Source organism: Talpa europaea (genome assembly GCF_964194135.1).
Source record: "Talpa europaea genome assembly, chromosome: 2".
NCBI lineage: Eukaryota > Metazoa > Chordata > Mammalia > Eulipotyphla > Talpidae > Talpa > Talpa europaea.
The window spans coordinates 79,006,748-79,078,836 of NC_140068.1; positions in this window are offsets into that span (position 1 = coordinate 79,006,748).

The window sequence follows — 72,089 nt, forward strand, 5'->3', positions numbered from 1 at the left end:
TCATATCCACAGTTTCTATTTCTGACTGCTGTTTCTGAACAGTGAGATTATTTCATCAATATTTCACAGACACCTAAAATTCAATCCAGTCAAATTAAACTAATCCTACTCCTCCTTTCATTTTCTTTGAAAGCCATGCATCAATTTGTTGCCTAAGTTAAGGAAATTTTCCACATTGAGAGTGCTTGCTCTGGATCTGGCACACTTTACTTCTTGATCCTCCTAAACAAAAAGGCTATTATAATTATGAAAACTACTTTTGAGCAAAATTTATATCAATTTAAGAGGAGATTCACTGACACACATTGTTGAACTATGTTCCAAAAATAAAGGTAAGACTTCAAATGAACAAAACATTTTAAATTATTTATTTTCTCATAGAAATTTCTAAAGAGAAACATTTAAGTAATCCACTTAATGAGTGAAAGGATAGAACTTTTATCTTCATCATACATGATATTTTGTTTCTACTTTATGTAACTTTTTGTTCATCTAATAAAGTGGGTTAATTACTTTCATATCTATGCAAGTAAACACAGAAGGGGGAAAACTAGAATGCTCTGGCTAGGTCTTAGGCTCTTGTTAACTGCAAGCTGGAGGAGAAAGGTATATACTGGGAACCTCTCAGGTATATACTGGGAACCTCTCAGGTATATACTATGAAACAATGGGAAACACTAGAGATGGAAACTAATTTCTCAACAGCAGTACTTAGCTTAATGTTGCTGTACTTAGTTTTAGAAGTACAGACTGAAAAGAAAAACCTTTCTTCAAACAAGGAACACATTATTCAGATCTCTTGAATCTCTGCACTTCTGTCACTTATTCTAAAACTCACTGCCTTTCTCAATTCTTAAGTTCCAACAAACCTCTATAATTCTAAGTATAGACAACCTAGAAAGCATGAAATGCGGTTGGCTATTGTCTGCAGTAATGATCAGTTCATATGACAGATCAGTTGACACTCTTCTTGACCATGTAAAAGGTTAGTGAGACAAAATGATGACTACATCAGAACAATGACTGTCATCCTGAATATTCTCCTTTGATTCTTGCTCTATATTCTTCCATTTCTATCCTAATCTATTCTTTTTTTTTTTTTTTTGGTGGGACTCTCACCAGCAGCCGGGAAACGAACCGGCGCTGCAGAGGCTGCAGGCAGACTCGCAGCCCAGTGCTCAACTGCTGCACCAACAGGGGAGGCCCTATCCTAATCTATTCTAAACTGTGACCAACTATGAACCATTCACCAGTTAGTGAATACAACATGTATGTCATTGAAATACAGTTTGTAATCCAAACACAAATAAAATTTTCTAAATTCTCTCTATTTTATTGTCATTGATAGATGATCAGTTTCTCATCATTTTCAAGTTCTCATGAGTTTTCACTTGGAGTATTTCAAAAGCCTTACAATAGTTCTCTCTAAATCTTATTTTTATATTTCCTTGTCAAATTGATCTTCCTAAAATGTAGATCAATCACTGCTCTTCTTAAAAAACTGAAAGTGGTTCCACAATACATAGATTAAAAATCCAAACTCCATTCCATACCCCAGAAAATCATCAAGATATTGCAAACTGCACTCCACAAAATCACCATTTATCATTTCCTTTCTTCTTCCCACTCTCTACCAAACTATTATAGTTTGCCAAATATGTGACATCATGTTCTTACATCTTTGCTGTTTCCTCTATTTTGGAAAGCTTTGCCTTTACCTCTTCCCTGCTCATCATTTCATAAGAGAGGGAAATATTCTAAGTGATGCAAGGGAGACCCTCAGAATTATTTATTTATTTTCTCATTTGTGCCACAATGGAACATTGTGCATATTACTAAATACTACAAGCCTTTGAATGTTATACACTTCTGCAACCCAGAATTTGTTAAGGAAATCTAGGCACACAGCAAAGCAGACCCAGCAAATTGCCAGAACTCGGTAAGTCATCCCACCATCACTTTGCTCTTAACATGCTCAGATCAGAACACCCCACCTTCTACCTAATGTCCTCCAATCTTTTGTGCTGCCAGTGTTGCTGTCATTCTTCTCGTCATTTAGGATTGAAATCTGGGAATCTGCTCTGACTCAACCTTTTCCTTAATTTGAGCGTCCATTCAGAAAATAGTCTAAGCAACAGAACACAGATCCTCTGAGGTTTATGTCTCAAAGACGAGCCTTCTGAATAGTTCCCACATGTCTTTGTTTTACTTTCCCTTGTTTCAGTCACCACAAGCAACAAAACACTGCTGAACAAAGAGAGGGATGCCTGCTTCCTTTTAACCCTCTGGACTAAATACCAACATACATCTTTCTCCTGATTTCACTGGAATTTTCAAAAGATTTAACTGCCAAGTTTTAAAAAGAAAATAGGCCTAATAATAAGAAAACATAAATACTCCATGACTTTACAACATATATTTCTGATTCCTACCAACAAATTTGCTTCCTATATCTGTAGGTTTTGCCATGCTTTACATATAGCATGAAATATCTCTATCAACCCGAAGGATTTTTATCACTCCATAGGCAACTGAGTTTCTTGCTTCCAAGCTCTAAGCTGCTTTTAGCTATAGGATACCATCTTATCACCACTGTCTAAGAGCTGCTGTTAGTTATTCTGACTGAAAAGACTTCTCTAGTTTATTTTGGTCTTTTTCTGCACATTCTATTCTAATCTTGGTATCCCTATCATAGAGGCAACACAAATGGTAAATATGCTTAATATGAAATCCCCTAACTCTTCAAACATGATTTCTGTTTCCAATTCAAGAATATTTACTAGTCACATGGTCTCACATCATTTTTAGGGAGCTAGGTTTTCTATAGTCTTCGTATGTGTTCAAGAGTAAGAGAAAAATCAAATGTAAGAGCATGCTAGTCATAGCTCTAGTTGAATTTCATTGGTTTAATAAGGGTTGAAATAAAACTTCATAAACTATTTTATAATTGTGTTTTATAAGGAAATGCAGTTTGAGTTCAAAACAACTCACTTATTAAAGTCTTCTAACTTAATCTTTTGAGGCAAGGACATTGAACATTTTTTTTAAATGAAAGTCAAAGTGTTTTAAAGAAAAGGACCTTTCTTATGCCGCCATTATATTTTTAGAAAAGTTTTAATTGGACATAGATGATCATTTATTAATTCATAAGCTAGATTGATCAACATAGTCTAAAAAAATTAATGGCCTGTCCATATATGTACAGAAAAGAACTTCCTGCTTTTAAATACAATATTTCTCTATAAAGTTTCCTATTCACAAATGGTTGTATAAGATACAGTAGTAATGCACAATCCATTGAATTGTCAACACCTTGAGTTAGAATTCAATGGCATTCAGTATATTTTTAAAATAAAGTTGACTGACATTGTTATTCTGCTATTTTGAAATGTGTATTCCATGTGCACAGACAATAACTGATTCCCCTCAGTGAGCATGGTCTCAAATTCACACTTAAGGTTAGATACCACTCATCAATGCATCAGTACAGACCAAAACGTAGCAAAGTTATGTAGCATAAGACAAAAAAAATCAGTAATTCTGATCCTATCTTTACTTACATTTTGATATTTTGGTCATAACAGATTTTTTCAGTAATTTTGAGTATTTTAAATATTGCATTAAGGGCCTCCCTAGTGGCACAGGGATTAAACACACAGCGCTGTCAAGCTATCGCCAGACACTGCTACATGAATTCAATCCCCGGCTAGGAAGATAATCCACATGGTGCGGCAGACCTCTCCTGTCTCACCTGCTGCTCCCCTCAGCAGTATATTTCAGTAGATCTGCCTGTTCTGCTCCCCTCTCTTCCTCTGGTGACTCCTCTCACCCCCCACACCTCTGGCCCACACCCCAGGTTTTGTATACATAAATGGATATTTAAAAAATTATTACATTAATAAATTCAAACCCAATATGAGAATGGCCCTTATCAAATGGCCTAACATCTATGAGAATGGCCCTTATCAAAAAGACCAGAAACAGCAAGTGCTGAACAGGATGTGGAGAAAAAGAAACTCTCATAACTGTTGGTGGGAACATTGACTGTCCCAGCCCCTTTGGAAATAATACAGAGATTCTCAAAATATTAAAAATGGATCTACACTATAATCCAACAATTCCCACTCCTCGGTATCTACCCAAAGAATGAAAAAAACACTTATTGAAGATATATATGCACTCTTATGTACACTGCAGCACTATGTACAATAGCAAAATTATGGAAACAACCTAAGTGCCCAAGGACAGATGAGTGGATTAAAAAGATGTGGTACATATACATACAATGGAATAGTACCCCGCTATTAAAAAAAATAAATGAACTGTCATTTATAACAACATAGATGGAACTGGAAGGGATAATGTTAAGTAAAAGAAATCAGGAGTAAGACAAATACCAGATGGTTTTACTTATATGTGCATATAAAGAAGCAAAATAAAGGGTCAGATAAAACCAAACCAATAATAAACCCTAGAAAGCTAACTGCATAATTGAGGATACATGAAGAGGAAAAACATGGTGGGGAGGGGGCACCATGAACTTTGTAGAAGACTATGGGTGCCTTGGTGTTGGGTAAGCTGTGGACACATGCATTTGAGGTATGATGCTATGCCTCTGAATCACATACAATGTTGAAATGCAATGTTAATAAATATTGCACTAAAATATTTTTTTTTGATTACTAAGTTTTGGCAACCCTTAAGTTTTGCACCAGAAGCAACTGGCTCACTCACTTCACTTTAGTCCTAGTCATATGGCTATGTCTAAACTCTAGAGGGTGGGAAGTACTATTCTGTGTTATTTACTAAAAAGAGAGATATTTGTGGGGGAAAAAAGGAGACTATGATAATGTCTAATATACTCAGAAAATGTAATAGGTTCTAGTGTGGAATATAGATAATTAAGGAAAAAATGATACAGCCAAACTCATAGGATCATTTTCTTCTTTATCAAATAAGTAAATAATTCCTCATCAAGAGAAAATTTAATTCTGCAGATAGATGGTTTATAGTCCCATCCTTAATCTCTTCCTGGAAATCTGCTGGATATTTTTACCCTGAAAGTTCTCAATTTGAAAATCAAAGAGGGAAAATGTTTTTATCTCAATGAGTTAAGATGCAATAATCGAATTGCTATTACCTAAAAACTTCATTTTAATGCTCAGTAATTCTTTAAATTGACTTCTTTAGATAATCTAAAATGTTTAATCTAAACTCAGTTTGGTTTTCTGTTTCTGTTTCTATAATGTTTTCTTTGTTATTCCTAGCTCACCTTTATTTTTCTTCTCTGACAAATAAAAGACAACCCCCAAGGAACAGCAGGAAAAAAAGATCCTAGAATTGTAAAAGTATCTGGGTTTTAAGAAATATATTTTAGTAATACTTATTCAGAATCTTTTAGAATTGTGTATTAAATGCTTTAGAAATTTTTTATTCCATAATGTCCTTGTGTTTTATTTTTTCTGAGGAAATATTTATGATGTGTGGAGTAATATTTTTTTAAATCAATGTTACTAAAATTTGTGTTTGGTTAAAAATTTAAACTGTGAACTAATATAGAACTTATACACTGCATCAATTTTGTCAACATACCAGGCTATTCTACATGAAACTTAATGATCTAGTAGAAGTTAAAATGACAGAAAAAAATACCTCTCAGATAAATCCAGCTTTATTTCCTGGAGAAGGCACTAAATCTTAGGACACATTTTTTCCTGTATAATCTTTTTGTTCTGTTAAATGCATTGAACAGGCCTTTGTGTGGTTGATCACTCTACCACAACCTTTACATCAGCAATAGCAGTTCTCACTGAAGGGCTAGAAAATCTTAATTGCATCATAACATTAATTTATTCTCTCAATTTCTGACTTCAAAATAGAGACATGAACATCAACCATAACTTGTGTGGTGACCTCTTTTACTTGCTTAGAGCCTTTGAGAGATGGTATCAAGGGAATATTTTTTGGAACACTTTGAAATTCTGTACCTTGACAAGCAAGAGACTGCAATTTAGTCGCTTGAGAAACACTCCCCCAAGCAGTTTTATTACAATAAAATGTTTGTAACAATAAAATATTACAATCTAAATGTGTGTTTTAGCTTGGAATGAACATCATTTGAGCCTGTCAAGAATAGGATTACTGTGACAGTTCAGAAACTTTGTGAGCCACGTCATTTATATTTCACATTTACTACATAATTTGTATGTAAAATAAAATTTATTATAAAAGTAAAATTTGAGATAATTTGAAACTATGTGGTTTTAGGACACAAAGGTAAAATTTTTTATCTGTAGTATATTGTTCTGAACAATTACACCGACAGCTTAACGGATGAATTTTTTTTTTATTCTAGGATTCATTTTCTAAATGGAATACGATGGCCTTTCATCCTGGCAAGAGGTCTAAAAGGATATTTCTTGACCCAAAAGTCACTGATTGGATAAAAGTTTTATTTGAATTCTCACCTAATTTAATTTATGGACAAATAACACTCAATAGACTTTTTTCTATTTTATTATTATTATTATTTAATGAAGTATCATTATTTTATATTCTTGTTATTTTTTTCACAATATAGGATTTTTCTCTTTCAGGTGTGGTCACCATAGTTCTCCTGCAACCACAAACACCCATAGTCCTCCACCATAGTCCCTTGTGCTCCCCTCCCGTTCCCATTCTTTCATCTCCTGCCTCCATCCCCATCCTCCTGGATGGCTCAGATCTATGGTCAGTTTTCAAGGGTCAGTTTTCAAGTTTCCTTTGATCCTTTGATTGATTTCTTGGCATTCCACATATAAGTGAAACCATACAATATTTATCTTTCTCCTTCTGGGTTATTTCATTTAGGACAATTCCTTCCTGTTCTATCTATGTTGCCACAAAGGCATGACTTTTGATCACTGTGTAAGTATTCCATTGTGTGCATGCACCACATCTTCTTGTCTACTCATCTGTTCCAAGGGAATTTTGTTGTTTCCATATCTTGGCTATTATAAATAGTGCTGCTATAAACATAGGAGTGCAGGTTTCCTTCTGAATTGGTGTTTTTGTGTTCTTTGGGTAGAAACTTAAGAGTTGTCTGGCAGATCCATGATGAGTCTTTTGGGGAATGTCCACACTTCTTTTCATAGGGGCTGGACCAGTCTACATTCCCACCAACAGTGTACAAGGGTTCATTTTTTCTCCACACCCTCACCAGCACTTGTTGTTTGTTATTTTTCATATGGGCCTTTCTCACAAGTGTAAAGTGTTATCTCATTGTGTTTTTTATCTGCATTTTCATGATGATAAGTGATGATGAACATTTTTTCATATGTCTGTTGGCCATCTGCATGTTTTTTTTGCAGAAGTGCCTGTTTAGCTCTTCTGCCCATTTTTCCATTTATTTTTAATTAACTCATTTGGCATGTGGTCAAGGTAGGAAGGTTTAGTATTTATTTTTAAAGGAAAAATTTTTGAATGTGATTTTTAAAAAGAAAAACTAAGTTGCTATTAAAGGAAATGCCACAATAACTGTGAGTGACCAAAAATGATTTTATTCTTTAGAGAAAGGCTAAAAATATAAGTAGCTATTTACAGAAAATTTTCCCTTTTTTTGACTACATACTGACTCAAATTTTACTATTGGTATCTAACTAAGAAGCTTAAAATTGGCTTTTATTTTCCTATAAAGTATTCCTGGAAAATTATGTTTAATTTCTTTAAATTAAAAAATAGCACATAATTAAGTTCTTTTGAAAAAATTAGTTGCTTGCCTTGGCATAAAGAAAATGTTAATGGATTTATCTTATTTTAGCTCATTTTTAACACTACTTTAAAACACAATTTCTGTTACTAAATGTGTTTTATGCTTTCTTTAGTATTAATCTAACACTTAGGTAAAAGTGGAAGAAATAAGTGAAAAATGATGTGAAAGTGTTTCTACAGCATGTAGTTATTTGAATAAAATTTACTTCCACTAATACTCTCTTCTAGAGAGATTTCCTAGATCTTAATTTTGAATGTGGTCAGCTCCAAGCACTGATGATATGGTATAATTTACTGTACTTTACAGTACATGTACTATCCTCTTTCATCTTCATAATAACCTATTGGTAGGTTATTATTTCCATTCTATAAATGAGGAAACAAAGGCACAAGTTAATCTTTCCTAAGGGTTAGTAATGACTCACTTTCTCCCGCAGGAAAATAGGAATAGGAGTGCAGAGTTGGAGGCTAGGACCTTGATATTTTGGCTCTAAAATAGAAATGGCATTTGGAAATGTGATAGGATATCATATTACTCAGTCAACTTACCTCACTATTTCCCAAATTTGAATGTAGAAATGAAATTTTTTAGGTACAAAAGTTTTCTGGGAGAATGTTTACTTTAATGAAAATAAAAATGAATTTATTATGGATTATTCATATGCTAGATTTCTGCTAGCACTGTTTTGTGATGTCAGTTCTTTGGTCTGTATTCCTAGTTAAAACTGCAAAATCACCATCTAATTTTTGTAATGAACACTGTAAAAATAAAAGAATGTGTATAATATTAATATACAACATACAATATATAATATAAATAATTGATTACCACTAAATGAGAGTTAAATGATATTAAGGTAGGATGTACAAATAAACATTCCATCATAATTCAAATTGAGAGTAAAAGATCAGCATTGAGGCTTCCTCAAGCACATGAAGTAAAAGGCAGGCAAAAGATAGAAGAGTTTGCACTATAGTAGATAGGACCATATTTTTGTTGTGCACTGTTAATATATAGAAAACAACATCAGCTGATTCAATTTGCATATGAACATCAAATTTCCTTTTGTTTCCCTTCTGAAACATTGTTTGCATGTAGAAATGTAAACAAATAGTGGTGGAAATATGGAAAGCCATATGCAAAAAAATGAAATTAGATTCATACTTAACTCCATAAAAAATCAAAATGGACCGAAGATCTGGATATAAGAACCAAAATCATAAAATACTTAAAACATAGGGTATACACTACAGGACATCTACTGCAAAGATATATTTAGTGATACAACTCCAATAACAAAGGAAACAAAGGAAAAAATAAACAGGTGAGACTATATCAAACTAAAAGACTTTCATACCTCAAAAGAAACCATTGCAAAAGCAAAAAGGCAACCTATAGAATCAGAAAGGATATTTGCACAGGACATATCTGATGGGGGCTTATTTCAAAATACACAAAATCCTTACAAAACAACAACAAAAAAAGACAACACCCCCAAAATGGAAATAAGACCTAAATAGACATTTTTCTGAAGAAGGCATTCAGATACCTGCAGACATATGAAACACTGTTCAACATCATTTATTATGTTTTATATATATGTTTATATATATAAGAACTGCAAAACAAAACCACAGTAAGATATCACTTCACCCCTCTGAAAATGGCTCACATCAAAAAGAATGGAAACAATAAATGTTGGTGAGGATGTTAAGAGACAGGAATAAGGAACACTCATTCACTATTGGTGGGAATGCAAGTTGGTGCAGCCTCTTTGGAAAATGACATGGAGATGTCTTAATAAAATAAAAATAGAAATCCCTTATGATCCAGCAATATTTCTGCTAGCTATTTACCCAAAGAATATGAAAGCTCTAACATGAAAAGCCTAATGTACTCCTGTGTTCCAAGCAGCACTGTCTACAGCTGCAAAGTCAGAACCAACCTAAATGTTCATGGAAAATGAATGGATAATGTAATCATGCAATATATATTCAATGAGATACTACACAACTATTTAAAAATGAAATTGTGTCTTCTGGGACAAAATGAATGGACTGCAAGATGGTTATGCTAATTGAAGTAAGTCAGAAAATGAAAAACAGATATGGGATGGTTTAACTTTATCTGTGGAATATAACCAAAATATGTACTGGCAAAATATAGCAAAACCAAATCTTGGACTTAGTGAAAAAATTTACTGGTTGCTAGAGGGAATGTGGTGCAAAGGAAAGGAGAAGGCTATGGCGGAGACTGATAAAAATTAAATAATAAATAATTGGATATTTTTGTCAAACTTATGAAATACATATTATTTTCTCAAATTCTCAGTCATGGAGAGGTTATATAAATGCTGGAGATCAAATGGCTAATGATGGTGTGAATTTAATCCTATTAACATTATGTGTGGCGAATGCTAAGTGCTATATAAATAATAGTTATGATTATTATCATGAATTCCAAAATCATATATTACCTTGAGAGGCCTATTTCCTTTTTATTCCTTTAATACTGAGTTTTCATGTTGCTCTTGATCAGAATTCCTTTCTCTAATCCCCTTGAAACTAAATCATAGGAGTTCTGTGCCAGAAAACAATCATATAATTATTCCTCTGCTCTTATTCTGAGCCATTGTATTAACACTTTGATATTTTCTGAATGAACAAATGGCTCCTCTATCAAACAGTGATTTAACAGCATCCTGTCAGTCTCAAAAGTTTTACTTACTGTTTGAGAATCTCAGGTTTTCATCTAAATAGTTTTCTCCAAGTTATTTTGGATGCTATGAACTGAATTGTGTGTCTACTCAAACTCCTCATGTAAAACCCTAACCCACAATCTGACTGTATTTGGAAATCCATAAAAAGAGGGAATTAAAGTTAAATGAGGCCATAAGTGTGCAACTCTAATCCAATAAAAATACACCCTAAGGAAGTGTAAGAGACAGAAAAGATCTCTCTCTCCCCCTTCCCACCGCCTTCTCTCTTGTCACCCACCATGTGAGGACTTAGCTTGAGAAAGAGGCCAGGAAGATGGTTCATGCCCAGAATCCAAACAATCAGCATCTTATAAGCCTTGTTGCTAACATTGTAAGAAGATAAATTTCAGTTGTTATATCAGACCAAGCAGAACTAAGAACAAAGATATGGATATGGACCAAACACCTCATTGGAAGGAACTTAAATTTTTTTACTTAGTTTTGCTGATGAGGTCAAAATCATTATATATATATATATATATATATATATATATATATATATAATGATAGGTGGAAAATTCAGGTTATAAACATTACCTTTGACTTTACCGAATTATTTTCTTACAAACGCAAAAGCCTTAAGGAAAGTTAGGATCATTTAACTTAAAAGCTCTCCTGACTTTCATCTCTCCCTCCAACATTTCTTTATTTCTGACCATTCTATAAAGTGCTGCTAGATTAAATGTTCCTAAAATATCATTCTCATTAATCATTACATTACCTCTAGTGAATCCTTAGGCATTTCATGGACCATATCCAGATTCCTCAATTCTGGCACTCAAAGCCTGCCCTCAAATGGCCCTTCATAAATAGCTAGTCTTATTTCTGATGTTTTCCTATACAGCCGTTTATTCGCTAAGACTGATAGTCTCATTTTAAAAATCATATGTATTTTCATAATATTGCTTTATTTATTTATTTATTTAAAGTGATTCTGATTTTTTAAAAAAGATTTATTTATTTATACAAGCACTGGGTACAGTCAGAAGCACGGGAGGGTGAGAGAATTCACCAGACCCAGAGTGGGGAGCAGAGCAGGCAGAAGGACTGAAGTACACTGCTGAGGGGAGCAGCGGGCGGCAGGAGAGGTCTGCGTGCCATGTGGGACCCTCCTCCAGTGGCCGGGGAGCAGCCAGGGATTGAACTGGCACTGCAGAGGCTGCGGGTAGCTTCGCAACCAGCGCTCAACCACTGCGCCACTGGGGAGGCCCCATAATATTGCTTTTAAAGATCAAATGAGATACTGTTTGTGGAACATTTATTATAGTGTCCTGGGTCTAACAAGCACTCAGTTTATAGTCACCTTAATTATTCATAGTGAACACATATTGTTGTTTACTAATAATAACAAAAGACATATCTTGACAATTTAATATGTATTAAAATTTACTTTCAGTTTTAATTATATTAAAAGGTTAGTAATAATTATTTTTGTCTTTCCATTTTTTACACTAAGAAACTGAGTGAAAGAAAGGTTATAAAACTTGCCCAAGGTCACAGGGAAGACCTTTTTTACACCTAGAAAAGCAAAAATTTGCTCTTACTCTTAACATTGCAAACATTTAAACCCAAACACTATGGTCCCTTTACTATGCCCTTTTTCTACACTGACTTACTCTATGTGCTCCCTCACACTTTCCCGGAATATTCTTGAATATTCTACCTTTTCTTTTGGAAAACAAATTTTTACATTTTTATCAATGTTAGCAAAACTCTTTTCTTTATTCTTATCTCAACACACTGTTTCCCCCTTTGCCTTATCTGGATCCTCCCAAATGCAGCATTTACCTAAACATAATATTCTAAAATATGTCATCAAAATTCTTCAATGTGAATTTAAGTCTTAGCTGTATGAGCCATTTTATATTTTCAAAGTTCCTAAAGCTTTAACCATAAAAATTTAAATTAGGGTATATTGAAATAATGAATTTGTTTATCAAAAGATAAAGAATTAAGGATGCCACAGAGAGGAAAATATATTTTTAATATATATAATTGACAATAACAAAAAAACCTGTTTGGAGTATATAAAAACTATATAAAACATAGGAAAAAGACAACCAATTAATACCAAGTTGAGCAAGAGGCCACACAGGTACTTCTTAAAAGAGGTTACCATGTTGGGCCTCCGTGGTGGCACAGGCAGTTAGTTGAGCGCAGCACTGTAGAGCTGCCTGCAGTCTCTGCAGCACGAGTTTGATCCCCTGCCAGGGAGCTACCCATATGGTGCAGCAGCCCTCTCCTGACTTGCCTGCTGCTCTCTTCAGCAGTGTATTTCAGTCAGTCTGCCTGTTCTGTGCCCCACTCTGTCTCTGATGAATTCTCTCACCCTTCTATGCATCTGGCCTGTACCCTGGTTCTTGTATAAATAAAATTAAAAAAATAAAAAAAGAGGTTACCACATTAGTCAACATAAACAAAGAAAAGCTGATCAACTTCATTATACCTGATCAACTTCATTACACCTGTCAGAATAGTCAAAAATGTTAAAAGCTGATAAAGTCAAATATTGCTGAGGATATGGAACAACTAGAATTCTCAAATTCTTCTAACAGCAAATTCATTTCTAGATGTATTTACATGACATACATATTTTACATGTGTGTGTTGGCACCATTCAATCAAAATGACGAATGGAAACAGCAACAGCAAAACACAGCAACATTCCTACCAGCATTATTTACACAACATCAAAGTAAATGCAACCCAAGTGTCTTTTAAAAGTAGAATGGGTAATTTGTACATATATTCAAGAGATACATATTCATATAGGAATGAAAATGAGTGACAGGTACAAGCAATAAACAGGACACAAATATAATATGGCATGAAAGAAGCCAGACTCAAAAATCTAAATGATCCCATTTAGTCAATCTAAATTTAAAACAGATTCATTCAATCTATTGTGTCGAGTGAAGATACTGCTTCCTTTGGGTAAGGAGAATGGATATTGTGGAGATGATGCACAAAGGTGGCCTCTGAAATACTGGCAGCATTTCATTTATTGACCTGGGTGGTGTTTATGTAGGTGTTTGTTTTGTGAGTCCTGCATTTATGTCAGTATGTGGGTGAGGTGAGCTCAAAATGACTGTTAAAGTGCTTAATTGGTTAATATAGATTAAGGATGCTTCTGAGCACCATGAAGAACAGTGCAGCAAAATTGTCCTATGTATTTATGCATAATGAATTATTAGAAAAGGTAATAAATAAAAATAGCCAGAAATACTATTCACACTAAAATAGAAAATAAATTTAAAAAGAAAAAAAGACTGCAAGAGAAAAAAAAATGGTGGGTAGAAGAGAGAAGACAGAAATAAACAAAATCTCCACTATCAAAAACAAAAGGCAAAGTATAAAAGAATAAAGGGCAAACTATGGACAATTTTGTCTGTTCAAGTGACTTCCCCCTCTTAAGTACGTATACAGCACTTATGTGTCTCTATAAATGCAAAGATATTCAGATCCTATTGAAAATGAAACTACCTAGTTAAATTCTATACTTAAAATAAGAGCCAAGTAAAACAAAAACAAAATGGTAAAGGACAGAAGAAAATCTTTCGTTTAATCATTGAAAACAAAGTTGGTACAGTTACATCATTTTATATAAAATTATACTCAAAACAAATGACTAAAAGTAGCTAAGAGAATGCTTTTAAGTTAGTAAGACAGATAATCTCAAAGGATGGAGAAGTTATGAAATGTATGCACTGATCAATGTACCATCAATAAGTACATAGAGCAACAACTGTGAGAAATTGATTCAAGAAAAACTTTAAAGAAACAAGAGTTAGCATGGCAGACTAACATTTCTGTTGCCTTTTAATCAAAGAGCAAAAAATATATAATGAATAAAATTGAATGAATGTTTTAAAGCAATGGATATGGCCAAAAAAAAATCCAGAAAATAAAATATCACTAAGATATTAAGGTATAATCAAACTCTCCTCTGCTGAGAGGCAACATAAAAACTTAGAAATAATTGTTTACTAAATCTTCATAATATCCAATCCTGTTCAAATACTCCTATTATGTGGGATAAAGACACAAAAGAAAAATTACACATGAATTTTATGTGGGTTTATTAAATAATATATTTGAAAGTAGTTTAGCACTATATAAACTCTTATCAGGTTTACTCTGGGGAGTCTACTAATGTAATATATCAACAAAAAATAAAATTCAAAATGAACTTGTTTTAAAAATTCTTATTAAATTAGGAAAAGTTAACTAGATAAAGCCAACTTATAAACAAACATAAGCTGTCAGCCTCAATGGTAAAATTTTAATCACTTCTCTCATTAAGCAATAAGATAGTGGTGTCAATTAAAACCACTTCTATCCAACATACAATTATGTGCCACAGCTAATGAGATAAAGCTAAAAAATGATAGCTCACAAATAAATCTATATTTGTAGATGATATGATTGTTCACATCTAAAATAATCTAATTAAATTTATACATATTATGTGCAGTTACGGAAACTATTGAACACCCTCATTAATGTTACTACAATATTATAAAATTATACAAAAATCAATGGACTAATTTTACATCAATTAGAAACATTTAAAAATGTAAAAGTTTTTAAAAACATGATGCAGATGTAATTTTCCTATTGTTACTCACACTAAGTATAGTTAATAGTTCTGGATATTATACATATATGTAATAAGCAAAAAGATACTGAAAAATGGAAGGAAGTCAGCATGACTTGGAGCATCTGACCTAAAGAATCTGACCTAAAGAATGTGATGGTGAATGCCTTGGAATTTCTTTTTACCTCATTTATCCCAGATTTTGTGCTCAAGAAGTCAGCACTCTAGAAATGCCAATAGATGCAGAAAAAAAAATCCCATGTAAGTCTTCTCTCACTAACCAGAGGATAAAGAAAGAGGCAAATTAGCAGGATAGAAAACTTTTTTTAAAAAAGATTTATGTATTCATGCATACAAGAACTGGGGTACAGGCCACATGTGCGGGAGGGTGAAAGGATTCACCAGAGACAGAGCGGGGGACAGACTGACTGAAATACACTGCTAAGGGAAGCAGCGGACAAGACAGGAGAGGTCTGCCGTGCCATGTGGGTATCTTGCCAGGCGGCCAGGATCAAACTTGTGCTGCAGAGGCTGTGGACAGCCTCACAGTGCTGCACTCAACCGCCTGCACCACATAGGGGAGACCCCAGGGTAGAAAGCTTTTATGAAATACTCTACTCCATCCAAATGCCACAGTAAAAGGTTTGACTCCAAACCCATCCCTGCTGATACTGGCTGAATATGAGCTCTAGACTTTCATCTTTTCAAAGCAGTAAAATGTGGCTCAACACTTTCTGATATAACATTAGAGAACACCAATAAGGAATAAGGATTTTTATCCCCACCTGCCAGTAACAGATCCATACCTGGTCATAATGAGGTATCCCTTCCCCTACACACTGTGGTGGAATCAGTGAGGATTATAGTACAGTGAAGACTTTTATCATTGCCCAGTGATAGTGAAGCTGTCTCTGCTTTGTGGCAGTGAAGGCTATGTATAGAGAACTGGAAGTATCCCCTCAAATCCAACTGTAACAATAATGAGACTCTAAAGGTCAATAAAGGGCAGGAGGGAGATCTGGACTTATTCCTCTATCAGATGGTAAATAAGAAATATCCCTTTCTGCTTCTACCAGAGCAATATCCAAAAGAGCCAGAGTCTCAAAACATAATACAAAAATGTCCATAATTCAATGGAAAAATCACTCAACAATATCAAGATCTCAAACTGGATTTAAAAATGATAATCAATACATGTTAATGTTGAAGTGCAAAGATATTAAAATTATTATAGAAAGATTTTACAAAGTCACAATACAAATATCCAATGAAATTACAAGCAGGCTTAAAAATTAAGACCTCATTAAAAGTTGTGAGTCTCAGCAAAGAAATAAAGAATTATCAAATTGAAATACTAAAACTGAAAAATACAATAAATAAAAAAAGACCAGTGAATGACTTCAAAGACAGAGTAGAGGGGACATGAACTGGATAATAGAAAAGAGAAATTGTCCAGTATGAGCAAGAGAGAGAAAATAGACTGAAAAAAAAAATGAAGAGAGTCTCAGAAATGGATAGGAATATAACAAAAGAACACTATGTCATCAGAGTCCTGGAGAAAAGAAAAAGACTGTAGCTGAAAAAGCACTAAAAGAAATAAGGACTAAATACTTTCTAAATTTGGCAAGCAAAATAAACTCAGAGATTTAGGAAATGGAACAAACCCCAAAGAGATAAAGTAATCAATGGCAAGATATGAATATAATTAAAATTCTAAACACTAAAGAAAAAAATCTTAAAATTAGCTAGACCAACAGACACCTTACCTATAAAGAAAAAAATAATTCAATGACAACAACTTAAAATTTATACAAAAGATACATTCAAAATACTATCAATACATCAAAATAGAATTGTTAAAGATATCCATGTAAGGCACACTAAGGCAAGAAAATCAAAACAGAAATAAAAACAGAGAGAAAAATCAGAAAACACAAAACAACACTTCAAACTTAAATAATAACAGATCAATAATTACATTACATGTAAGTGGCCTAAATACGCCAATTAAGAGAGATGGATTAAAAAGCATGATCCAACTGTGTACTATCTATATGAAATTGACTTTATATTTAACAACATGGACAGGTTTTATGTAAAAGAAGAGAAAGAGATATGTCATTCAAAATTGATCAAAGAAGACTGGTAGCTATAGTAATACAAGATAAATTGCAGGGCCTCCCCTGGTGGCACAGGTGGTTGAGCGCCGTGCTGTGAAGCTGTCCACGGTCTCTGCAGTGCTGGTTCGATCCTGGCTGGCTGGCGAGGGTCCCATGCATCTGGCCTGTACCCCAGTTCTTGTATAAATAAATAAATAAATATTTTTTTTTAAAAAAAGATAAAAGGCAAAGAAATGTACCATAGAAAAAGAGATCACATGATAATAATAATCAATCTACCAACAATTCATAACAAACCTAAATATGCATCACCAAACAACAGTGATACAAAGTATGTGAAGCAAAACTGATGGAACTAAAAAAAAGAAAATTAAAAAATTCAGTTAGAAATTTTATTACCTCACTCTTCAAAAGTAGCAGAACAACTGAACAGAAACTCACCAAGAACTCAGAAATCAACAACACCATCAACCAACCCAACATAAAGCAGTAATTCTAGCTATTGCAGTAAGAAAAGATAGGAAAAGGCATACAAATCTTCAAAGATGAAATTTAATTCTTCCTAAATGTAAATTACATGGATATCAATGTAGAAAACTCTAAGAAATATACAAAACAACTACTAGATCTGGTAAGTGGATTCAGTAAAGTATACAGGTTTTTTAAATAAGGGAAACATAAAATCAATTATATTCCTGTATATCATCACCAAATATGTGACATCAAAATTACAAAGACAATAAGGCATAATTATCAGAAATACTTTGGTGTAAATTTAATAAAACAAATATGTATGCAAAAAGTGTGCTATATTGATGAAGGAAATAAAAAATATAAATAAATGGGGATACACCATTTTCATGGATTGGAAAACTCAATATTATAAGGAAGCCAATTTTCTCCAGATTGATATATATGATTTACATTATTTCTTTGAAAATTCTAGTGAGGATTTTTTGCATCTTTTCCTTTTTGATTGCTGAATAGTATTCCATTGTCTATATGGACCACACATTCTTGATCCATTATTCTGTTTTTGGGCAAACAATATAATTCTCAAATTTATATGGAAAGTCAAAAAAACCAGAGTGGCTAAAATTTTTTGAAGGATAAATTTAAAGTGTGAGAAATCAGTCTACCTGATTTCTAAACATAAAATCAGAGTAACTAAGATTGTGTGGTATTTGTGGAGAAAAGGACAGAGAACAAAACCCAGAATCCAGAAATATACCCACACAAGTATGTCCAACTGATTTCTAACAAAAGTGGAAAAAGTAATTTTTTAGAATAGTATTATATTTTCAATAATACAAAACTAACCTAAAAATGTCACTTAAATGCAAAACTATAAAAATTTTAGAAGTAAACATGGAAGAATGTATTTGAGAGCCAGGGCTAAGCAAAAGTTCTTAGACATGATACTAAATAGGATGATCCATAAGACAAAAAGTAATTATAAACTGCTTTGCATAAAAATTAAAACATTTTGTTCTGTCTTAATATGAAGGCAAAAAGATAAACTTCAGTCTAAGAGAAAATATTAAATATTTTCAAAAAAGGATCCAACAAATGTTGAGTAACTGGAATATAACAAAGGAATCTCAAAACTCAAAAGTTCAAAACTATTCAATTAGAAAGTGAGCAAAAGATATAGAGACATTTCAATGAAGGAGACGTAAAATGGCAAACAGAAAAATAACACCAGTAAAAAATCACATGAATATACTTATAAATCCAGAAGAGTGATTAAAAAAAAATAGAAGCAACACAAAATGCTGGTGAGGCTATGGAGAAATTGTCTTGTACATTTCTTTGTGAAAATGGCAAAGCTACTCTTGAAAAATGCCGTACAATTCAGCAACTGCATTCTTAGTCATTTACTCCAAAGAAATGAAGACATATTTGCAGAACACATAAATATAAATTTATAGCAACTTTACTTTTAATAGTCCTTCAATAGATGAATTGTTGAACAAACAGTGGTGTGTTCTTACCATATAATACTCCTTGAAAGTAAAAAAAAGAATTAACTATCGATACATGCAAAAATCTCCAAGGAATTATACCAAGTGAAAAAAAAAAAAAGCCTACGCTAAAAATTTATAAGCCATATGAATATATTTCCATACATTTGGAAATGAAATATTATGAAGACCACGTTGGTTGGGTAAGTGAGATATGGAAGCTAGAGAAAAGTGGGTGACTTTAAAAGGGCAATATGAGAGTACCTTATGCTCCCTGGTGGTGCAGGCACTATCAGGCTAATGCAAGTCACTGTGGCATGAGTTCGATCCCTGGCCAGGGAGGTGACCTATATGGTGCAGCAGACCTCTCCTATCTCACCCAGTGCTCCCCTCAGCAGTGTATCTCAGTCATTCCACCTGTTCTGCACCCCACTCTGTCTCTGCCTCACTCCCCACACCATTGGCCTACTCCCTAGTTCTTATATGCATGAGTAAAATAAATCTATTAAAAAAGTTCTCTATCTTGACTATATTAATGTGAATATCCTGTTTGTAGTATTGTGCTATATTTTTATAAGATGCTACAGTGGAGAACTTTTTAGTATTGTATCTTAAAACTACATGTGAATCTAGAATTATCACATAAAGTTTAAAGATATATTAGCAACATAAAAGCACCCTTTAAAATTTTAGAATAAATATATCAACACATTTGTCAAGAGTTTTATGCAAAGCAATTGAGATACATTGAAGGTTAAAAGAAAACTAAATAAATTTATTAGAAGTTTCAATATTACAAAAGCTCTTCCAAAATTAATCTTAAAAGTATGTAAATAAATCAATATGTCAACTGGGTTTTGGGGAGGAAAAAGTTACAATAAACTGATAGTAAAGTTTATTAGGAAGAGCCAAACCTGGGGCCTCCCTGGTGGTACAGGGCTTAAAGAAACAGTGCTATTAGGCTATTGCCAGCTACTGCAACACGGGTTTGATCCCTGGCCAGGGAGCTAACCCACATGGCGCAGCAGACCTCTCCTGTCTCACCTACTGCTCCTCTCAGCAGTGTATTTCAATAGATCTGCCTGTTCTGCTTCCCACTCTGGTCTCTGGTGAATTCTCTCACCCACATACCTCTGGACTATACCCCAGTACTTGTATACATACATAAATAAATATTTAAAAATATTAACCATGCTCTTTTATGTAATTAACAGAAAAATTATGTTCAGGAAATATAAAAAAAAATCTACAAAATTAGCAAGAAAACAAAACCATCTAAACAGAAAATGCAGGCAAAATAAATTAATAGATAATTAAGAGAACAGGAAATGTGGTCATTAATATATGAACTATGTTAATACATAAGCATATAATAAGGGAGATGCAAATAAAAGCAATAGCTTAATGCCATTACGCTCACATCTGATTAGTAAAAAGTAAATGGCTTTAAAATAACAATCTTGGTGAGGATGTGGAGAAATTGTCACTCTCAAATGCTGCTGGTGGGGCTGATAATTGGTATAACCACTTTTGATGAGGCATATCACACATTTTAAGATTTATAAAGTGCAAATATGTCTATTTTAGGTAATTGCTTCCACAAGTGATTCTGTAGAGTCTTGTGTTATTGCTACCCAACCTAGGTTGAAAACAACCTAAATTGTAATATATTTAAGGACTACCATGACAGCTAAAAATGTGAATTAAAATTACACTATGTTAATTGGTAAATTACAAACACATCATTGTGAGTGAAACAGGACTTTTGGTACTACTGTCTCTATATAAAGTTCCAAAACAGGCAAACGATGCCTTGAAAATGACCATATTTGGTTAATTGCAATATGCATATAGAAAACATGTATAAAAACAAATAGGAGATAAACTTTAAAGATAAGTTAAAATTCAAGATAAGACAAAATTCAAAGATAAAATAGTAAAAGATGCATCACTTGCAAAATATTTTTTTATTTTTTATTTTTTTAAATTTTATATATTTTTACATCATTTTTCATTTTTGCACAATTTTGCATTTTCATCTTGTTTATAGTCCCCATACTATTCCCACCCCCTTTGTTTTGATCCTATTCCCTCCTCCCCCACCTGTAGTGTGTCTCTGGTTTACAGTTGCTTGTTGATTTTAATTTTTACTTTCTTATAATTAGTCTTTTTCCTGGTCAAGTAATTCTTAAAAATATCTATTGCTTTCATATTCTTCCAGTTCTATTACCGAACTAAAAATTGAAAAAATGATGCATCTGAAATTATTTTAGATGGTTTCTCTACATGTAGTAATGCAACATCCCAGGGCATTACAATACAATGCAATAAAATGTTTTTATTTTAAAGTTATAACAAAAGTGTTCAGGTTTCTTTATCTTGTCAGTCCGTGTAACTGTGAGAGTGTAGAAAGCTCTGCCTGCAATAATCCATCTCCGTGGGCCTAATCCTTCCTCTTTAAGGCTTTTGTAGACTACCCAGGTATTGATACTGGCTTGTCAAGTAATGAGCAAGTCTTCAGGCACAGTATTGATATTCTTAAAAATTCTAAAAGATTAAACTAATGATTTTTTTCATCTTTCATTTTTTGAGAATGAAGCTTTCTGATCCTTTTAGTTCCTTTCAATTGTTTGTCTTTCTCTGGAAACTAACTTCTTTTTCCATATCTTTCTAGTTTGAAGCATTTTATATCAGCCATTCTCAAATGGAGCTGGGGTAGAAAAATGAGAGTGTATCAGATATAGTGGGGGGAGGAGTTCAAAAATTCCTTTTATTTTTTATAATTATGACGTCCTTCTGTACTTTTGCTTATGCCACTTCTCTCTCTTTGAAAATACCTGTTTTTGAAATAGATTTTTTTTTCTGCTAGGTAATACACATGACCCCTACCTAATAGGTTTGTGGGCATCAAAACTATTGCAATAGGTGCTATTGCCTTTTTGTCTTTCCAGTAACTTTCAACAGATGGCAATGGGGAGCTCAGATACTTCATCAAATACATAATGTTCCTTGTTATAAAATTATCTGTTATTTGTCTGCCTTACAGAAACCACATAATATGGCTCCACTCTAAACATAGAGATCAGGGCCAAGCCTGTAGATTCTGCCAGATTAATCTAACTTTTGCAAATGCTATAGTTTGTTCATCTCAACACTATAGTTAAATAGCTTCAGTGTTTCTCCATTTTATTCTAGCTCAAATGCAAATTGGTAGGTTTAGACTCAAGACCATCTACAACTAATTGCAGACCCAACTGGCCAAACTCAAGTGCTTGTCTTCTGCTCCATATTACTGAGTGTTCTGACTAAACATATTTAGTGTTTGTGAACACCACTATGTCCTCCTCCAACAACATGTCTGAACAAATGCTTTTCTAAACGTCTGTGATTTTTCCTTCATATTTACTTATCAAAATCTGTGTCCTTTTTAGGGCCCAACTGAAGTGCTACAGCCTCTGAAACGTATTTCTTTTAATTAGCTTCACTATTTTGTGATTCTCTTCTGGTATTTATAACCTACATTGTATGTTTTTTATGTAACTTCTATATTCATTTTAAATTTCTTCAGAAAATAAAAGTATGGTAACTATCTGATATTTATTTAAGCCAACATTTAGAGATGGAATTCACTGTGACAAAAAAAGTAAGAAGAGGAATTAAATGATAAAGAAATAGTTTGATAATCAGTTTTGAATTAACATTGTGTCATAAGGCCTTCATGCTTTCAACTAATGGGCAGATGGTAGGGGGCTTGATTTGGTTGGATGTCTTACAGTCTTAGAAGAAACCCTATCTACATAAACATTATAAAAAGGGGTAAGTTCTTTACATATGCCCAGCAATTTTAATCAATTCTTCACTTTTTATGATTGCCACTTCCCACTTCTTTGATACTTTCATGCAGAAATGTAGCTCTCCCCACCTTGTCACTGGTATTTCAATAAGTAACTTTTAATACAGTCTATTAAAATAATTTAAAGACTAGGTCATATCATGAGTATTTCCAAGAGACTATAATCCTGCCTGTTAGTAGGATAAAATCAATAGAAATATTAACATCATAATCTCTGAGGTCTCTGTGTAGACCTCTCATTTTAATAGTTAAGTTTTTTCAGAGAAATTGAAATTTATTTTAAGAAAAGTAGAGAAACACTTCAAGATGGCAGAGAAGATATTCAAAGAAGATATCCCAATAGAAATATTTTTGAAATTGTTAATGAAAAAGAAAATATTTTCTAAAGACAGAGGGACTTTAATATAAAAATTATCCTTAAATTTATAGCACATTATAGTTTCTAAAAAGCTTCACAAGTATTACATCATTTCATTCTCAAGAAACTCTAGAAGGTAGGTAGGAAAATTAATATCCTCATTTTATAGCTGAAGAAATTAGGGTTATTTACTTAAAAGGCTTAATTACTTTTCAATTGCCACATGGTCATTTAGTAGCAGATCATCATTTGTTAGGAGGAATTATTTATAGATGCCCACCAAACATTACAACTATCTGTAATCCTCCAAGTTGACTAAACCTTCTTCTCACATTTTCTTTAAGTATAACAATGAATGATTCATTTTCTCTGTCCAGCCACCCAATAAATCATATATTCTTGGAAACTTCCTGGAATCTACACTCTCCTATCTCAAGGAATTGGTTGGGTAACAAATTTCAGACAAATGAAAACAGCTAATGTCTTGTAATATCACTCAAAGGCAGTTATAGATTCTTATGACCCACATCCCAGTTCTATAGACCTGTCATTCAGACTTGTTCATTCCTTCAAGTGATAGTCGTGGGATTACGTTCTTTTTCCTCTTGATACTATATAGTAATTAGTAAATTACTTATGATCACCCCCAAAGTCTATGTTTGGAAATATATATTCATCTGTTACATCAAGTTCATTAAGAATCTCAGATTTTAGTCCCAGCTCTGGCAACAATTTTTCTGGGTTTCATTTTTCTCATGTCTAGAACAGGAGGTTGACCCTTCCAATAATTATGGAACCTTGCTGTTCCTAAATGCTTTAGAAGCATTATATCATGGGTATCCATAATAATTCTATGAGGTAGATGAAATTTATTATAAATTGCACTTGACAGAAGAGAAAAATTAAACACAGCGAGGTTATGTGACTACTTGAGGTCACACAAGTAATAAATTGAGACCCAAGGCCAAACCAGAGATTTTTAACATAACTCTAAAAATTTCAACTATACGCAGCTCTGCAATTTTCCATCAAAACAATTATATAAAACATGACATCTTCCATTCTCTTTAGAAACATGAGCTAATAAAAAGACCACAGCCTACTGTTTATGAGCACAACGCAGTAAAGCATTTGACCAAGGGTTTTCAATTTTTCTCTTATGTATGTTTAAAAACACTGAAGCATATTTTCAAATATATACACAAATTGCCTGGGAGCAACAGCACAAAACAGGTAAGCTCCCTCAGATCTGGATAAAACTTTCCAGTTTAGAAGAAAACTTGACAACTGGAGAAGGACTGGTCTTGATGAATTTGAGATAAAACTCTAAACATGTTTTTACAGATCTTCACTAACAATATTCATCTTGAAAAATAATTACTTGACCTCAAAGGAATGAATCAAAGGAATGAACAAAACAAAACAAAACAAACCTTCTGGGTCAAGAAACTCTCATGTAAATACTTGTTTAAACGATTTACAAATAAGCATTATTTGTTCAGTATCATATAAAATCTCTCCTGAGGTTATTCTTCATTATAAATAGTAGGCTGGGATTGGTTAATAGGCTGGCATTAAGATAACTAGAAAACTAAGGCTTAGGTAGTTTGTCACTGTGTGGTCAGACTTAAGTCAATGGGAATCAGAAGTGTTTCCATTTAGCAGATGTTATGTCAGCAGTTGCCAGTGTCGATTGCTTCATTCATTTTGCTTATGTGTTTGAAGGAAAAGTGCTCATAACTGAGAAATACCTTTCTGACAATCAGGGATGAAAGCCTAAAAATTATATGAATGCAGAAACTCAGAATTGCTGAAGGAGGTCCCCTATGAATTTGGTTTGAGACACCTCAGTAGGGGAGAGTAATGGAGGCTTAGCCACAGCTATACATGCTGGGTTTGTGTTATGGTAAAAGAACTTCAGTCTTCAATACATCGATTTGATGCCAGCCACAATACCCTACTCAGCTTGTGAAAAGCAGAGTTTTGATTCGAAAGACATGGAAAAGCTTTTGAAAGGCTTTAATGTAGTTGCTGCTTCCTATTGGTGTGCCAAGTCCAATTTTAAAATGAGAAGGGGAGAAAGCAAAATTGTATTATGGATTGATAACCTGCTATAGTTTTATTTACTCATAAAAGAATTAGTAATAGGGCCACTTTGTAATCCACATATAAAATTTACTCAGAATTAGAGATGCAGAGAGCCTTGTGATGAAAATATCTGACAAATTTCAATTCAAGGGAAAGATACATAGAAAACAAGGATATTCAACAATGTACAGTCTTTCTTCTTGAAAATAGTTTAGAATAAATGAATCTGACTGGCTTATAAATGTTGTCCTTCAAAAATTTCCAATTCTAAATTTCCATCACACTTCAGAGAGAGTTAGTTTTCCTACATTTATGAAACTACTGACATTAACATGAAGGCATATTCTATAAATGATGCTCTTTTTTAAAAGGCAGACATTTTTAATGTGTGGTTTGTAAGAATTCTTGAGCAAAAATTCAGTGAAATTGGCACCTTTCCTTCATTCCTTTAGAAACAGGCAAGAAAGCCAATCTGCAATGCTACAACTCTATTTTGGCTCCAAACTCCAGAAATAATCATCAAAACCACACCCAGATCACTTGTGCAGTCATGCAGAGAAGAACTTGAAAAGACAAAAGATGTTGGCTCCTTTATTGTGCTCAAGACTGCCCAGAGAGTGGATCTCTGAACCCCTGCTTCAATACATGGTAGTCATATGAACTTCAAGTATACTGGATCAGGTGGGATAAATCTCCCGAAGATTAGATTTGAAGTCCTTACCTTACCTTCTCAACAACAAAACACATACAGATTTTTTTGTTGTGCAGTAATGCCAAGAAAACCCAGGTAGAGTAGGTGTGGTAATTTAGATTATGACTCTTTGGAACAATTCAGCCAGCTATAGAGATCCTTTCTAATTATATCACTATTCTCCACACCTTCATGCTTGAGTGATGCAGTATTGAATTTATGGAAATAATTTTAAATCCTTCACCACTTAGTAGGTTTTGTTGAATCATTCCAATCTTTATGACAGGCTTTGATATACTGGATATACCTTTGGGAGAATTAGGGAAACAAAGAATTTTCTCTCTTGAGAATCTCTCTTGCCTATAGACAGAAGTAATGATAAGTTTTTCTCCACTGGTATCTCAGTTCAAATACATTTTTGGCTAAGGAATGAGACAAAAAGAAGGTATTATATTAAGTGTCATATGGACAATGTGACTTAGTAAGAAAATGCCAAACAGGGGTGGATATTACTGTTAAAATGGTCCCATGCAATTTATTATTGGCCTTGTGGTTTGCAGGTACTAACCCCCTTAATCTCCGTTTCTTCATTTAAGAGATGGAATCAGGGCCTCCCCGGTGGCGCAGCGGTTGAGCGCTGGGTTGCGAAGCTGCCCACAGCCTCTGCAGCGCCGGTTCGATCCCCGGCTGCTCCCCGGCCACTGGAGGAGGGTCCCACATGGCGCGCAGACCCCTCCTGCCGCCCGCTGCTCCCCTCAGCAGTGTACTTCGGTCCTTCTGCCTGCTCTGCTCCCCGCTCTGGCTCTGGTGAATTCTCTCACCCTCCCGCGCTTCTGACTGTGCCCAGTGCATGTATAAACAAAACAAAACAAACAAACAAATAAATAAATAAAAGCATGCCTCTATAAAAAAAAAAAGAGATGGAATCAATACATTTCCCTTGTTATGCTATTTTGACAATTAGAGAGAATATATATTGAATGTTCATCATAGTGCTGGACCCAAAACATACCCAGTAAATTTTAAAAACTTTCTACTTAAGTTTCAGATTATTCACATTATTTGTAATGATCACAGCTACTCCTATATTGTGTTCTTCATATAAAAAGGGTTTTGTGCAAGATACATGTTTTGTTTCATCTAATTCTTACCTTATAGCTTCTATATTTGATAGCATTATTCTATCTCTACATATCTAAAAATTAGGACCTGTCTAAGTCAAGTAATATGCTCAAGGTCAAGTACAGGGGATTCAGACTCAATCTGACTCCAAATCTTCTGCTATCAACTAGTAATCCTAAAAGGACTTTGCGGTTAAGTACAACCCAAGATATTTGCTAAGTTTTAACTACTTAGTCCACCAAGTAACAGAGTAGAATAAAGCATTCGGTGTATATATGTTGGCAATTCTTGATAACTTTGAGAAAAGGATTTATGAAGGTAAAACATACACAGGTGGAAAATGAGAGAAACCTAGCTCTTTCTGATGTGCTTCCCTTTTCTAGAGAAAGTCCAGTGAGGCCTTTGTAGAGGTTTCCCTAAATTTCATCATATGCCCCAAGAAGTAATTCTTTTTAGTTCTATAATATTTATGTTTATGCAATCTCAGATTCACATATATCTATTGTCTAGCCAGACAGTAAAAGTATCTGAACAAGTTCTGAACTCCACAGCAAGCTGAGTAGTCTTGACCTTAGAGGATCAACCTCACAAGTCAAGACCCAGCATCCCATCTGCTTAGGAAGTCTTGAGCAAATGAGATTCCACTGAAACTTAGTCTTTTCAAAACTAACAGAATCTACCAAATCTTTATCATGTGTCCACTGTCAGTATTTTCCTAGATCCATTTATATCTTTCTCTAAATACTAAAACGGCATTTCTCAAGGCATGAATATGCCTTTGTAACTATACAAGGAAACCTGAGACTCCATAAAAACAAAGTTTATGGGGATGACACATAGGCATCTGAATTTAAACAAGTTCACCCAGGTAATGCCTATGTACTTTATAGTTTAAGACTCACTACCACAGAGCCACAATTCCAATGTCTGTCTAACATTGCACATGGCCACTATTTGGAATCACCCTCTGCAGAGATCCATCAGCAGTGATCCACTGGATTCTGGATCTGGTTATTCAGTAGAATTAATTCCAAATTGTCAGTACACCTCTGAGTAATCTATTGTTCAGCTGTCAACCTATTTTCCTTTCTGGACCACTCCCTTCCACCAATCCATTCACTGTGTCAAAGTCTCCACAGGCCCAAGTTTGAAACTCTCATACAACTTTTGATGTTCTTTTTCCACTCCACTCATTTTTTTCTTTTTAATTCTTCCCTTTCTCTTAGTATTCTGTGTGAATGCCCTCTGTTATTTGAATCTATTCTTTACCTACCAGCAACCAGACTTTCATAGTTTTGTTCATTACCATTGCCCAAAAGACAATGCATAAATAACATTTCTACATTTACACAAGAAAACCATATCAATTCAGAAGTGCAGTCAAGAAATATGATAATCTTTATTCTCTATTGTTCATTAAGAATACCTTGAAGACAATATCAAACACAATGTGGCAAACTGTAATATAACTCTTCACACCTGCTTGAATCTTGATATTATTTGCATTTTTTGCTCTATAAGTTATTTCTTAAAATGCAGGCTCTAATCTATTGGTGGTTTATGTAATCAATTTATGGGTCCCTATCAGCACTTAAAAACTGAATAAACCAAAGATACTCAGATTTTGTCACATAGAGTAAAACTATAATGACAATATTTACATAAATATGTATGAATTTATATGAATATTTGAATATGATGGGAAGTATTAACATTTAGTTGTGAGTCATGGTTATAAAAAATCAAAGCCATTTCTCTAAATTTCAGAGGATTAGAGTGGTCTTCTGCGTGCTGTGAGATCTGTTTATGTGAAGTTGACTCTCCAGAGAATCAGAATTCTATCTTTTTCCTAAATAAAGCTGTGTTCATTTAAATCTCTATAATTTCATCAGAAACTTAAACTCTCCATCCCGATGACACAACATCTAACTTATAGAATTATAAAATATTGACACATAATATTTAATCTACTCACTTAACAATCTGTCCTGATTTTTCAAATCATAAAAATAAAAACCACAAAGATAGGGTTCTGGTAAAGATTAAATGAGATAAATTACAGAAAACATTGAAAATAAATATTTGGCATGTGGGGGAAAAACAGTAAATGTCAGCCATCATTATTAATGTCATTCAATGGCAAATTATTATTATATTCAATGACATAAATTAAATACAATTTTTAAATCAGATATGCCAAAAATAAAAAAAAGAAGATTCCAAACCAAAATCTTGGAGCCTAAAACTGCTGTAAATTGGTTCAAATATTATTGGAAAGGTTGGGTCTTGTGAAGTCTTGGGCGGAATTTAGAGAAAAGAAGGTCTCTTTTAAGCTCTTACTAAATTGTTTAAGATGACTACACTCTTGTGTTTTAGTCTAAAGAAACATGAATTGCTCCTTTAGATCAGAGTACATGGTATTCTATAAATTGAATATTGAATATTTTACCCAATTAATCCCTTTTATTTTCTTTAGAAATCCTTCTCCATTCATACTGTATAGGAGAAGAAAGTTAGTCTACTTGTAAAGGTACAAATCAATGTGTTTTTGTTTTCTGTAAATTTTTCTTTGTATTCAAAGTTCCATGAATCACCATTAGTGCAATCAAGCTTTGAGTATAGTAGTGGATGTGAATATAAGAGCTATTTCCCTCTCTCTACTGTTCTCTGCTCTTGCTGTATGTTTACTGAACATGGGAGTTCTGGGAAAGTATGATATTTACTGCCATAGCTGGTCTCTCAGAGATGGCATTATTTAAAAAATAGGTCATTCATACTAGTTAATGTTTATAGAGTTTATGAGAAGTAGATTTTAATATTGTCTATAAAAGTCAAGTTGACTGACAGCTTTTGATTGCCCAGTGGTAATGCTTATTAAACAATTATTCCATTGTATTCCCAATAAAGTCATTTAATTGCCCAGGCTTGCCCTAGTCAGTTGGGAATTTCACTTAAAGGCTCTGCTGATTGACCTATTCAAGTGTAGAATGAGGAAAATAATGATTGTTTTATAATCAGTTTGGCTCAGTTTAATTAAGTATTGGATGTGGAATTAAGGTAGGGGCGAAAGGCAGAGTCATAAGACAAAAAACTTATAAAAAATGCAAACTCAAGAAGTGCCAGAAGAGAGTTCAGTTCTAAGAACTTCAAAGCTGTTCAAACTGATTTTTTTAGTCTGTTCATATGCAATAATGCTAAGAAGCATAGCAGAGAAACACAGAATTGGAGATAGCTAAACAAAGGCAAATATGGAAGATATAAATAGAAAATATAAGTTGTAAAAGAATTCATGGGGACGATATCATTGGTTAAGGTAAAGTAAAAGGAAATATAAATAGGTTGACTGAGAAAATAGTATTCTAAATGAACAGGTATTTAAACTAACATTATAAATATAAATGTTTTAGTTTGAAAATTGAAAAAAAGCACAGCAGGCTGACAGGGTGTTTCTGATTTTTTTTTTTAATTGAAGTATCATTGTTCTATATTCTTGTGAGTGTTTTGACATTATAGGATTTCCCCTTTAGCCATAGTCACCCTAACATTCCCACCATCAAGCCATGAATTTCTTTCTTTTTTTAAAAGGATTTATTTATTTATGCATACAAGAACTGGGGTGTAGACCAGAGGTGCGGGGGTAAGAGGATTCACCAGAGAGAATGGGAATAGAACAGGCAGATGTACTGAAATACACTGCTGAGGGGAGCAGTGGGCAAGGCAGGAGAGGTCTGCTGTGCCATGTGGGTTAACTCCCTGGTTGGCCAGGGATTGACTCGTTAGCCATGATAGCTTGATAGTGCTGTGTTTGTAACCCCTGTGCCACCAGGGAGACCCAAATTTTTTTACCAAAAATTATTACACAATTATATTTAAAAGTACCCTCCAAGTTTTTAAAGGTTAGGAAAGGGATAACAAAGAAGACAGTACAAATAAAGGTACCTGCATGACCCAAGACTGATCAGCCATAAATTACCAATAGTGCCACCTGGTGTTCCAATCCTCACACTGCAACTATATGTACAGGTGTGCAGGTTCTCTGCACACTCGGCTAAGAGCTTACATTGAAGCTCTGAGCTAATTTTCGGGGATGACTGTGATGAAGCTTCAAGTATAAAGTTACAACAGAATCCTGAATGAGGAAATAACTAAGTTTAAGAGGTGCTGCCTGGGGTCACAGAAATTTCTTCACCTCCTTCTTGGTCACTATATCGAAATTACACATAACTCTGGGTTAAAACAATAGCTAGCAATCAAATAAATGAATTATTAAAATTAGTACAAGAGAGAAACATTATAATTTTTGGATCTGAGATATAGCTAATATGTAATATTTTTCTATTCTTGGGATTACAAACTCAGCCTGAAATTCCTTTGGGGCTAATGTAATTTTATGCTATATTGTAGCAAGAAAAAATATAGAGAATATGCTGTATGTCATGAGGCAATTTAATCTCTATTTAAAACAAACAAATGAATAAATAAAACATTTAAAGACTTAAAAATCTCAGTTAATGAAATGATTATGTTCTTGAATAAGTATCTCATAATAATTTAGAATTCGTAAGCTACCTTTGTAAACCATAAGAATTGTAGGACTGAAAACCAGGATATATAATTTTTGTACAAGAATCAAGAGAAATTTTGTTCTTCTTTTAGTCAAATTATCTTTTCCTGCAAAAGAGTAAGTGTATTAGATCTATAAAATGGAAATTTTCCCATTTTCTCCTGGTATAGAGGGTTGGTCAACATACCTTAGAGAAAGAGACTAAATCTTGTTTCACTTTATTACTCACATGCATTGTATTCACTCTCCTATCATCCTCAGTCACCTAAACAATTTTGCTTCTGGGACTGAAAACGCCAGCTTGTTTTTTATTCCTGGGAGGAAGAAAGAGGGAGGAATAGAGGAAACAATGGCTCTCCATCTGGAGCAATTGACAAACAGTCTCTCCCCTATTGAAGAAAGTGAACATATTAAATCAGGACCAGTCCACATAGCTGGAGAACAGTTGCACTGAATGAATTCAGAGATAGACAGAGCAGAAAAATGAAGTATGGGCAGAAAGAAAATAGCAAGCCACATGAATTCAGGAACAAGAGCAGCAAGTCTGAGTAAGCAAGAGTGAAGAAGGATGTGCCTATGAGAACTCAGAAAAGGAGTCAAAGAAGGAAAGTTGTGGTGATTTACAGAGGTGATAGCAAAGCTTTAATAGAAAATAATAGTTGTGGGCCTCCCTGGTGGCACAAGGGGTTAAGTCTCAGCACTATGAAGCTATCCACAGCCACTGCAGCACAAGTTCGATCCCCAGCCGGCCAGGGAGCTACCCACATGATACAGCAGACCTCTCCTGTCTCACCCACTGCTCCCCTCAGCAGTGTATTTCAGTCTGCCTGTTCTACTCCCCACTCTGTCTCTGGTGAGTTCTCTCACCCCCCGCACCTCTGGTCTTCACCCCAGCTCTTGTTTGCATAAATAAATCTTTTAAAAAAAAAGAAAATAAAAGTTATTTGACAGTGAGTCATAAAGCAGAGTCTAGCATCCTTAAAAATGATAGACAAAGAACAAGAAGAAGTGATGGAAGCTGCACAGAGATACCTAATTATCAGTATGTGGAAATGTGGCTAGCTCAGGGTTGCTAGCTTAACCCTAGTTCAGATGAATTTGGTAGTTTCCAATTTTATTGGTATTTTTAGTATTTAATATTTACAATTATCACAATATATTAATTCCTTAGGACTTTTAACTTGTTTAGAAAATACTCAAAATATTGTTCTCTTCAAAAAAACAGTTTTTCCTTCTAGGTCTCAGTGTAAAACTTCAAGGATTACGAACTCTAAGGCCTCAAGAGGCTAGGTGGCTGTACAAATGCAATGAAGTGACTGGAGTAAAAATACTGGGAATGGAGAGAAGATTATCTACTGAGGAGTCCACTCCATGCTAAGGACTTTCATGTTGCTAGAAAACATATTTTTATAACTAAAACAGAAACAACAAAACCCTACGAGCTAGCCAAATAAAACACAACAACAGAGGGGTAGGCTAGTGAACTCCAAACTCTGTGACGGCTCTCTGGCTCTTAGTACCTGGTGCTAAAACCTAAATTGGTCTGTGTGCTGAGTACCAGCAACCTTGATCTAGTTTATCAGTCACTCTAAGTACCTGGTGGAGTAGCTTTAAAATGAATTGGCAGCCTGAGCAGGAAGAAACAGAGAACCTTCCATGCTTCCAGGCAGGCCCATTCAAACATAAAGTGAAATCTCAAGCATTTTTAGTAGAACTTATTTTGTTTATATATACATTCAGATAGAGTTGAGACTTCTTTCCCAAGCATTTACTTGGTAGCCTATTAAAAAATTAAAGAAAGATGAACACAGGAGCTCGAAATCCACTGCTCATTCCCTAGTTCTAACCTTTTCACTCACACCTTTCCTGACAACTATTTCACAGTTCATTACTAGTAGAAATTGCAATAAAAATTAAATGACCCCTCATTATAATAGAACTACCTGCTCTATGTGGCACGTTTCATCCTGTGTCTTATATTAATTGGGGAGAAGAAAGATATAAATTAAATCTAACATACGAACTCTGCCTTCAAAATCAACCTCTGATTAAATAGACTGGCCATTATGCAGCAAAGAACAATAGAAGTCATTTAGAAAAGGCTCCAGTAAGCATAAAACTAGGAAGCAGCAGCAACAGAGATGAAGATGACTTATTTTTAATTTTATTTCATGCCCTTTGATTTCCTAAAAAATGAACTATGATAGTTAATATCTCATGGCTGTGTTTAGTCCTTAACTGTTTAAGATTAGTTTAGAACAATGTTCTTAATTTATAATGATTTGAGATGAGCCATTTTTTCATGAATGTCAACAAAGATTGTAACCTCACCCTCCACCCCTGTGCAAATTACAGTAGGAATTGTTTTTGTGTTTCACCATAATTTTAATAAGAATATTTGGATTGCTAAACTAATTGCTTACATTGAATTCTAGTGTGGATCTGTTCTTTTGAGTGGAATATATTTAGCAATGTTCTTTATTACAATGTTGACTTTGAAGTCTTAATTAATATACTGGTAAGATGTTAAAATAGATAGGGAAAAGTGAATACATCTCCTCGATTGTGTCAAACCAGAAAACATGGTACCACTTGCCATGGTTTTAGTCATATAGTTAATTACACTGAGTCCAATTAGACCAGTGCTAATACAGGCTTCTGTTATGATGGAAATTTTTTATATTTCACTGTCCAATAGTCATGGAGCTCTTAGGCATGTGTCATACTGAACCTGGCAACATGGTTAATCTAAGAATAAAATTTTTAAATTTTATTTATTTAATTCAAACAAATTGAAATAATCACGTGACTAGTGATTATTGTAGTGGAGAACATAGCACTGGACTAAAGGTATCTTGAGAGATAAACCATTGTTTCTCCTCAAATTTCCCATTTTTTGTTGTATAAAAGTATCTGAAAAATGCTGATAACTCTATAAAGTGTATTATAGAAAAACCTAGCACTCACTCCTATTATTCCTTAGATTATTGAACTTTCAATCTTATCTCAACAACATCTGGAATGGATAGTCATATAGTAATTAATTTTTTTACTTACTTTTTTCTCAAACTGTATTGATTTGTCAATCATTTATACGACTATATAATTTGGGGAGTATAACTTCACTCCTCCATATGTACACATGCATCCTTTACTCCCCACTAAAGCTCTAGTGCCAATACTCCATCACATCTCTTCCTGTCTCCTGCATGCCCCATCCCCTTTGGTAATCACTATATTTTTCACAGCGATTTTGTTATTTTATGCCAGTTTTTTCCCTTGGTTACTTATATTCCAAAAATAGGTGAAACCATTAGTAACTGTCTTTCACTTTCTCACTTATTTCAATTCACGTGATCACTCAAGATCCACTGATTGTTTCCCAAAAGTCACTAATTCATCCTTTTTAATAGCTGAGTATTTTAATTCATTAAATACCCAATATTCTCTCAATGGGCATTTAGGGAAGTCCCATGACATGACGATTGTGAATAATGCTGATATGAACATAGGAATGCATAATTCTTTTTGTATCATTATCTTCAGATTCTTTGGGTAAATAATTGTGATATTGCTGTACCAATTCACGTTCCTAGAGGCTGTACCAATTCACATTCCCAGCAACAGTGGTCAAGTATTCCTTTTTCTCCACATGCCCACCGACATTTATTTTTATATGTGGGCCATTCTCACAGGGGTAAGGTGGTATCTTATTGTGGTTTTGAATCGCATTTCCCTGCTGATAAGTGATGATGAGCATTTTTCATGCACCTATATGCCATCAAATTTCTCCTTTGGAGAAGTGTCTATTTAGGCCTTTTTCACACTTTGTAATTGGGTTATTGGTTTTTTGATGTTGAGTTTATGCAGTCTTTAAATACTATGGAAGCTGATCCATTGTCAGACATATGATGTACAAATATCGTCTTCCAGTCAGAAGGTTGCCATTTTGTCTTTGTGGCAGTTTCTTTTGCAGTACCAAACTTTTTATTTTGATGTAGTTCAATTTATTTTTATCATCCTTGCATCCCCAAATACATCTTTGTGGTTGATGTTGAAGAGTGTGTCATCAGCTATGTTTTTTTTTTTCATCTTCTAAGTCTAACAGTTTTCAAATATAAAATTATTGAAAAAAAAAACCCAGAATTTGTCTGAGGGAGCAGGTGGTTATTAAATGTTTTACATTCAAAGAATTACTAACAGTCATATATTCTTGGTTTGACGGCTAGTGAACAAAAAAATAATGGTTTTAACCATTGTGCTGTTGTTATAATGGATAAAAGAAATCACTTAGAAAATCTTGACACTTATCTTGTGCTTAGTACATTTACCTGCTATTACTCCTGATGCAGAACACTTTCCTCTGCCACACAAACAAGACAGAAATGTGTTCATTACAGACTGAAAGCCCAGTAAATAGAAATCTCAATAAAAGTTTCATGCAGGCTTACAAAAAAAGGAAAATTTACAAGGAGTCTTCTGATGTTTGAATATTTACTTAAGGCTAATGTAGTCTTTTAAATGTTCATAGACTTAGCACTTGGAAAAAATCTGTTTTTATAAGTAAATGTAATTTGTTTCAAAAGTTGTGTGACTAGCACTTGAAATAGTCACAGACCACATTTTCTGACAGGTAAAGCATATCCACCCATTCTCTGCATGGGATAAGACAAAATGAGGAACGAAAATTTCTGAAGGTCAACTATTGTCTGCAACCTAATGTCGCTAGAAAGAAAGTGAAGTGGTTGATTCCTATCTCTATGAAAGGAGATCAGTCAACAATCTCCCCACTCTATCCCCTTAAGTCATACTACCATAGAGGAGAACATCACTGTTAGAAAGGCCTATGTTGGCAGAGAGACCAGGACTCCAAAAGATTTCAGTGCTAGAAGAATGCTAAGAGATATGTGCAATGAGAAGAAGGGACAAAAATAATATCTACCTTTTTCAAATTCCATTTTAAATAATAGCTTTTATCTATTAATTTATAGTCCTGGATGTACTTTGTTTTTTTTTTTTTTGTTCTTTCTTTTTTATAGTTCTAGGTCAAAATAATTTCAAATCAGTGCAGATAGGAATCTTCCCCAATCAAGAATATCTGGTAATACAGTTTTAAAATTTTTGAGCAGAAAAAATATCAAATAAAACATTACCTTTGAATTCCAATTCATAGAACCAATCAGTTAATATCTTGGGCAGTTAATATCTTTATCTCGGGGTCATTGCATATTTCCTCTTCTGTAGATGTCCATAAGTTTGGATATTAGAAAAGAGAGGCAAGTTGAATAGTACTAGGAATAATTCCTGGGTTTCACTGTCTCTGCTCTAGACTCTGCTTTGTCATTAACTAAATGTGTGGCCCAAAGCAGCATTCCTTTGACTCTTTCTATGCCTACTATTTAAAAGGAAAGATAGAATGCAATTTGCAAGTATGTCTGTGTGTAATGCAATTGTACAAGCTCGACCTCTTAAAATAGTCACTTCCAGAACTGTGTGCATGGTAGCCCTACATATGTGACTGGGTTTTATTTTTAGAAAATTATTTTGTGCTTCTTGGTAAAGTTTTTGGTCCAACATTATAGTATAAAATTGTGCCAAGCCAATCGAATTATCAATTGCTTCCACTCTCTTGGTGACTATCTCTGATCTAGGCCACAGTGTTGGAATCAATGTTGTAGCTTTGGGCCCTAGAACAAGTCCTTTTACTTCCTTTCTGCATTCACACCTTAATCTTTCTGGCAGTGCCTGATTCAGAGTAGGGATAAAGAAATATTTATTAATAAATGAACAAAAGAATGTGTTAATGAATGTCTTTCTATGTCAGTGGTTCTCAGGTTTGAGTTTTCCTTAGAGTGGCCTGGAGGGCTTGTTAAATAAACCACAGACTTTTGATGCCTGAGCCACACCCCCTCCCTGAGTTTCTGATTCATTATACTTGGAGTGAACATCAAGAATTTGCATTTTTAACTAGTTCTCTAGTGAAACTGATCATACTACTGTCTTTTTATCTTTTTATCTTTTTACCATCATACTACTGTGAATTGAGTTGAAGGCTCACACAGGATGTGTGAAAGGTTTTTTTTTATTATTATTATTGCTGTTTGTTTCTTTCAGATGTATTGTGATGATGTAAGATTGACCAACAGAATACTGAATTAAGTGTAGAAGTGGAACAAAAATAGCCCAGCATGAACAGAAGGACATGGTGAGGCACAATTTCTTCTAATGAAGCCCAGGGGTGATACTGGAAAACCACTGGGAAGACACTCAACAAGCATTGATTGAGCGCTGGCAGTTTCAACAAAGCAGCACAACCTGTCCTGCAGCAAATGTTGCAAAACATTTTACACTCCCACACTTGCTAAGCACTGTGCCCACTGCCTCCTCTTCACATATGAGGAAAAACAGTTTGTTATTACATATAAGCTGACAGGACAAAGAAATCCTATTTCATAACCAATTTGCAAGAGGAAGGTTGAAAACACATGTTGAATTAGAACACCTGTTTGAGCCCCATAAAGTCACTGGACACTGATGACAAACGGGGACAGCAGAATTAAGTCCCAGTTACCTCACAGGAGTAACACTGTATGATGTTCTAAGCCTGATTGCGAGTAATGTGTAACATGAAATTATTTTATGGCTAATCATGCAAAGGAAGATTTGGTAGCAAGTTATAAGTCATTCCTTTCCCTTTTATTCATGGAAAGAAATTTTGTTTTTATTCATGATACCTCTTAGATACTACAACAGTGGTATCACAATTATCTTCAAAAATGGTAGAAAAATATTTAACTCATTTACTTCAAATCAGGCCATCTTTATCATTAAAGTCTCATTTCTGATCAGAGCAAGGGGGCAGAACATACTTGTGATATTAAGCAGTGGTTGACTGTACTACTATAATTACTATCAGCTTTTGTCATTTGTGAATAACTTTTCCTTTGTTTATAAAACACCAGGTACTATATTTTGTCACTCCATCTTGGCTAACAAGATGAGGTAGAAAAGCCACCTTAATAAGTCTTTAGCTGGATTTTTAAATCTGCTGTAAAAGGACTCTCTTATCTACAAAATTGGAAATTTCAGGTGATATTAACCATGGTTATGTTTTAGAACCATCTGGGGAAATGTTTCTTTTTTAAATATAAATTCTATGTTTCCATCTCAGACCTCCTAAATTAATATCTGCAGTAAGAACAAGTCTCCAGGATCTGGGGTTTCTTTTAAGTCCCAATTGGTGGGGTAATTCTCTACCCTGGAGCACCCATAGTCAGCAGCAACTCCTCCCATATAACATGGTTGGCTCCAACTAGGTAAATTACTAACCATTTTCTACATCTGCATGATTGTACTAAACCCATAAAATTCAGTTGTTCAATGTAGATGCTCTCATCTTGCTTATTTCTAACACATAAAATGCATAAAAATTAAACGATAGTGCCACCCTGGTGGTGCAGGTGGTTGAACACAGCGTTGTGGAGCTGTCCGCAGCCTCAGCAGTGCTGGTTCGATCCCTGCCGGCTGTGGAGCAACTTACATGGTGAGCAGACCATGTGAATCTGGTGGATAAGTTTCACTAGAGAACTGGTTAAAAATGCAAATTCTTGATGTTCACTCCAGGTATAATGAATCAGAAACTCAGGGAGAGGATGTGGCTCAGGCATCAAAAGTCTGTGGTTTATTTAACAAGCCCTCCAGGATTCTGGTGAATCCTCTCACCCTCCCGCACATCTGGCCTGTACCCCGGTTCTTGTATAAATAAATCTTAAAAAAAAATTAAATGATGGTTTGTTCTCAATTAGAGATGTTAGAAACCTCAGAATTCCATTGTGGAAGAGATTATTGAATTGTGTCATAAATGCCAAGCAGCTTTTATAAAAAATAGAGAAAAAGGCAATTCTGTAAAAACATGCTAGAGAAGAAGTTATCAAAACAAGAAAACTAAAAAATCATAAAGACCAAGTGAATGCAGTTTCCAGGAGGAGAGAGTAACAAATATTGTTAATCAGCCCCAATGAGGTCACAAAAGCATAAATCTGAAATCCTTTGAATTTGGCAAGAAAACAGTAAGGAAGCTAATTATTAGGTGAAAAACATAATTTTCCATAAGATTTTTCTCATCAAATTATTATCAGAATCACGACTAGGGTGGGGAGTATATTATGTGCAAGGTTTTAGATCCATGACTGTTCTAACCAGCAGTGATCGGAGAAATAGACTGGTGTATCTGGTTGCTGTGTTTATTAAGGGATAAATGCAAGGGATCATGACCAAATGTTTAAACTGTTGTCACATTCCACTGAACAGAACAGAGAAAGGTTTAATTTGTTCAATAAATATTTATTGAGTACCTTGCTATACGCCAGAAACCAGAGAGAGAGCAATGAAAAAGAAAGACAATTACAGCAGTTCCAGCCTGGGAAGGACTATTGAGATAAGACAGTTCAGGGTGGGGGTTCTCAGTCTTTAATGTGCATACAAACCACTTAGCAATCTTGTTAAAATGCAGGTCCTAATTCAGTATTTCTGGAACAGAGTCAAGTACTCTACATTTCTAGCAAGCTCTCAAGCAGTGCTTATGCTGCTGGGCTGGAAAACAGACTGCATTTTCCCTGTTTTATCGAGAAATAATTGACACGCATCACTATATACATTTGAGGCATCAGCATGGTGGTTTGATTTACATGTTTTTAAATGATTACTCCATAGGTTCAGCTAACACTTGTCTTCTCATATAAAAACAATAAAAAGAAAAGAAGAAAACAAAAAGGAAAATAATTTTCTCCTTGTGATGAGAACTCCTAGGATTTTCTTTTAATAAATTTCTCTTACCAAATTTCCTACATTACAGCAGTGCTTGCAATAGGCATCATGTTGTACAACAGATCACATTTTGGGAAGTAAGGACAAGAAGATCCAAAAATCTATTATGCACATTTGTATCTCCCGAGTCACCATTGCATGATACAGGTTTTTGGACCCCACTGCTATAGATTTAGATTCAGAACTGTCCTTTGAGCTCCATAGGTAATTCTAAGGTTTACTCAGGCTTGGAAATCTCTTATTTTATCCAACCATCTCACTTTACAGAGGAGGAAATTGAGTTCCAGCAACTGAAAGGTTTAATCACTGGATACCTGAACAAGGATTCAGATCTGTCAATAACTGTTGGGATGACTGAGGGGTCTAAATAATAGCGTCACTTTCTTTTGAGAAGCAGTGTTGGAACATAGTTTTGCTAGTATGCAAAACTCAGAAATCTCACCCCAACTTAGCTTTTTGCATTTCAGCACCTGGCATGTTGCAGGGAGGTTGTAAAGTACAGTGGAAAAAACATACAAAGCATCCAATTTCTGAACAAAATGTAAAACAAGATGAAAAATAATCACCTTTATTACTAATAATGAGGGAAATACAATTCTCCAATTGTATTTGGAGAATACAATTTACTGAAAGCACTGGATGTACAACACTACTTAACCCAGCATTAGGCAGACTCATGCAGTCAGTCCCTGAAACAGTAAGTGCTGGACCAGAGCAGACTTTCTCTAAGAGGTGGGCAACTAATTTCCAAAAGGAAGAAAGCAGAAGTTGAACAAAGTATTCCCAGTTTCTCTTTCAAGATTACCCAGTGAGATTATGTCATTCCTGGTGAGTAGTAAGTGAAGGGGCAGAGACAACCAGAGAAAAGAGGAAAGAAAGACAGAAAGAAAAGCTTGAAATGGGAAGCAGCATCAACTGATCCGGGCTCTTTTTTTTTTTTTAAGATTTATTTATTTATGCACACAAGAAACAGGGTATAGGCCAGAGGTGTGGGGGTCTGGGTCTGAATCAAAGGATTCACCAGAGACAAGGGGGGGAGCAGGACAGGCAGATCCAATGAAATACACTGCTGAGGGGAGCAGTGGGAAAGACAGGAGAGGTTTGCAGCGCCATGTGGGTCAGCTCCCTGGCCTGCTGGGGATCAAACTCATGCTGCAGTGTCTGGGGATCACTTGACAGCCCTGTGTCTTTAACCCCTGCGCCACCAGAGAGGCCCTGATCCAGTGCTTTTTCCACTGCACAACATAGTCTCCCTGCAATATCCCATGCATTGAAATAAAAAAAACAAAAGTTGGAGTGAGATTTGTGAGCTTTGCATGCCAGCAAATTTATGCTTTAGCACTGTTTCTCAAATATTATGTACTCAAGTCACCTGTGGAACTTGATGCAGATTCTGATTCCATGGGTCTGGGAAGGGTGTTATGATTCCAGATTCCTGAAAAAATTCTAAAGGATACTAATAGCCATACTTGGAGTTAGCACAGGAAGGAAATACTTTATTTAAATACTCAATTATATCTGTCTCAGATTTGAAAAGCAAGAATACAAATAGATTGTTCCTATTTTCTATTTGCCATGAGCTTGCAGTTTAAATTTATATCCATTTGCATTGCTACCATTATGTAATATATAGAGATAACCAGGTTACTAACAAGAAAAAATAAAGATCAATTAGTCAAGTCCCTGCCCCTTTTCTTTGTTACCATTAAAGAAGCTGAGTGTCAGAGGGAAAAATTTATTAACCCAAGGTCATGTAATTAGTCCATGTGAAAGCCTGGAATAAGTTCACTTTATTCTGAATGTGAGGTTAGTGTCTTTTTCACTTAGCTGCGCCATTTGCCACTGGCAGACTGACTGTGACATTTGTTTCCTCATATACTTCAGGCTGCTGTACTGATCAGATTATCTTCTCTGTTGCACTTGGATGTCTGGAGAGCAATGATATGGCTGTTCTAAACAACTCTCAATATTGCTGCAACTTAATTTAGCATGCTATCTCCTTTATCTCAATCAGGCCAATGTTACAGTTTTCTTTTCTTTCCAGCTTGCTGATCATTTTTATAAATGAAGACCTGTAGCTAAAGGTATATTGAAATTTGACTTGTTGCTCTCACTTCCCCTTACTCTCCATTTATCTCTTTAAATCTAAGATCAGAGACACCTAATCTGTCATAAATTACAAGCAGAAGTCAAAGCCCACCAGCCAAAGATCTCCAAGAATTCCCACCTCTTTGGAGTCAACAAAATTGAGTTAGTTCATCATTATGTGTTTTATGGAAGGACAACACACAATACAGTAGTCTTTGGATGGTGAGTTTCAACACTGAAATCTGGTACTGTGCTTTTTAGTCCACAGTTTATTGTGTTTTAATAGCTTATTATTGTTAACTAGCTATCAGCCAATTGGATATTTTGGGTTTTGCCCAAAGGTGTTAAAACCTAGTAAGCATGCAGCTAATCTATCTATAGAAAGATAATTACAATTTAAATAATATCTCGAATAAAATAGATGAGGGGAAATTAGGAAAAAATGTATAAAGTAATCACCTAAATTCTATTTTAATCAGATTTTCAGTCACCCTATACATAAAAAGAAAACAGTTCAGTGAAAGATAAAATTATGTACATTGGGAATACTGATTAAATTTAAATATAGATATCCCATATCTCTTATTGTTGAAGTGTTTATACTAAATATTAGCACACTAGATTAGTTTCCTGCATTATTTTTTAGAAGTTAACATTGAGTAGGCAAAAAGTTGCAATATTAAGAAATTTAATGAAGAGGAATCCAATGAAGAGATAATAGTTGCATAAATTTACATAATATTTTCAATTACTTGAAAATAGGTTAATGAAATTTTAACTAAAGGTTATGTTTTTAGAGTAATAGGCTTCAAAATAACTATCACAGAGCTCATGTCTCAAGATATGTGTTTCATTTAAAATTTATGATGTGTAATAGCAAGGTGTTAGTCACATTACATTAGATATTTCTAATAATCTTTTATATCTATATGAAAAGGGTACTTTATTGTCATTTATTCATATTCAATTATTATGAAAAGTGAATAATTTTCAGGATATGCTGTCAAAGTCAAATGACTATAGATCTCTATCTGGCCCTTCATTTCATCTAATTCTGAGCTCACTAAAGGTCAAATTTTCAAATATTCACCCTTGTAAATTAGAAGGAATAACTGATATATTTCGAGTAGACCAAGTAAATGATCTTTTATTCAGAGTCCATTCCTTTTATAATCTTACTATTCACACCAACATTTTTATTTCCCAAAGTCCTTTGCATCCATTTGAAAAAAAATCACAAATATCATGTAAAGAGATTAGAGGGAGTAAGTAGAAAACAAAATATCTGGAGACAAACCTTTCATCTAGCACTCTCAACTGAAGTGCACACTTGGTGACCTTGCAAGTTCTCTGTTGCATAACCCAATCCTATCACGTTGGCCTGATCTAGAATTTCTCTCCCAGTGGACCTATTCCTCTGTTAAATCTGACTTCATATAGTACTTTGTCATGTCTGGGTTGCTTCTTCACATAATCTCTCAGACCATTTCTTTTCCATGAATGAATTTGTCTTCTCTTTGACATCACATTTTCATTATTAGCATATCTTTCATTTCAAAAAAGACATATATCAGGAAGGCTATCGTGTTATTTATAGCAGTGAAAACATAAATGCCAAAAATGAGAATTGCATTAAGATATATTCATATGATGAAATATTATGGTATTATAAAATCATATTTTTTCTTTAGACATGCATGTAATATTCACTTTTTGCCTGTATTTTCATATTGAAAAAATTTGACTTAAAAGACTTACAAAAACATAACATGAGATTTTATATCTCCCACTCAACTTTCTCTAATGTTGACTTCCTATAACGAGTAGTATTTAAATTAGGAAATTAATTTCTCTGTGATATTATTAACAAACCTACCAATCATAATTTAATTTTACCCATTGTACTGCTACTGTCCTTTTTTAGGTCTAGAATCTAATCCAGAAACCTATATTACAGTAAATGATATTGAATTCTCAGTTTCCGCTAATTCAGGATTTTATTTAGTCTTCCTTAGTGTCTGTCCCTCAACTCAGGACTATTTGATGTTTTCTCATAATGAGACTAAGGTGCAGAGATATGTATGGTTTATTACTGGAAATGAAAACATATTTATAGAAATATTTATAGAAATTTAATAGCAACAGAAAATACTAAGACTATAATTTTAAGTAAATTAAGAAAATTTAGAACTGTATATTCCATATGTTCAGAATTTTGGCAAGATATATGTATGTAGAAAAATATTTTTTGTAAAAAAGCCAATAGTGTTTATCTTTGAGTGATAATTATTTCTAATTACTTAGAAAATATTTGTATGAAATTTCCAAATTCTATCTAATGAACACATAGTTATAATCAGAATCAGGAAAATATTTATTTGACTTGAATGCTTCCTCTTCTGTGATATTTCCTAATCCCTAGGACTAGAAATTTTCCCTTGCATTTATTTGCACCTCATGTAAGGACTATATTGTATACTTCCTGTACTATAGTTATTTCTGTACCACTTTGCTAGAATATAATCTACTTGAAGGAAGAGCACATAACACTTTCAAGTTGTCTAGAGCATCTTACAAGTACCCTACACATAGAACACATCAAGAACTGTTCATTTAACAAATATTTACTTAAGCAATTTCCATTTGGAATATCTTTTCTGGTAACCCACCACACTTTAAAAATTTCCCTTTAAGGGCCTCTCTAGAGGTGCAGATGGTGAGCACAGAGCTGTGAAGCTGTCCGTAGCCTCTGCAGTGCCGGTTTGATGCCCCTTGGCTGCGGAAATGCCCACATGGGCCGGCAGACCTCTCCTGTCTCGCCCGCTGCTCCCCTCAGCAGTGTATTTCGGTCAGTCTGCCTGTTCTGTTCCCAGCTCTGTCTCTGGTGAATCCTCTCACCCTCCCACACCTCTGGCCTGTACCCCAGTTCTTGTATAAATAAATAAATCTTTAAAAAAATCCCTTTTACCATATATGGTAAACATGTATTTACACTGTATATATAAATTTACTACAAAGCCAGTGAAGGTTTTAAGAGGACAAAACAAACCAACCAACAAAAAAACCCCACCAGATAACTAATTTTCTATATTCTTGTTTCAGAATACAGGCTATGAGAGTGATGAGATGAATAGGAAAACTAAGACAGCCTCTTTAATTCTTTGAAGCAGCCTCTTCCCCCACTAACTTTTTTGTCTAAAAACATGGTCTAAACTGCAGAGCTTAGAACTGGGCTAGATTTAAAACAATAATTATATCATGTAATTAGGTATTTTGCATTTGATTCTGATATAATAATGCTTTATATTACCTGGAACTTCACCTATTGAAAAATTTAAACATCAATTTTAAAACTTACAGAAAACTTAAAAACAACAGTTACATTGAAAACTTTATTTCTCCTTTATTCTTTTATAAATGTACTATGGGATATGTGTCATTGAACTTGACTCAGGAAAACAAAGGATAGAAGATTACTTACCGAGTACCACTACCACTGTATATTAATTATTTCACATAGAGAATCATATTTAAACCTTATATAATCACTGCAAAGTTGGTGCTTATTATCTCCATTTACAGATCAGAATAAATGAGGTTATATTTATTTCACTGTAAGTGAAATAATGAAATGTCACACTTTGGCTGTATTCATAATTTAGACATGCAAGATAAGAGGTGGCAGGCAGACAGACAGAGATAATAGAGACTAAGATAATGTAAATACATGGAACAAAGATTGGAAGCAAAGTCTTCACAATGGAGACTGTTCTGCTCATAGCAGAATATTTAGACATCAAGATGGTAATTACATGATGTTAGCTAATGCTACAGTGGTAATCAATTTGCTATATATGTATCAAATCAACATGCTGTTCATCTTAAATTTACACATTATATGTTAATTATATCTAAATGAAGGTAGGAGAAAATCTGTCTAAAACCAAAGCTTTAATATGATTTCTAAATAATGTGATACATTCTTCTTACCATGGTGCCTTTTGCAAATTGCTAGCATTAAAGCTTGTTTCATTAGAGGGGTTAATACAACAGAGGTGTGGTTGCCAGTTGAACTTCCTCATCACTAGTCAAGGAAATGAATGAAGGGGACCTCAGTGCAAGACTACAGGACATGATGGTGATTCTTGAAAACTGGAAAGCACATGCCTGACCCTTAGGTAGAATCCCCCTGTGCAGTATCAATCTATTTCAACATCTGGGACAATGGGTTCAATTGTGCCTCATGATTTTTCAAGAGAAGTCAGAAATAAAGATTTTTATGTTAAAAATATTACTCATCAATTTTGGAAACCAATTTAATTTTTATTTCATTAAATTATATTTGCATTATAACACTGTATGAGCTTTTGGTTTGCATCATTAAAAATATATGTAAGTGATACAAAGTAAGGTTGTCAGTCACACCTGTTTGGCTATTTTGTATCCTTTGTGTTATATAGTAGGTGTTTAATGCCTTATGCTGAAACACTATAAAATCCAACAGCAGATAAGAAACCATTGTTAAGATTAGCTGTCAAGCATATATTAATTTAGCATAGGGTATTGTAAGCATAAAGAAGTTGAAATCGCTGTTGGAACTATCTTGAGCCTTCAGTGTTAGTCTTGATTTTTCTTATTTATTACACAAGGAATAAATTTATACTATACATAATATAAATTATATATAGTAGTATATCATATCATAGCCAATATATTATTACACAATAAAATATTATTTTTATATTATGTTTACTACAAATTAAATAAATTTTAATATTATTGTTTGCAGATTGTGTGATACCAAGGATCCCCCTAAATTTCAATCACTCATAGTCACACAGGGCTTCAGAGTTCTTTTTATACATTTTTGAATTTTTTGTGTATTTTGATTACACATTTTGGTTCTGTTCTACACCATTTCATGTGTGTTGTTTCCAAGATTTTGCTATTATAAAAGGGCTATCCTTAACATATTTGTGTATAGATCTTTGTGTGAATCTTTAATAACTTGGTGTGAAAAATTCTAGGAGAAGTAGATATTTTGACTGGGTCAAATATCACAATGGATTTCACAAAAAATTGCCTTTTCCTTTTTCCCACCCAATCTCTAAACTCTGGGTGTTTTGGTGCTGGGTGTGGTGTGGTAACCCTCATCTTCAGAACCTGCACCTCTGAGTTATATTCAATGTTGTAAACCTACATGACCTCAATAAAAAAAATGCAATAAAAAAATTCTCAGAGACACAAGCTATTTACTTCATTGAAATATGAAGAGATGAATGGGAGGTTTATGGGTAACAAGATGAACTGTTTTAAATATTTGACAGTCTTGGTTGTAAAAGGCTTTTGGCCACTTGCTGGGCATTTTTCAGTGATGGCTTTACCCTGAATAGTTTTGCTGCCCAAGCAATATCACTGGATCTTTTCATTTTTCCTTCCCTTCTCTATTTATCTCACCATTCTCATTCCAAAAACCAAAAAACTAATTTAATGTCATGAAGAGTCCTTTTACCTCTCTTTTTTTTTTTTGCTTGACCAGGCTCTTAGTTTCTGTCTGATGAGGCTTATCAAGTTATATTGCTAAAGAAAGAGAACAATCTAGGAGAAATTCCAACTAAATACTAAAACTACTTCCTTCCAGCTCTTCAGGATTGAGAAATAATGCTGAATTAGCATCTTTTCTGTTGTTTTGCATCTCTTTATAGAACATGTTTGCTCATATTTAATTCATTAAGAAACAGAGACCATGATTCCCAGAATTACTAAGAGAAAGTAATAACTCTTTCCTCATATTGGATTTTTAAATTATCTTGTTTGGGGAAAAATTTAATATAAAATTTGCAAAGATTAACTAGAGTTCATATATACATCCTCAACTGGCTTTCCCTAATGTCGTCATTTTGCCTGACCATGATAAGAAAGTAACATTGTTATAATACTACTAACTAAACTACAGATTTTATTCTAAAGTTTACTTTTTCTTCCCACTAATAACTTTCATCTGCTCCACTATCAAATTCAATATGCCATGTTGCTTTCAGAACGTTAATTTTATAGAAACTGCCCATTCACGACATCCACATCAGTATGGGATTGTTAAATCAAGTGCACCATTATTTCTGCTTGGTGACTAAAATGACAGCCACTGTCACTCTTGAGCATCATTTACAAAAATAGGGTGTGTGGTTGTCATGAAATAATGACCCCTCCCTTCTCCCAGGTGCAAAGATTCTGGGCAGGTAGGAACATCACCCTCACACTGAGTAAAATATTTAGTTGAGTCACAAACCAGCTCTCAGAAAGTTACTGGTTTATGGTAAAAGATTTGGAATTAATTTTCATTGCATAGAAGAGAAACAACATATGAAATCTCATGATAACTTTATACTTCAAAAAATACATATTTAAGAACCAGTCTTATGTTTTCTGACAACTGAAATTTAGCATATTGCTCAGAAAATATTTATTATAGGTTAATATATAATCCTAAATTCTTTATGTTATGTATCTGATGTTCTTACCAAGTTAACCTGAATTTAGAAGAAAACAAAGCAAAACAAAACAAATACTTCCTTCTAAAACCCTTGAGAATAATTTCAAAACTTCAAAAGCCAGTTGTGGAAAGCATTGGTTAAAACATGGGTATACTCAAAGATGTAACATACTAATAGATGTGCACCTTATGTCTGTAATAGGGAACATGGCTTGCAGTGTTTACCAAAGATAAATTGACAACAGAACCAATTTTTAAAGCATACTAACTTCTTAAAGAGAATAAAATTTGATAAATATTTGTCAACATATTTACTTATTGGCTCCAAACAGAACAGAAACTCAGAATCCTTTACTTCAAATTTCCACTCCTATAGGAATTCTTTACAATGAAATTATGAATATCTACTTCCAAAAACTTGTACAGGTACATCCTTCCACTGCTTGAAATCTCTAGTTATAAGAAAGCAAGCCTCTGATTGTAGCGTGTCTGAGGTCCCACTTTTAACAGACTTCAGTCACTCCCAACTCACTCCTCCAAGGTGGAACAGAAACTTCCATGGGGTGGTACTTCATGTAGCAAGCTGAGGCTTTATTTGAGATCAGAATTCCTAGTTTATTGGTCAGCGATATTAAGGATGTTGTTTACAATAATTTCTCCCCAGGCTTCCAGCAAAATCTCTGACGGCACTGAATATAATCTTAGTCGCACTCTTGCTTTCTCAGAAAATTTTTTCAAGAGGGTGGAATGATGAGGTAAGGAGAACGCCCTAAGCATGAGAATGTAGGCAGGTATAGCAGGTTTGACAGCTGTCTTACTAATTCTGAGGTAAGGAAAGGAAATTCCTGCCCTGTACACACCTGATGGAATCACAGATTTACAAAGACAGTTCAAAAGAACTGCTTTATTTTTGAAAAAAAAGTCCCCCTGTTACTCACTAAGAGGAATCCCATAGCAAACTGCTGATAGTTTGTATCACTAGAATAATCATCTGCCTCAGGTAATCCAAGGGGGGAATCCAAGGGGAGGATACAAGAACTGTGATGACCATGCATTTTAAGAACATATTTAAACAGATAGTAAGAGAATTCCCTTCTTAACTGACACAGATTCTTAAAACCCTTCTGAGATTGAAATATATAATTTTATATTCAATAATTCTCATTTTAAAATTCAATAATTCACAAATACACTAATAGTTTAAAATAATTAAATGTATAAACTATTTCCTTTGAAATGCTCCTTTTCAGTGTTCATCTTACTTTAGAATGATCTTTTTCTGCCATGAGATTAAAAAATCAAAAGTAAGGGGAAAATACAATGTGTATATAGATATGTGTGTTACCTATAAGCAAATGCAATTAACAATACAATTTATTCAAAACCTGCAAGATTTTAAAAGCACTGAAATGTCTAAGATGGAAAATCTGGAACTATACTGTGGGATATGGTCATAGGGATCCTGTGGAGCTACAGTTGGGTGTGTGACTTTGGGGTGAGAGAAGCACAAGGACAGCAAGGGCCAGCAACACAGAAAGCACCATCCCAGGCCTCCCCATTGAATCTCCTTATTAGCAAAGCAGACATGAATGATTGCCCTCCACACCCCCATATGCCTACACGCCCACTCCCATAGCTGGCTTCCTCAAATCCACTCTGATTTTCTGCTGTTCTTCTATAACCACTTCTATCCTTTCAGATTTCCCTTCCTACTTATTTGAACTATTTCATTTTATCTAACACCAAGGGAAGGTGAGACTGGTGGAGCAGGATGGAGGATTACTAGGGTTTTGGTGGTGGGCATGGTGTGAAAGCAAACAATTATAGAGGTCCGTAACCTATAAAATAAATACAATTATGTAAACCAACTTTCCCTCAATCAACACACTTGGGGAAAAAAATAAGTATGGCTTGGGTGCAAGGGGAAGAGAAACCATACCAATTATCTGCTTTGAATTACACCTGGGCAGGAGCAGGCAATGGCCCATCTCTAGAATCTGGACATAACTGAAGAACTAATAGCTTGGTTCCATTTCTTACATCTACCCCTTAACCTGAGAAACTGACTAAATCCTTTAACAAAGGAAATAAAGAATGCTAAGAGCGCTTCCTCTTGTCCCTATTGATACTCTCCTTCCATAGAACATTTCTTCTAAAGTCTGTCATATATACGGTAAAGCTAAAGAAAACTTCCTCAGTATTGCTTCTTTCTCAAAACCACTATCTTTTCTGCTTAATGTAAGAAATGTACCTGCATCCTCAGTTTTTACACCTCTCATTTCTCCCCAATCATGGCAACTTGGTTTGCAATCTCAAGCTCACTAAATCAATACTCACCAAAACATGAATGTCCCCTTATGAGCAAATCTGGTGGTCTCTTTCCAGATTTACCTAAATTTTAGAGCAATTGAATATCTGAAGATTTATTCCACAAGATTTATTCTTGCTTTTTTGAGCTACACAACCATTTTCACCAAGGCGTCCTTTTAATCTGCCTATGGATTCTCAGACACTGCTGCCTGTGCCAGCTTTGCAACCCTTTAATTTGGAGATTGCCTGTGGCTATTTTTTTTCTACCTTCACAACATATTTTTTAGAAGTGATCTCATCTTCTCCTATAGATTAGCTAAAATGTTCAGCTGCAAGAGAAAAAACAACAAATCACAGGAGATTCAATAGGGTTTTTCTTCCTGCCATGCACCAAGTGAGTCAGATAGTTGCTGGTACTGTTAAGACTTGAGGTGTAATGAAAAATTTCTCATCTTTTCTAATGATAAACAATACAACTGGTACAGATTATCTTTTCTACAGTGCAAGATGGAATATGAATAAAACAGCAAAAGTGAAAGAAAGGAAAGTCTTAATCTTGAGAGTAAAGACTTTTCTATGAATAGGAAATACCTTTTTTCAAGGGATTCTGGGAAAGTATCATTGGAATAAAGGTATGGAAATGGGTATTAAGTAAATCAAGCTACCATAAATAACTTAATCATCTTTCAGGCTCCAATGGAAATGATTCTTGTTGTGTAAAACATTATATGATCCTTTGCATGCAGAAAATTAGCAATTTGAATATATCCCTTTTAGATTATGTGTCACAATATACTGTAATATTTGTTGAGGTGTTCATCATTGAAACCCCTACCATTAATCCCCAGTTAGATCATGATCTTAATAATCGTGACCAGTATTAAATATCTCAATGGACTTATAATTCATCAGTGCTTGGCTCAATGAAAAGAATATATATCTATATTTGTATATACTCTATATTGATGCTTATGCATACTTTCATATATAAGATAAATACTTTTACATAATTATGTATGTAATTTGGAAAGCAAAATCAAATATTGGATAATAAATATCTGAATTCCAGTTACAGCCACTGTTGTTGATTATTGCTATGTTGATTATTCATACCTAGAAAATGTTTTGACCTATACTCAACAAATGTACACATTTTTGATATTAGAGTCTACTATGGTCTTTCTTAACTCCAAATTTAGTGGTGGTGTGATATTTCATCCGGTTTAAGTGTACATATTTTATTCTGTTCATTTTGTATTTGACTTCTCTTTTTTATTCTCATCATAGTGGCTTTTGTTGTTTTGATCTACCTACTCTTTACAGACTACAGAAATCATACAGCAAATCCAGCAGTCATTCTGTGACATAAGAACTACTGCTTGTCTGCAGCCTTTGTTTGATATGAATACAAGTTTCTGAATAATTTTTTTCTGAGCAGATGTTTGCATTCTCTTTATGGAGAGAAGCACAAATGACTGAGCATTTCCAGAAAGTGAAGTAGGAAGTAGAGAAAGGAATAAGGTATATTTTAAACAGAAACTTGCAAAGCTGACAGTCTTTTTAAAACAATTTTCCATTTCATTTATAGTCTTACATCCAATCTGCCATATATATTTTTTGTAACATTGTCATCAATGTGGTGGAAAACTGTCTCCTAATGATTTATTTCATTTGTATCTACATTTTATACTTTTAATATTAACATGGCTTGAAAGTAAAGTGCCAGGTATATACACTTACAGTTTTATGTTTATGCCAAATTAATGTCTTATTCAGGAATATCCACTGCCTTTTTTTTTTTTTTAAGCTGGAGAGTTGTAGAAACATAATGATTATTTATTTTAAATACCGTAAATCTTGAAATGTTTTTTAGAGAAAAATAGTTTCTTGTTTTTGTATAACTCAAAAAATAGTATATTGTCAAAAATGTACTATTTTGAGGGGAACAAAAAATAAAATATATATGAAATGGAAGAAATAATATATATTGTCAAAATGTTATGTGAGGAGGTATATATGACAATTATTTATATTAGTGATTTTGTATAATATAGATATATAGATAACAATAAGTATCCTACTAATTTGATTTCTTTAGAAAACCCTTAAAATATGTAAGTATAAAACAATACAGGAGTTCCTTGTGAGCAAGAATTTTGAATTTGCTATTGGCCTGACATTTTTCTCCATGAGTAAGACAAGAATCATTTTTCTTAATTTGTATGGTTGTCTCTTATTTATCATATACGTCTCTTCCCAAATCTCATCTCCTTCTAAATGCCCTTTCAGATTACCTTCCATAAATATCCCCCCACTCAAAACCAGTGGTTCTTCACTCCATTAGTCTGTTTTACTTCTTTCTTGAGACTTATCTCAGGTGCAGTAAAGAGAGAACGAAAAGCAAAATTGTGGCTATTACTGAACTTCTTCTTCTGCTGCTGAACATCTTCTTCTGCTGTACCTGGAAGGTAGACACTTGTTTTTCCAGACTCCCTTGCAGCTAGTCAGCTAGGCGTGTCCATGGAACTCAGTTCTGTCTATTAAGAGGAATGGTGTCCAGGGTTCCTTGGAAATATATATAACTTCCTGTAAAAGTAAAAGGTACAGGAAAAAGACTCTCTTGACCTCAAATGAGATGCCAGGAGCTCCAGATACCATCTTAAGCACTTAAAGATAAAAATTATAAACATTGAAAGTCATCACATCAAGGATTGTGTGGAAAGAGGAAAAATATCTGAGCTCTGAGGTCACTGATTGCCTAATCGTACCTGATATTGCTCTTCTCTGAATTCCTTGTCCTATAAAACTTATCCTTATAGTTTAAGCCATTGCTGTTTGGGCATTGTGTTATCTGTGGGCCATTGAAATTCTCAAAGAGGGCCTCCCCGGTGGCGCAGCAGCTGAGCGCTGGGTTACAAAGCTGCCTGCAGCCTCTGTAGCGCCGGTTCGATTCCCGGCTGCTCCCCGGCCACCAGAGGAGGGTTCCACATGGCGCGCAGACCACTCCTGCCACCCACTGCTCCCCTCAGCAGTGCATTTCGGTCCTTCTGCCTGCTCTGCTCCCCGCTCTGGCTCTGGTGAATTCTCTCACCCTCCCGCGCTTCTGACTGTACCCAGTGCTTGTATAAATAAATAAATAAATCTTAAAAAAATTAAAAAAAAAGAAATTCTCAAAGAAACATGAAATGATTTTATTAATTAATGAATTTGAATCTTGTCTATTGTCTATCTTTTAAACTGTAAGCTACAAGAAGGTAGAGATCTTCTTATTTATTTCAATGTACTATCTTCTACATTTGTAGCAGTGCCTGGTATATAGAAAAAATTCGATGAAGTTTCCCTGGATGAATGGATGACAAGTGAATGTAAATGAATGACCCTAATTCTATTTTATATAGTACTAGGATACATGGGGAAGTTATCAAAGGGCTAGGATACTATAGGAACCCATACACTTACTATGCCGGGAACTCATCTCTTAAAAGGAAAAGGTTTAGCCTCCTTATTCTATTAAATGGCTTCTATATACTTTTGCCAGGAACCAAGTTATTTTTCCAGATGTATCATTCTAAAAATCTCATCAAAGCCTGAACTTCAACCTAACACCCACTATTTACAGAGATAACAGAAAGCATCCTTAGATTTTTCCAGAACTTTAGAATATTGATTTCAGTGATTTCATATTTGGATGTATTATTGGGAGTTTTTTAATTCAGACAAGTGTTATAAAATAAAAATATTGTGTGAGTCACATATGTAATTTTACATTTTCTAGTAAACATTTAAAATTAAAAAAAGTAAATATGAATACTGTGATGATTTAACCCAATATATTCAAAATATTTTATCATGTAATATTGGTCAATGTGATTAATATATAAATTATTCATGCAATGATTAACAATTTTGGAGTGTAATTTAGTGAGCACTTTATTTTACAGTGTGTTTCAATTCGGGCTAGTCACATCTCAAATCACATATGACTAGTAGATTTACACGAAGTCATTTTTCTAAATAAATCTCCTTCTCTTGAGCCCTGTGCACAAGTCTGATTTAATAATTAAACACTTTAAAATGGTAGGCTGTGTGTTAAGTACTGAAACTGCACAAAGAGAAAAGCCAACATTAGCCCCCCGCCCCCAAGGAGCATACAGTATTAATAAATGTATTCACAGAAACAAATAGGTCATTCTGTTACAGAGCAGGGTGAGGGACACCCCAGAATCCCCAAACCTGCCTGCTCTAAAAAGATTCTGCTATCTGCCACATCAAGAAAAGACATACTTTAGTGCATAAGACCTTTAATAGAAAGGAATTTTAATGCAATTAGCATGCAATAAAGAGAAGGGAAAGAATAGATAAAATAGTTTTCACAGGAAACACCCTAAGTTATTTATCCCATCATGTGTAAATGCCCAGCAGGACAGCTAGGGCCAAAAAGCTTGCCAAAAGTCTAAGGCACCTTCCCATAGGAAAGCATTAGAAGGGACCAGACAAGTCTGGGATAAAAGAAGCAAATTCAAAATCAAGATAAAGGCTGCCATTGTCAAACTTCCCATGGGTCTCTCACTGACGCCTGTTTTAAGTGTCTCCTTTCATGTCTACCAAGTCTCTGGTGCAAGCCAACGGGTGAGAGGCAAGCACAGCTTCTTCCCGTGTCTCCCTGCTCCATGTGCTTCCTCCAGGTCTTCTTCTTGCCTCCACCCTGCTTCCTTCCTCCTCTTTGGCTTTGCCTCCTCCTGCTCATCTCCGCCCTGGGCGGGGCAGAGCATTTACTTCCCATCCCCTGGGACCACCCTGTTACAATTCTCTAAATTATGTGAAATATTGTAAAGGAGAGGTGCATGGGATATCATAAGACTGCTAGAGAGCATTAGTTAGGAGGGAGATGGTTAGAACAGGCCTCCGAAAGGATGAGATGTCAAGCTTAACTTCAAGGAATAAAGAGAGCTCGTCTTGGTGAGAAATGGGAGAAGGGGGGATTCAGGGTAGAGAATCATCACTGAGATTAAAATAAATTCACAACTGGGTCTTCCTGGTGGCGCAAGGGGTTAAGCACCGCACTATGAAGCAATCCACAGCCTCTGCAGCACGAGTTCAATTCCCGGCCAGGGAGAAATCCACATGGCGAGGCAGACCTCTCCTGTCTTGCCCGCTGCTCCCCTCAGCAGTGTATTTCAGTCAGTCTGCCTGTTCTGGTCCCCACTCTGTCTCTGGTGGATCCTCTCACACCCCGCATCTCTGGCCTGTACCCCAGTTCTTGTATGCATAAATATATAAATTTTAAAAAAATAAATAAATAAAAATAAATTCATGACTATCATACTAAATATAGAGTTCCAGAGGAGTGGAATGCAAAGAGAAAAAGAGAGAATCTAATCAGAGGTCATGTCCAGCGGCACTCTGGTCATAAAAAATGTTTCCCTTCCTTCCTCACTTCTATGATGTTATGAAGAACAGTTCTATTACTATCTCACTGAAGATTTCCATTGTTACTGCTCACTCCACTTTCTCCATTGCTGTAACTATAGCATATAAAATTTTGACCCTGGCCACAAGCTACATTCATTTTATCATTCCTTGGTTAGCCATTCCTATTCTCATCATTTCAATTCTTGTCTCTGTGAAGATAATATTTAAAGTCTAATGCCAACCCTGACCTTTTGTCTAACATCACTTATTGTGAAAATATAATTAAAAGCAAATTTTTCCCCCAGCCTAGAAAACCTCTCCACAAAGGTAGAAGAAAGAGAAAATAACTTTCTTACGGGCTAAATATCAAACCAGAATGTGATACCCAGGCAATCAGCTAAGAGATTGTAAAGACAAAAATAATCTTACTCTTTCCTGTAGCTATGCAGATACAACCCACTACATACATGTTTTCAAGATAAACACTAGCCAGTCTCAAGTAAGAGGATTTGACAATACCCTTTGTCACTTGTAATTTATTCTAACTTTACCTGGTAATTGAGGTGGCCATCTGTGTTAGCTAATTAGCTTCTAATGAGCTTTAGTCCAAGAAAAAACAAGCCTCTCATCTCTTTATGACAAGAGGTAGTTTTGTAACTTAGAGTCAGCCATCACCTAGCTCCAAGTCATTCTCCCAGCCTCCAGAATTAAACTGGGGGATAGGGGCATAGCTTCCTTGATGCCTGCATTTCAAAGAGAGAGACATTCGTAGGTCATAAAGCTGACAAAAGACATAAGCAGTCTCTGAAAAGATTTATATACATTTAACAGATGGAAAATTTTCTAAAATAAAAATTCATAAGTTTTCTAAAAGAAAAGGCTCAGAGAAAGGCACGGGGTGGGAGATATGTCTTTTCTATTTTTCAATAGGGAGAATAAAGTGTCTTATTTTTTACATACGCATGCTTTCTCCATGGCATCGCTACTCAAATGAAATGCATTCTGAAATCTAGTTGATTATCAGATCTCCTATCCAAATTGATTTCTTCATTTCTGCCAATAATTTTATTTCTTTCCCAATATCCAAGATTGAAATCTCAGAATAGAGTCAACTTTGAAGTAACTCTTAATCTGCTACTGAATTATCAATTGCTCCCTCTCAGTTATTCTTTTTTTCAACTTTTTCATTGAGAGAGTTATAGCCTCACCTCATTTCTAGGTTATGCAATAGTATCCTAAATTGGTGTCTTGCTTATATTTTCTTCTCATTTCATTTTGCACCATACACTTCTGCTCCCTAACTGATGTTCACAATCATTAGCCATCCTTGTTCAAAATCCACCATTGTTTTTAGTAACTGAGGAAATTGTCATCCTTATTTTGACACTAAGAATTTAACTTGGTCTTTCTGTATATTTCATACCAATGTAACTGTTCAATTTAAGTCCAAGTCTTTCTTACTGATAATCAAACATATCATTGAGATATCAAGAGATTTGGATAAGCAGGCAGGGCAGAGGCCCCCATTCACGTAAAAACACCAGCACACACAAATGCCAAGAAGAAACAGGCCTTGTGGCACCCTGCTGTGCAGATAAGGCAACCCACTGCTGTGCAAATACAGCAGCCTGTTTTGCAGTCACTACTGTGCAGATATAGCAAGTCAGCATGGAAAATTCACCAGCATATAAACCTTAGACATGGGCACTTCAACAGTGTCCCATTTGGGCCCTCTCCCTGTGGCAGGGAGCTTTCCTATGCTTAAATAAACCTCCTGAACACACTCCTTGTGGTTCATGTCCTCACTCTAGGGTAGGAGGCAAGAGCCTGGCCAAGATCAGGCGACTGCCTTGCAGTGTGAATTTGGATAGTTCAGCTGGGATTCAACACTTGGAGGGTTGCATAAAACACAGATTGTGAATATTCTCTCTCTCACTCCTATAGGCCCCTGCACCTTCTATAGAACCTTCCTCCACATTTTTTCAGACACCTGTCAGTGACTAGCATGACCACCAATCTTACATCTTAGCTGACAGGTATGTTGGATTGTTTTTATACAATCCCCCTTCCCCACCCCTGGTCTCTGTGGGGAATGTTGGTTATCTCTCACTCCAATTTCTTTTCAGTGTCTTCTACTGCTGCAGTTCATCTGGGTGCTGAGGACTAGACACCCTTCCTGTACCCACCCTCTTTTTTTTTTTTAAAGGTTTATTTATTTATGCATACAAGAGCTGGAGTACAGGCCAGAGGTGTAGGGGGTAAGAGGATTCACCAGACACAGAGTGGGGAACAGAACAGGCAGATTGACTGAAATATACTGCTGAAGGGAGCAGTGGGTGAGTCAGGAGAGGTCTGCTGTGCCGTGTGTGTAGCTCCCTAGCTGGGGATCAAACTCGTGCTTCAGTGGCTGTGGATAGTTTCATAGTTTGCGTCTTAACCCCTTGCACCACCAGGAAGGCCCATCACCCTCTTCTTTCTATCATGATCAGATGTCCTTTTTGCCAGGCCCAAAATATTTCCTTCTTCCCTGACCTTCTCTATTCAACTTGAAAGCCACCCTCTCTTTCTTATCTCCATTGTGCTATCCCTTCACCCTCACCCTTTTGTCCATTTGTTCCCAGTGCGGACACTGCACCCATATTTGCAGGGGAAGCCCTTGCTGCCACAGCACAGTAGCCTCACCGGTTGAGACATTTCTCTCCTTTCTTCTTCCTATATCCTGGGCTCAGAACCTCTGTCACATCTTCCATTGTCCCCCTAAAATAGGGCTCCATTCTTATAATGAATATTATGAATATAAGGCTCCATCTACATCACCTGGGTTATGGCCACAGCCCAGTGGGTTACTGTCCTTGGACATACAACTTTGATTGTCTTGTTGACTTTGTTGTATGCTGAGACTTCCAGAGACCAGACTATGGGGGTGGATACAAATTCAGACCATAGTGGCATTTTATCCTCCTCGGCTGGTGATCCTGGCACTTTATTGGGTGACTGATTCTGAGGACACTTCCCTTAAAGCCATGATTCTGAGACAACTGTTATTTTGCTTTCTCTGTGAAACCACGACTCATTTTCAAGTCCAGGCCAATTGGGTGCAGGCCAATTTTTTTTTTTTTTGCCTCAAGAGTGACTCCTAAAAAGTCCCAGAATGTTCAGCCACCAGCTAAGGGTGGAGAGCTCAGCATAGTCAGGGTGGATAATCTTGCCAACACCCTTCCTCCAGAGGCAAGAAGCTAGCCACCCAGATGTTCGAGGTCTCTCAGGCTGGAGGAAACCCCAAGAATAGGTGGAGATTCAGGAAAGTGACACCTTCCCTTTTGTTCTCATTTCAGATGGGTAACAAACCATCTTGGATCTGTGGTCCTGTAGTCCTGTAGCTACTTGAATGTATCTGAGACATCAGGATTCCTTTGATCCCCAAACCCTGAGGAAAAACCCATGTAATAGCCTCTACAACACACCATTTGTGCAGTAAGGAAACGTAATGGGGAATGGAGGCTGGTATAGGATCTCAGAATAATCAAAGCGGTGATGATCCCTATTTACCCATAGCCCCCTGCTCTTCTACCATTCTCTCCCAAATCCCAGTGGGTACCTTATGATACACTATTATAGACCTCAAGGGCACGTTCTTTTGTGTACCCTTGCGTCCTGACTTCCATCTTCTGCTTGCATTTGAGGACCCCTCTAAGGGGGACATCCCATTGACCTGGACAGTCCTCCTTCAGTGCTTCTTGGACAACATCCATCTCTCTGGTCAGGCTTTGGAATGAGACCTGTCTGAGTTCACTAGCCTCTTAGTTACAGTGCTCCAATGTGTGGATGACCTTGTCTGTGTTCCCACTGAGGAGACCTGACAGAGATAACTAACCTCTTAAATTTGTTAGCTTTTAAAGAATATAAGGTCGACTGACCAAAAGTTCAGCTTTGTCAAAGTAGTTCTCTTAGAGGGGACCAGAAAACTGAGCAAAAAAAGGACACGTTCTGTAACTGCTTTCCCACTCCCTAAGACATTCTGCCAGCTGTGGGAATTTGGGGCATTATGGGATTCTGTCAACTGTGGATGCTAAGATATGGGGAAATGGCTTGCCCCTTTACCAACTCATCAAAGGTGCTCAGGCTGCGAATACCCACCTTCTGATGTGGGAACCAGAAGCTGAGCAGGCTTCTGTAACAGTTAAAACAAGCTTTTCAACAGCCCCTTGCTCTGAGTCTCCCCATCAGAAAGACTTTGATCTGTTTGTCACAGAGGAAAAAGGGATAGCCTACAGAGGGGCCCAGCCCCCCTAGCTACAGGGTATGTTAGCAAGGAGCTGGACTTGGTGGATGAGGTTGGCCTGTCTATTTGCAGAGAGTCACAGCCATGACACACCTGATTCCTGAGGCTCTCAAGTTAATGCCCAGGAATGATCTGAGAGTCCACACCACCCATGGTGTAGCTGGCTTACTCTCCTCTAAGGGTAACATTTGGCTTACATATGCCTGGTTGCTGAAATATGAGGCCAGTATGATGGAAGGGTCCTCCATTAAATTTAAAACCTGCTCTATCCTAAGTCCTGCCACCTTCCTCCCAAGCTTGGGCACAAAAACTGAGAAACCTGAACATGACTGTGGCCAGGTAATCCAGGCCACTTATGTAGCACATGATGACTTGCAGGAGTATCCCTTGGAGGACACTAACTGGATCTTCTTCAATGATGACCGCTCCTTGGTGGAGCATGGGGTGAGGATGGCAATAGATGCAATGGTGACTCAGCTGAGACTACAGAGAGCCAGCCACTCCCTGCAGAATCCAACTAGCTGAGCTCATAGCACTAATCCAAGCTCTGAAATTGAGTAAGAGCAAAAGAACAATGTCTACACAGACTCAAAATACATGTTTCTCATTCTACATATTTGCACCAGCAAGTGGAAAAGAGATAGATTTTCTCACACCAAATGGATGTCCTATCAAATACCACAGGGATCTCAACAGATGTGAGGGCTGTTTGCCTCCCACAGGAGGTGACAGTCATTCACCTCTGGGTTGGGAATTACAAAAGCGGGAGGATGAGGTGGTAAAAGGCAACCACTGGGTCAATCAAGAGGCAAAGGCAGCTAGCTGCCTGACACCTTTTCAGGGTGGGTAGATGCTTTCCCTGCAGGACTGAAAAGGCTGTGGTTGTAGTCAAAGTGCTCCTACTGGAAATTTTCCTTCACTCTGGACTCCCTCAAGTCTCCAAAGTGATAAAGAGCCTTTATTCACAGCCACAGTTGCCCTGAGGGTTTTAAAGTCTCTGGACATAGACTTCTACCTGCACTGTGCCTGCATGCCCCTGTTCTCATGTAAAGATTAGAGGATGGATGGAATTATCAAGAGCCAGCCACAGAAGCTATCCCAAGAGACCTACCTTCCTTGACTTTATCTCCTTCCTATCATCCTGATGTGCCTTAGGGTTAGCCCTTGGAGGGACTGAGTCCTTTTGAAATCTTTTTTTTTTTAATTTGTTACATTTTTAATTTATTTAATTAATGTTATACTAGAGTCTCTTACACGTTTATTTATTCACCACTAAGTATTTCTTTTCCCCCTCTTTTTTTATTTTATATATATTTTTACATCATTTTTCATTTTTGCAGAATGTATGCATTTTCATCTTGGTTATATTCCCAGGATGGCTTTTCCTCACAAATGATTTCCTCCTGAGGAAAGAGCTGCCTGGTAAAGGATGTCATCTCTCTAGCACAATTCCAGGAAGCTCTGAAGTAATCAAGCATAGTCCCCTGTGAACCTGGGGAGCCTCTCTTCCTGCTGGAGGATCTGGTGCTGGTGAAGGCCCTTTTTTCCCTCTCCTTTCCTAGACCCCAAGGGGCGCAGACCTCATATGGTAATCCTTGCAGCACCCACAGCCACCAGGGGAAAGAAACTTGGATTCATCACACCTGACTGAAGGCCAGGAAAGCCAGGGACTCTGGTCCTGACAACCCTCCACCTCTTCTCTACTCTCCTCCTGACTATCGCTGTGAACCCTGGATGGCATCAAGTTGAGATTTACCAGAGAAACCCAGATGAAAGATAAGTAGCCTCCCTTTCAGATTCAACTCACTCAACTGTGTTTGATACTTACTTCTTAGTGTTTCTGTTGGTCCGTTTACTGGGAATTTGGCTACAATCTGTTTCACCCTCCAAGTGACCTATAGGTTATAAACGCCTGAACTTGGAATAATCTCCTGCCCTTTTAATCTTTAGTTCTCTAGCCATGATGACACCTGGAAATCTGATTTTAAAATGGACCCTTGGATTCCTGCTTGGGCTGATTGGAGAGACAATAAGAGGATTAGATTAGCCAAAAATATTTCCCAGAGAGAAAACCTGAACAACTGTTGGCTGTTTCCCCAACCCTTCTTTCCAGGATGCAGAGCCCACTGCCTTTCCAGTTAATATTCATAGTTTCTCTGTCAATTGGACTTTCAAGGCATCTAGTCACCACAAACCTCCAGCCCTGCTCCAAGTCCACTGGGGTAGTATTTGGAACAAAAACATCCCTTTGTTGGATTTAACTTAACTAACTATGAAGCCTCAAAACTCAGTTATACCATTAATGCACTGCTTTGTAACAACTGGTTGTTGGGGCTGCAACAACGACAAAAAACTATGACCTGACTCCTTTGAAAATTTCATGATCTCAAAATGCTTCCTTAACTCTTCTATTCCCTTTAACCCACTGAGTCCCATCTTTGCCCTTGGGGAGATTGGGGACCCTTCACAGGTATCTTCAGTAACTTCTAAAAAATGGAGACAAAGAATCTCCGCATCATGGCTGGACACCCCAGGACCCTCCAGCCCATGACAACTTCACATGAGACTTTCCTATGTGTCTCAACAGTGAACCAGGGGTTCTCAATGCTTCAGGGTGGGAACAAGTAAAATCTATCCTAAATACCAGCAGCCTATATCCCTCAGTGCTCCTGATTCTTTGATTTGGGACTGCATTGAACACACCTCCATCCATGCCACAGATTTCACATCTATCCATATATAGATGATGTATGGCAAGTAGATGAAGGTGGGTTGGATCGCTTAGCACCCTCAAATATCCAGGTCTAAAACCACACACTGAACTTCCCTTCCCCACGGTGGGCCAATAGGGCCCTGGGACTGATGTCACCCTTCCTCAGCCTGACAGTAGCTGTCATACCCTGGGGATGGATTTGCCTACCATGAAGCAACCATTGCTAACTTGTCAAAAGAGGTTGCTGACATCTCCTTCCATACTGGAAGAGCTCTCCAGAACATCAAAGAGTCTCTAAAGAGCCTTGCCAATGTGGTCTTCAATAACCGTCTAGCTTTGGACCATTTACTGGATGGGGAAGGCAGTGCCCATACATCAACTCTAGCTCCCAGGTGGAGGAGGGTATCAGGGCCCTCTATGACAAAGCTTCCTGGCTCCATAACCTCAGAGATCAATCAGCCATACAACTCTGGGGCCAACCAAGGGCTGGATCCCATCAGCAACCTGATTTTTACTCCTTCTTGGCCCTTTGGTGGCCTTGTTTCTGTTTTTCATTCTTGGCCCTTTAATCTTTAACCTTCTGGTAAAGTTTTTCTCTTCTCATCTAGAGTCTGTAAAGCTTCAGATGATGATGCAGACGGAACTCACCATAAACCTTCCCACCCACTTTCATCTGGGAGCCCTGGATAGAACCCCTGAGGAGGAATCCATTGCTGACCCCTGACAGGGCCCCCCTCCAGGCGGCAGTGTCAGAATGGTCATCACCCTTTACCCCAACAGCAGTCAGGGTTACCACTTTAGAGGGGGGATGAGATAGCTTTGGATAGGCTGACAGGCCAGAGGTCCCCACTCAAGTAAAAATACCCACAATGCACAAATTCCAAGAAGGAGCATGCTTTTTCACTAACTACCATGCAGATATAGCAAGTCAGCATGGAAAATTCCCCTGAATAGAAACTCTAGACATAGGCACTTCAAGGCAACCAATTTGGGCCCCTTCCCTGTCACAGGGAGCTTTCCTGTAGCTTCAAATTAGACTCCTGAACTCACTCCTCGTGTCCTTGTCCTTAATCTTCTTGAGCACAAGACAAGAGCCGGGCCAAGATTCTCACCATGTTCACTTATGAACATCAGATTTTTTTTAATTTAAAAAAAATTTTTTTTTAAAACTCCCTCAGGTGTAGTCCCCATAGAGTTCCCTTCCCCAATGCACCCGTACACCATCACCTCAGTCCCCTGTGCTCCTCTTCCCTCCCTCTGATCCCTCTCCCTCCTCCTCCCCTGCAGGATGTCTCTGATTTATAATTGTCTGTTTATATTTTGTTGTGTTTTGAACTGTTATTATTTTTACACTGATGTCTTATTTGGTTCCCCTATATTCCTCCTATAAGTGAAACCATCCAATATTTTTCTTTTTCCTTCTAACATCAGATTTTTAAGCACAGAATTCCTGTTTCTTAATTTTCTTTCCTCTTCACTTACCTAAGTACTTGATCTGTTCATGCAGCACTGCAATTATAGCATATATTGTGATTTAGTCTAATGGATCTGTTTAGCCTCTCAACTTCTTAATCATGTCCCTGACAATGTGATGCCCTGAAATATCATCAACGTTATCTCTAATCACATGGGTTATATAAAGCTTTCTATAAAGCTTACCTTACTTCATTTTATAACCTCTAGAAAAACTAGGGAAAAATACTTTGCATTTTAGGATTCTTTGTTTCCATGTCAAATTAATATACCTTCCCCTGAGATTTATATTTATAAATAATACACTTCATGGACAACTGACATTCCCAGAGTTGAATGGTTGCCTCCATTAACTTTCCAATAAATATTTACAATCCTGATACATCTATTAAAATGATGCTCTCCACTTTCACATTTACATCGGACAAAAACACTAACTCTACAGTTACTTAACCTTGGTCAATAGTAAAGAAAAATTCCCTTCCTCAACACATGTAATTTAATCTATAATACTGAACTTATTAATTCTTTGAAACCCCATTTACAGAAAGCATTTGTTCTAATTGTAATGCAGGGACAATGTAAAATATACTTCAGTTTACACGGGAAACAATAATCTATTAAATAATCATGTAGCTTAAATAAAATAATGAATGAAAGACTGTTACAGTTTAAAACACATTAAAACAGGACATATATATATATATATATATATATATATATGTATTTTAAAATCAAGGTGCATATGAAATTTGTGCCTGAACTGTCGATCCACTAGTAAAGTTATGGCACAATATAAAGTTCAATTATTTCCTTTTTGAGTTAATTAAAATTGGTTAATTTTTAGGATTTACCTTCTCAATGAAGTCTTTCCTTTGCCCACTATCCAAACTGAGTCATTTTTTAGCTTAATAACATAATATTTATATTTGGAATTTGATATTTTATCTTATAGAAGTAATAAATGAATTAATGGAGAAACTGCACATTTAAAAAACTCAATATAATCCTTGTCTATTTTAACTCTCATGATGGAAACTTAAATTTTTAAAACCAAGCCAACCTTCAATGCCAAAAGGAATGACTTGACTTGTGATGCTCCAAACTATCAGTCCAGCTGCTTCTAGCAGCTGTTAACAGAAGCTTCACAAAGACTAATTTCTGACAGATGTGGGAATTATTTGGGAACCAAAAATGTACAAATGAAGACCAAGATTTAAAAAAAGCAATTGAATATATGTCAAAGATCAGTTTGGGAGTTACAAGAAAGCTAGAGAATTCCAAACTGATCTTGTCAGTCTGTGTTGCATTTCATTTGATGATCATTTGTGGCTGCTTTGTAGAGAAGCTCATCTCACCCTTTAAGAAGAAACATGCCACAATTGGAATAAATCATTAGAAGCACCAGTTGAAGTTAGACAGCAGTTAAAATTCCATGCCATCAATCCCAAGTAAGGAATATTTGATAAGATCATGCCCAGCTTATTTCTCAATGGGCATGTGAAACTATTCTTTGCATTGGGCATTTAAAATTAATTAACTACAGAAACATTATTTTCTAATGTAAGCAAAAAGCTTATAAGAAGACATAAAATAAACCATATGTATCATATACTAATATTTTTGGAGTTTGTAATAAGTGTTTCCAAAAGGAGTATAACTCACTAGAATAGAAAACTGAAGAGTACATTTTCAATAGTTTGACTGGATTTAATATTAGTAATAAACTAAAACTAAACACTTCCCAATGAGCACATGAAAACACCATTTGATAGGAATCACTCAAGACCTGTCAGGGTCCTTCCAGGGAGACTCATTTGAATTTTAAAGCACAGAAAAACTGAAAGGTAATTGAAGAGTGTATTATGGCAAACTAAAGTGAATTCATAATCTCTTTCTATTAAAAAAAATAAAGCAACAGTAGCTTGAATCAATTGGGCAAATCAACATTACTAGCAAAGGTACTTTGAGAACTATTTATAACTCACACTTTGGGTCAGAGTTCAATTCAATAATGTAACAAAAATAATATTCATTGAGCTATTATATAAAAAAGCATTGTGTTAGGTACTAGGGTAATGAAAGGCCAGTAATATATCATGATATTGTAGGGAGAGAGACATAAGACTTAAAATACCACTTGATGATTTACATGATAGTGGGAGTGATTAAGTGACCAGTAATGCACAGAGGGAGGTCCTTTTTTTTTTAAAGAACCAAGAGATGGGATTGCATTTGAACAAGTTATGCCTTATAAAGTGACTAAGATGTTAACAATTAAGATCAAGTATTCCAGGGAGAGGTAAAATAGGACCAAAAGTACAACACATGGAAAGCATATGCTTTAGGAAAACAATTCCATGTGGATTTGATGAGCGGCAGCGGTGGAGGGAGAAATTAAATGATTGATGGGAGGTGATGTTGGTGATTTGGAAAGAAGATTTGGGGCAGAATGACAATTGAAATTTAGATTAGCAATTTTCAGGTAAGGCATGAGGTGTGCTATATAAATGTGACATGAATTTCCTTATAACCCTCCAATTTGCAGGTATAATTGATACCCAATTAACGTCAAAACCTAAAGACCAAATTTGAGCCTTTTTCCTAAGAAACTGGCACCTCTACCCTGAGAGACTCTAGAATCACCACTGTATATTCTTTTCTAAATAGTCAGGGTATATGTGCTATATTGTTTGTAAAATTTAACTATTGGCTGCTAATGCTGTCACCTGAGGACTCTGCACAGGATGACAATTCTTCTGTCAGGGCCTCCCTGGTGGTGCAAGGGGTTAAGTCTCAGCACTATGAAACTATGGACAGCCACTGCAGCATGAGTTCAATCCCCAGCCAGGGAGCTACCAACATGGCGCAGCAGACCTCTCCTGTCTGTTCTGCTGCTCCCCTCAGCAATGTATTTCAGTGGATCTGTCTGTTCTGCTTCCTACTCTGTCTCTGGTGAATCTTCTCACCCTACCCACCCCCCATCCTGCCGACACCTCTGACCTACTCCCCAGCTCTAACATGCATAAATAAAATAAATCTTTAAAAAAAAAGGAAGAAAATTCTTCTGTCCCTATGAATGCTTTGTTTTCTGCTGTTTCTCCATGTGGGAGCTAAGTGTCCTCCCACAGCAGTGGCTACGTATGCAGAGGGAGGTAGCGTGCTATGGGGCTATGGAATAGGAAGTCTGACATTAGGTCTGGATGAGGACAAGCAGCCAGTAAAAACTGGGAAAAACCAAAGTCTATCATTTTGTCTTTGAAGAATAAAAACAAGTTAATAAGCTGAAGAAGAAGGAAAGAACATTTCAGACAGAAATCCAATGATTTAAGTCTTTAAATATCACACTAAAGAGCATGGCTTTTATTTTCTAGCCAATAAGGAGTCATTGAGATTTCTAAATAGAAAATGGAATGATTAGATCCAAGTGTTAGAAAGAAATGTCTGGCAGTTTAGGAGAAGATAATTAAGTAAGGGACTAGCCTGGAATAGAAATCACTATATAAGAAATTGAAATCATTTCATAAACCTGACTAAAGCAAAGGTAGTTTACCAGTGAAGAAAATGGACTTGAAGGAAACCAACAGGAAAAATTAGGAGAGAATTTGATATAAAGTATAACAAGATGAGAGTCAAAGAGAGTGAGCAGGATTGAAGCTGAGGTTTCTCTCTTAACGAGGAAAAAGTGGTAATTTAATGATAGAAAACATAGAAGAACTAAAACTTGTTTACAGAATCAAAGAACAAAGATAACTCAATTATCTAATTGTCCTGATAGACTGAGTGGAGGGAAAAATCATGAAATAAAAAGAAGTATTAGAGAAAAGTAGTCAGTTCTTTAAAATATTATCTTAAAGCTTTCAGGGTGGGATTTTTGACTAAAACATTCATTTCTTAATTTTTTGAACTGTTTGCTAGGAAGAGTATTTGACTACATTTTATTTTCAAATTGAAATCAAAAATAGAAATTTCTTTTACTAGTAGTTAAAAATAATTTTATCAATGATTCTAACTGCCTTGGAGAGATAAAATTCCTGGAATTTTGTAGCTATCACTGGAGAAAACACTACACCCTCAGACTTCTGTCATATAGCCAAGGATCAGCAAATTTTTTTCAGTAAAGGACAAGACAGTAAATATTTTGTGTCTTGTGGATTATACAGTGGATTGGAGATGCCCATTGCTGATGTAAAGTTGTGTTTCAATGAAACTTTATTTACAAAAGCATGTGACAGGTCATATACCATCTACAGGTTTTTTACTAGCTAACAAGTTGTTTTTTTTTTCTGTCCAATTTATTACTAGACTATGTTTAAGCTAGAAAAATATTCATGTAAGATTATCAAATATAAAGGGTTTAATTTATATATAGATACTTTTGCTTACTATCTTTCAAAGTGAGTGTTAAAAGAAAAATTTTAAAAGGAATCCAACATCTTTATCTTCCTTTTTATCTCCTCATAATTCTCAGTGGTATTTTTCACAATGCACTGCACTTCTCATATGGACATATTAGACTGGATCATAATGGAAAATAGAATCCTCTTCTTTAACTGAAAGTCACAAGTTTGCCAAGAAGGTAGGGAGTGACTGCACTTCTGGGAATCCATCAGCTTGTTGTTATCCTCAAGGTCACCTTAGACATGACACCAATATCTTTCTAAAGCCCATTAATGCTCACAGTAAATTCAGAGTCACTAAAGATACAACTAAAGGCCACAGAGAGCTAGAAACACTCTAGGTAAGACTTAGCTCCTGCCTTCCAAAGTTTGTTACCTTTTTGTGACAGTTGCCTGACTTCTCTGGTATCAAAAAATGAGGTCTCTGTAAATCTAGGTGCAAAGATGAGCTAATATACCACAGGAAATGTTAGCTCACAGGAAAGTTGAGGTGGTAGATATAGCCCAAATACCTGCAATCTGAGGCTAAGAAAAATTTCTAGTATGTCCTCACACTTCATTAAAATATCTCTATAAATACAATTTGCCTCTCAAAGCAAATGTAAAGGTAAGAGAGATATTACACATGATCTAATCCAAATCAACTCATTTTACAGACAAGTAAACTAAATTTTGGAACTGCTAAGTTATTTGAGCAAGTTCCTGGACAATTCAAGAGTTGAGAATCCTTATTAATACTTCATAGTCAAAGATTACCATTTTCAGTTTATATATATGTGTGTCTATATACATACACATAATACATACATGATACGCTTATGAATCGCATACATACAATGCTCCAATACAATCATACAGGAAGCACTATTAAAGATGCCTTATATATTATAATTTACTTATTTATGAATAAAAAGTTATGCAAAGAGATTTTCATGTTTGAAAGAAACTGAGCCAATGAAATGGAAAAAAAATAATTCTAAAATGAATGCTAGGCGTTACACCACGGGAATTATACCAAACGATGAGGTTTTTAAAGGATCTTAGAGATAAGTACTCCTGTGACTTTTAGATTCAATACTACAGAGTTGGTAGGAAACTGGAAATTTTTATTCTGTCATATTCCTCCAATAATACTCAGCTTTTAACCTTTTCCCCAACAAACTCACCTCTATTCTCAAATAAAGTTTGTGATGTTTTAAAGTTTGTGATGTTTTTAAAAGCAAAAATTACTCATTCATCAAGTTCATTTTCCTCATCAAATTAGTTTGAAATTCATCATATGACATATGATGAATTTCAAAGAATCTAGAAAGAAAGACAGAGAGGAAACTTCATATTTCATTGTAGTGGGCTATTCACTGCTTAGAAATGAAATGTTTGTTGAAAATGACCTGTGTTTTTTCTCCAAATACCAAATGGTGTTTAATGATAGACCTAAAACCATGTACATATCCTTTTTTCTCTCAGAAGCATGATCAGAAATTATAACAAAGATAGGAGTAATATTGTGAGTAATCCTCTACAGTTCCCAAAACAACTGAAATGCAAGTTTCTCCTATCTTTTGAAGATGGTTTGATTTCCTCAACAAAAGGATAGATGTACAAAATCAATCTTTAGGACCAGTGTAATCCTCAGTCCTGACAAAAACCTGCTTACAGACAGAAAATATATACAGTATCTAGATGTATCAGCAAAACAATATAAAACTCTATCATATTAAATTTATATGCAGATTTTATTCATAATTTATACAGCATTCAATTAACAATTTTTAAAAAGTTATGGTGATATTTGAAGGAAGGCTAGATTTTCTACAATATCAGTATTGCAGTGAATAAAATATTTTAGGAAGCAATAATAAATTGACTTTTATCAATTAAGTAGTTTTAGGTAATTAGAAATGTTAACAGTAGCTCCCCTCCCTAGTCTAAATTTAACTTTCAGAATGATAATCAAATCAAACTATTATGCCCAAATACCTGTTTTCTATAGCTGTTATTTCAGAGGAGTGAAACAATCTAATGCAAATCCAAATAAGGGCTCACAAGTCTGGAAATGAGCTTCATTAACTTGCTTATGAAGTGACAGTACCCTAGATACTGAATATGAATGAATGTTTTCCTTCCTTTTCCTTCATTGCTAAATTTTATAAATCATTAACAACTTGTCTCACCCAATTTTGTGAGACAAAGTCAGTTCTGAAAAGCATGAGATTAGAATGTCAGG